Below are 72,089 nucleotides of genomic sequence, written 5' to 3' on the forward strand. Positions count from 1 at the left end.
ATTGAATTTGTATGGAAACGATTGTATATCGCTGTGAGCATAGTTAATAATTTTTTTTTTTTGAATCAAAGTTGAAGAATGTACAATATAACATATTAATTGTGAACTTATATATTTCCCGGGAATTACCTACCCATTAAAGATTTCACAAGTAATATTTTGTACAAAAGAATTTTCATTAGTCTTTATGAAAATATATGTATGTATATTTCTTCAGATGTAATACGGATTTAATGAGTTAATATCATATTAAGCTCATTTGATTTTCGGCTTGACTTAGAAATGATTAATCTCTAAAACATTAAAGATTACATAATCTTTGCGGAGTTTTTCACTAATGAAATCAACACTTCATTATTTATTCTTATTGATATTCCTCGGTGAAGGATGTTGGTGCTCGTGGAATTTTTGTGAACCTTACAAGGCACAGATGATGTTTTCTGGAAAGTTTCGAGTACATCGAAAATGAAAATGTAAAATCAATTATGTAATTGAATAATGCACTTGGTTAATTATGAAATGGAATTCATTAAGTTGAAACAGAGATTGTAGTTAATAATGGTTAAGTTGTTAAGGAAGGATGTACATCATTGCATATTAGTAATATGAACTAACCGAGTAGTACCTACCAGTTAAGATTCACACGTAATAGTTTAGTACGAAAAGATTTATTTTGATTTCAAAATTCATATATATTAAATATACATAAAATTTCTTCAGGGGAAATAAGTTAATACTTCATCGGTTATTGTTGCTGGTATTTCTTGGTAACTACGATGCGTATGATGTTGATGTTCAAGGTACATATTGTGATGTTGAGGCTTGCGATGCGGATGTTGTTAGTGGTGGTAATGGTACTGTTGGTGTTGTTGTCGGTGGTACTGTTGATGCCGGAGATTCTGCTGGTGCTTGTAACCTTTGCACCATATTCTCCAAAGCCACTACCCGAGCACGAAGCTCGTTGACTTCTTCTACTACACCGGAATGATTGGCGGTTCGGACGAGCGGATGAATAAGATCCAGAATTTGAGAGAGTATATGATCATGATGAGATATTCTGGAGATAAGAGAGAAAATGCTATTACGAACAGGTTCGCCGATAAGTGCTTCAGGTTCTTCGCCAAGAGGGCAATGTGGTGGATGGAAGGGATCGCCTTCTTCTTGTCTCCAATAATTAAGAAGGCTACGAACCCATCCCCAGTTCATCCAGAATAGATGATGGCTAATTGGTTGATCCATTCCGGTTACACTGTCTTCGGAATTCAGGTGAATATCCATATCGGAATAGCTGTCAGAGTTTAAGGAATTTGAACTAGATACGGGATCCATCTTGTATAATTAGGGAGATGATTTTTTTTATATGAATTAGATTATAGAATTTAGTTTGGTATTCTTCAATACATAATTTACATATGTATATATAATACCAAATTCCATAAATCACGGAGAAATTTTCGGAAGATGTCAGGAAAAGTTTACAGTAACAGATGCGCTGAGATATGAATTTTGTCTATACACTATTCATGCAATCAATGCAGTAAAATGTGTCTAGACTATGAATGATAAGCAGGTAATTTCCGACAAAAAATGATAAGCAAAACTTTTGACATGCAGACACGGTCGAAGTCCAGACTTACTAATGCATCCTAACAACTATCAGTTAGACACACTCATGCAAGACCTGGTTCGCTAGGACCAATGCTCTGATGCCAACTGTGACGATCACTCCAAATCCATATGGACGAACACGTCATTCATCGATTTCATTGCGAGGTATTTGACCTCTATATGATACGTTTTGTAAACATTGCATTCTTTTGAAAAGGCACACCATAAATGAATATTTAAATCAAAGGTTTTCGACATCTGATGATTTCTACATATAGACAATCACCGTAATATAATAATTTACAATAATACTTCCGTTGATGATGCAGTAAAAATAAGATACATGGTGATGATTTGGTGAATGCAACGTTTCCTTGAAAAATATGCCATGTATGACTCCATGCACATAGCTTGTCTAACATATAAGCAAACAGCGGAAGACTTCTAGGGAACCTGAGAATAAACATGCTAACAAGTGTCAACACAAAGGTTGGTGAGTTCATAGTTTTAATGTTGCGTATAATCTGTATATAAAGGTGGATCACAAGATTTCAGTTGTTCAATCCAGAAACGTTTATCAAAATATTCTACGAAATTGAGCACCCTGGTAACTAAACTTAACGTATATATAATTTGTACCCTTTGTATAATCATCTTAATAATAAACGCAAACCAACGTGTACGCTTCTTATATAGCATACGTCCGTTAAAAGGCTAGTGCTCTAGCTCGGACGGGGATATCAAGCCCTATGGATCCATATATAACTACTCGCGCCCACCAGTTTTTATAACCGGCAGTTACTAGTTACCAAAGCTAAGGGATTTTTGGTTCAAACTCGGTGTAGAATTTAGTATGTACTTGTATCCATTGCGTTTAAAATAAAGTGCATGTATTCTCAGCCCAAAAATATATATTGCAAAAGCAATTAAAAAGGGAGCAAATGAAACTCAACTTAGCAGCATATAAAGTCGTTCACCAAAATGTGATCGAAACTCGGATTACCAAATAACCGTAGATCTCAACCTAGAGAACATATGTTGGTCAATAAATGTTTATCAATCTAGGTCAGGTCATAGTGTATAACAATCCTAATGCTCGAGATCGACATATAAAAGTTATCCAAAGTCGTTTCAAAAAGTCAATTTTGACAATAATTCAACAAAACGAGACGTGCCTTTTATATAGATTCATTTACTTGGCTGGTAATATTCAAAAATCCAATTTATCATTCTTACAAACAAGTTTCAAAAGCAATTTCAATCAATGTCAATCATAATTCAGTTGATCATATCTTTTAATTCGTTCACCTAAATTACGCGATTTCTAAATGAAAAGTTATTGATTTTTCGCCAGCTTTTCAAAAACATGCATATCATATACCCTTTATCAGTAATATATGTATTTACTTCGTGATTCATCATAACTGTTTAACGACAAAATTTAGCATACAAGCATGCATAAATGTATATACTCGAGCACTAGACATGGATACACAATTAATGTATAAAAGATAAAATATGAGTGCTTACGTATCAATATTGAGATTCAATATTGTAGGAAAGTACGTAGACGCAACAGAGATGATAAACACTAGATTTGATTCACAAATATACCCTCGAACATTACCCATAACCTCCTTGGCAATAACCCATAATTTCCTTAGCTCTATCCCGCTCAAAAACCCATTTTGAAGGTGACACGCTCATAACCTCGTCGTAGTATTTTAGGTATATATACTACTAATAATAATATTATAATAAGATTAATAATATTAATATTAATCTTAATAATAATAATAATAATAATAATAATATAAAAAAATAATAATACGGAGGAATGAATCGAGCTTTTATAGTATGTGGTCTGCTACAGTACCTCATGCGATCACATGAGTTTTCAGTGTTTTTGCCATGCGATCGCATGGCCGCCTTATCCGTTTTTGTTTGCTAGTTCGCCGACATCAAATAGTGTGTTACTGTAGCAAATAGTGTTTACTGTAGCAAATAGTGTTTACTGTAGCAAATCAATGTAGCACTGTAGCAAAATACGGTTTCACTGTAGCAAATAGTGTTTTACTGTAGCAAATAGTGTTTTACTGTAGCAAAGTCATTTTACTGTAGAAAATAGTGTTTTACTGTAGGAAAGTCATTTTTACTTGTACATATATATATATATATATATACATACATATAATTGTTCATGAATCGTCGAGAGCAGTCAAATGTAATGAAACAGTTCTAAAATTTTGAGATTCAACTTCATAGACTTTGCTTATCGTGTCGGAAATGTTAAATCATTTAAAGATAAAGTTTAAATTTGGTCAAAAATTTCCGGGTTGTCACAGTTGGGTACACGAGAGGTCATGGGTTCGACACTGGGCAGCGACATTTTTTTTAGATACTGCAAATACTCTTGTTTTCTTAAGGTAGAACTACTATTATTATTATTATTATTATTATTATTATTATTATTATTATTATTATTATTATTATTATTATTATTATATATCATTATTATTATTATTATAAGTATTATCATTTTATTATTACTATTATCATTATCATAATTTTTATATATCCTTATTATCATTATTATTATTATTATTAATTAACATTATTATTATATATTATTATTAAATTTAATTATTAGTATTACTATCATTATTTTAAATTATCATAATTATTATTTTAACAAATAAAAGATATTTATATAAAAATATAATTATTACATATATCATAAGTATATCTAATTTACTATTTTAATATAAAAATAACATATATAGAAATATATATATATATATATATATATATATATATATATATATATATATATATATATATATATATATATATATAACATTTGAAATAATAAATACATTACTATTTTAAATAAGTAATATATTATATACTAAACTGAATTGAATACCATTATATGTGTTAATATATATAAATGATATAGGTTCGTGAATCCGAGGCCAACCCTGCATTGTTCAGTTTCGTCGTATGAATATTTTTACTACAAAATATCGTATTGTGAGTTTCATTTGCTCCCTTTTTAAATGCTTTTGCAATATATATTTTTGGAACTGAGAATACATGCGCTTTTATAAATGTTTGATGAAATAGACACAAGTAATTAAAACTACATTCTATGGTTGAATGATCGAAGCCAAATATGCCCCTTTTGCTTGGTAACCTAAGAATTAGTAAACCAGTCTACAAATTGACGCGAATCCTAAAGATAGATCTATTGGGCCCAACAAACCCCATCCGTTGTAGCGGATGCTTTAGTACTTCGAGTTTTTATATCATGTCCGATGGATGTCCCGGAATGATGGGGATATTCTTATATGCATCTTGTTAATGTCGGTTACCAGGTGTTCAATCCATATGAATGATTTTTGTCTCTATGCATGGGACGTATATTTATGAGAAATGGAAATGAAATTCTTGTGGTCTATTAAAATGATGAAAATGATCGATTATGATAAACTAATGAACTCACCAACCTTTTGTAGTGACCCGAACTTTTCCATGTTTATATATATTAATTGAGATTGATATTTACATGATTAAATGTTTCCAACATGTTAAGCAATCAAACTTGTTAAGACTTGATTAATTGAAATATGTTTCATATAGAGAATTGACCACCCAAGTTGACCGGCGATTCACGAACGTTAAAACTTGTAAAAATGACATGACGATATATATATGGATATACATATGGTTAACATGAGATTATGATAAGTAAGTATCTCCATAAGTATATTAACAATGAGTTATATACATATAAACAAGACTACTAACTTAAGGATTTCGAAACGAGACATATATGTAACGATTATCGTTGTAACGACATTTAAATGTATATATATCATATTAAGATATATTAATATATCATAATATCATGATAATATAATAATTTAACATCTCATTAGATATAATAAACAATGGGTTAACAACATTAATTGAGATCGTTAACTTAAAGGTTTCAAAACAACGCTTACATGTAACGACTAACGATGACTTAACGACTCAGTTAAAATGTATATACATGTAGTGTATTTAGATGTATTAAAATACTTTTGGAAGACTTCAAGACATATATCAAAACACTCATACTTAACGAAAATGGTTACAGTTACTTTCTCATTCTTTTCTTTCATCAAGAATTCTAGTCGTATTCTTACCCGTATTATACACAGCTTCAAAACGTACTTACTATGGGTATATACCAATAGGAACTAGCATGGGATTCCACTCTTGATTATGTCATGTATGACTAATCAATTTTAACTTCTACCATGAGCTAGTCAACTAACTAGAACTCCTTTTAACCCCACTCACCAATTACCACTCATCATTCACTCCATTTCGCTTCCAATTCTCTTTCTAATTCTCTCTCAACACACACACACACTATTATGAACGTATTTTTCCAGTATTTAATCATCATCTTCATCAAAAATCACTTCAAGAATCAAGCTATAATCATCATAGGAAGAACACTTCAAGAACACTTCAAAAATCCCTTCAAGTTTACTAATTTACTTCCAAGCTTTCTAATCCATTCCAAGTAATCATCTAAGATCAAGAAACCTTTGTTATATACAGTAGGTTATCTTTCTTATTCAAGGTAATATTCATATTCAAACTTTGATTCAATTTCTATAACTATAAACTATCTTAATTCAAGTAAAAATCTTACTTGAACTTGTTTTTGTGTCATGATCCTACTTCAAGAACTTTCAAGCCATCCAAGATCCTTTGAAGCTAGATCATTTCTTGTCACTTCCAGTAGGTTTACCTACTAAACTTTAGGTAGTAATTATGTTCATAATATCATTCTATTCATACATATAAAGCTATCTTATTCGAAGGTTTAAACTTGTAATCACTAGAACATAGTTTAGTTAATTCTAAACTTGTTCACAAATAAAAGTTAATCCTTCTAACTTGAATTTTAAAATCAACTAAACACATGTTCTATATCTATATGATATGCTAACTTAATGATTTAAAACCTGGAAACACGAAAAACACCGTAAAACCGGATTTACACCGTCGTAGTAACACCGCGGGCTGTTTTGGGTTAGTTAATTTTAAACTATGATAAACTTTGATTTAAAAGTTGTTATTCTGAGAAAATTATTTTTATTATGAACATGAAACTATATCCAAAAATTATGGTTAAACTCAAAGTGGAAGTATGTTTTCTAAAATGGTCATCTAGACGTCGTTCTTTCGACTGAAATGACTACCTTTACAAAAACGACTTGTAACTTATTTTTCCGACTATAAACCTATACTTTTTCTATTTAGATTCATAAAATAGAGTTCAATATGAAACCATAGCAATTTGATTCACTCAAAACGGATTTAAAATGAAGAAGTTATGGGTAAAACAAGATTGGATAATTTTTCTCATTTTAGCTACGTGAAAATTGGTAACAAATCTATTCCAACCATAACTTAATCAACTTGTATTGTATATTATGTAATCTTGAGATACCATAGACACGTATACAATGTTTCGACCTATCATGTCGACACATCTATATATATTTCGGAACAACCATAGACACTCTATATGTGAATGTTGGAGTTAGCTATACAGGGTTGAGGTTGATTCCAAAATATATATAGTTTGAGTTGTGATCAATACTGAGATACGTATACACTGGGTCGTGGATTGATTCAAGATAATATTTATCGATTTATTTCTATACATCTAACTGTGGACAACTAGTTGTAGGTTACTAACGAGGACAGCTGACTTAATAAACTTAAAACATCAAAATATATTAAAAGTGTTATAAATATATTTTGAACATACTTTAATATACATGTATATATTGTTATAGGTTCGTGAATCAACAGTGGCCAAGTCTTACTTCTCGACGAAGTAAAAATCTGTGAAAGTGAGTTATAGTCCCACTTTTAAAATCTAATATTTTTGGAATGAGAATACATGCAGGTTTTATAAATGATTTACAAAATAGACACAAGTACGTGAAACTACATTCTATGGTTGAATTATCGAAATCGAATATGCCCCTTTTTATTAAGTCTGGTAATCTAAGAATTAGGGAACAGACACCCTAATTGACGCGAATCCTAAAAAAAGATCTATTGGGCCTAACAAACCCCATCCAAAGTACCAGATGCTTTAGTACTTTGAAATTTATATCATATCCGAAGGGTGTCCCGGAATGATGGGGATATTCTTATATATGCATCTTGTTAATGTCGGTTACCAGGTGTTCACCATATGAATGATTTTTATCTCTATGTATGGGATGTGTATTGAAATATGAAATCTTGTGGTCTATTGTTATGATTTGATATATATAGGTTAAACCTATAACTCACCAACATTTTTGTTGACGTTTAAAGCATGTTTATTCTCAGGTGAATATTAAGAGCTTCCGCTGTTGCATACTAAAATAAGAACAAGATTTGGAGTCCATGTTGTATGATATTGTGTAAAAACTGCATTCAAGAAACTTATTTTGTTGTAACATATTTGTATTGTAAACCATTATGTAATGGTCGTGTGTAAACAGGATATTTTAGATTATCATTATTTGATAATCTACGTAAAGCTTTTTAAACCTTTATTTATGAAATAAAGGTTATGGTTTGTTTTAAAAATGAATGCAGTCTTTGAAAAACGTCTCATATAGAGGTCAAAACCTTGCAACGAAATCAATTAATATGGAACGTTTTTAATCAATAAGAACGGGACATTTCAGTTGGTATCCGAGCGTTGGTCTTAGAGAACCAGAAAATTTGCATTAGTGTGTCTTATCAAGTTTGTTATGATGCATTAGTAAGTCTGGACTTCGACCGTGTTTTCTTTAAAAATGATTGCTTAACATTTTTGTTGGAAACTATATATTATTAACATGTATATATTATGTGATATATTAATCTCTTAACATGTTTGATATTGTGTGATAGATGTCTACCTCTACCACAAATCCCATTGACTCACCTAATAATAACGAAGAGTCGAATATATATTGGACTGATTCACAAGTTCCCGAAGAAGAACCGGAAGAAGAATTAGAACCGGAAGAGGAGGAACCGGAGGAGGAAATAGAACCGGTGGGGGAAATAATAAAACGGTTAAGTAAAAGAAAATCCTCAACCAACCGACCAAGGTTAATTATGGTCAATGGTGTTTCCGCCAAGGAAGCAAAATATTGGGAGGATTACCAATTCTCCGAGGAATCGGATTCCGACGAGAATTCCGATGATGTTATAGAAATTACCCCAACTGAATTTAAAAAGGCAAAAGAAAATAATAAGGGAAAGGGTATAAAAATAGAGAAATCTAATTCCAACCCCGATGAACTTTATATGTATCGTCAACCCCCGAAGCCCTTAAGTTGTAACAATGACCCGGGAACCTCTAAACCACCAGGTTTTTCTAAACCAATGTGGAAAACGACGGCTCGTATTAGGGGAACATCATATATCCCTAGAAACTTGGCAAAACGAACCAAAACCGAAGAAGAAGAAACAAACGAGTCGGAATAAGATAGTTGTATTCGTGTGGTGTAATATATGTAATATAGTGTGCTTATGCTTTATGATATATGTAAAAATTGCTTGTATTAATAAGTATTTTTTTTTTATGAATCTAACTCTTGTCTATTTTACAGTATAAAAACACAAAATGGATAGACAACCCAATATTTTAAGAGACCTACCCGGAGATATGATTGATGAAATCTTGTCTAGAGTCGGTCAGAATTCTTCGGCACAACTATTTAAGGCGAGATCAGTTTGTAAGACATTCGAAGAACGTTCCAAGAATGCCTTGGTTTATAAAAGGCTTTCGTTCGAAAGATGGGGGATATCACATTGGGAAATCCATAAGTTACGATGTGTTTACTTTGACGCATATATTGCGGGGAACCCAAATGCTATTTTACGCAATGGGTTAAGAAATTATTTTGACTCAATATATCCGAATATTGGACTTCGTGATTTAGAAAAAGCGGCTAACATGCAACATAAAGAAGCATGTTATGATTACGGATTAGTAATGTTCGCTTCTCACCAAAGTGAGAACAAGAACATCGGCCTACAACTATTAAACAAAACATTCCCACAAGTGACGGAGTCGGTAATTGGGGTAAGAAATGAGGTTTTTAGGTTATTACGAGACTGTTGGTCATTACGTAACCCTCGTCCCTTTGACGACGTTACAACACGCTGTCTTATCAACGGCCATAACGGTTATGTTCCACAAGACCAAGGATGGGAAGTAGTCCTAGTAAAACCAGAATGCATGACTTGTTTCTGGACGTATGAATTACGTGTCTTTATTGCCTTTGCTGAACGACTTGTGTACTAGCTAGAATTATCTTCACAACTATCTTGTATCAAAGTTATTGTGTGCTATATTTCATGCTTTATGTAAAATAAGCGGTATTGTAAGTTTGTAAAATATTGTATAAAAGTTTGAACGCGAAATATTATTATAATCAGTTTTTCATATAGAATTGTAGTAGTTGAATTGTATATTAGCTACTAAATATGAACTTAACGGGTAGGTACTACCCGAATTTAAACTTATAAAACGCTAATATGAAGAAAAAGCTTTTATAAATGAGTTCATATTATGCTACGAAATACTATTAACTACTCTTAATATTCTGTATGATTAACTTGTTCCATTTGACTATTTTGAAGGAAATGGCACCGACTACTCGACACTCCGTGAATATGAATGAAGAGGAATTCCGTACTTTTCTATCTTCAAACATAGCCGCAGTACAGGCTGCACTACATACCAACAATAACCTTGGATCTAGCAGTTCAGGAAATCGTGTAGGATGCACCTACAAAGAATTCACTGCCTGCAAACCTTTGGAATTTGATGGAACCGAAGGACCGATCGGATTGAAACGGTGGACCGAGAAGGTCAAATCGGTGTTTGCCATAAGTAAGTGTACTGAAGAGGACAAAGTAAAGTACGCTATGCATACCTTCACAGGTTCTGCGTTAACATGGTGGAATACCTATCTAGAGCAAGTGGGACAAGACGATGCGTACGCACTACCGTGGTCAGCATTCAAGCACTTGATGAACGAGAAGTACCGTCCCAGAACCGAGGTCAATAAGCTCAAGACAGAACTTAGAGGGTTACGAACCCAAGGATTTGATATTACCACGTACGAAAGACGATTCACAGAATTGTGCCTATTGTGTCCGGGAGCATTCGAAGATGAGGAAGAGAAGATCGACGCGTTTGTGAAAGGATTACCGGAAAGAATCCAAGAAGATATAAGTTCACACGAGCCCGCCTCCATACAACAGGCATGTAGAATGGCTCACAAACTAGTGAACTAGATTGAAGAAAGAATTAAAGAACAGACTGCTGAAGAGGCCAATGTGAAGCAAGTCAAAAGAAAGTGGGAGGAAAACGGTGATAAGAATCACCAATAAAACAACAACAGCAATTACAACAATAATCGCAACAATTATCCCAACAATCGCAACATTAATCGCAACTACAACAAATGGCCCAACAACAACAACAACAACAACAACAGCAACAACAACAACAACAACAACAACAACAGCAACTACAACAATCATCCCAACAACAATAATAACCGCAACAACAACAACAATCAGAAGCAGCTATGCCAAAGGTGTGAAAAGTATCACTCGGGGTTCTGCACCAAATTTTGCAACAAGTGTAAAAGAAATGGTCATAGCGCGGCGAAGTGTGAGGTCTACGGACCAGGGGTTAATAGAACGAAAGGGACAAATGGTGTCAGAACGAGTAATGGCGGAGCAAGTAGTTTCGGAGCAAGTTATGCGAATGTAGTTTGTTATAAATGTGGAAAACCGGGCCACATTATTAGAAATTGCCCGAACCAGGAGAACACGAATGGACAAGGCCGCGGAAGAGTTTTCAATATTAATGCGGCAGAGGCACAGGAAGACCCGGAGCTTGTTACGGGTACGTTTCTTATTGACAATAAATCTGCTTACGTTTTATTTGATTCGGGTGCGGATAGAAGCTATATGAGTAGAGATTTTTGTGCTAAATTAAGTTGTCCATTGACGCCTTTGGATAGTAAATTTTTACTCGAATTAGCAAATGGTAAATTAATTTCAGCAGATAATATATGTCGGAATCGAGAAATTAAACTGGTTAGCGAAACATTTAAGATTGATTTGATACCAGTAGAGTTAGGGAGTTTTGATGTGATAATCGGTATGGACTGGTTGAAAGAAGTGAAAGCAGAGATCGTTTGTTACAAAAATGCAATTCGCATTATACGAGGAAAAGGAAAACCCTTAATGGTGTACGGAGAAAAGGGCAACACGAAGCTACATCTTATTAGTAATTTGAAGGCACAAAAACTAATAAGAAAAGGTTGCTATGATGTTCTAGCATACGTCGAGAAAGTACAAACTGAAGAAAAGAGCATCAATGATGTTCCCGTCACAAAAGAATTTCCCGATGTATTTCCGAAAGAATTACCGGGACTACCTCCACATCGATCTGTTGAATTTCAAATAGATCTTGTACCAGGAGCTGCACCAATAGCTTGTGCTCCTTATAGACTCGCACCCAGCGAGATGAAAGAACTGCAAAGCCAACTGCAAGAACTATTAGAACGTGGTTTCATTCGACCAAGCACATCACCATGGGGAGCTCCTATTTTGTTTGTCAAGAAGAAGGATGGTACATTTAGGTTGTGTATTGACTACAGAGAGTTGAACAAACTTACCATCAAAAACCGTTATCCACTGCCGAGAATTGACGACTTATTTGATCAACTACAAGGCTCGTCGGTTTATTCGAAGATCGATTTACGTTCTGGATATCATCAAATGAGAGTAAAGGAGGATGATATTCCAAAAACTGCTTTTAGGACGCGTTATGGTCATTACAAGTTTATGGTTATGCCGTTTGGATTGACTAACGCACCAGCCGTGTTCATGGACCTTATGAACCGAGTGTGTGGGCCATATCTTGACAAGTTTGTCATTGTTTTCATCGATGAAATACTTATTTACTCAAAGAATGATCAAGAGCACGAAGAACATTTGAGAAAAGTGCTAGAAGTATTGAGGAAAGAAAAACTGTACGCTAAGTTTTTAAAGTGTGCATTTTGGTTGGAAGAAGTTCAATTCCTCGGTCACATAGTGAACAAAGAAGGTATCCAGTTGGACCCGGAAAAGATCGAAACCGTTGAAAAGTGGGAAACCCCAAAAACTCCGAAGCATATACGTCAATTTTTAGGATTGGCTGGTTACTACAGAAGATTCATCCAAGATTTTTCCAAAATAGCAAAACCCTTGACTGCATTAACGCATAAAGGGAAGAAATTTGAATGAAAGGATGAACAAGAGAAGGCATTTCAATTATTGAAGAAAAAGCTAACTACGGCACCTATATTGTCATTGCCTGAAGGGAATGATGATTTTGTGATTTATTGTGACGCATCAAAGCAAGGTCTCGGTTGTGTATTAATGCAACGAACGAAGGTGATTGCTTATGCGTCTAGACAATTGAAGATTCATGAGCAAAATTATACGACGCATGATTTGGAATTAGGCGCGGTTGTTTTTGCATTAAAGACTTGGAGGCACTACTTATATGGGGTCAAAAGTATTATATATACTGACCACAAAAGTCTTCAACACATATTTACTCAGAAACAACTGAATATGAGGCAGCGTAGGTGGATTGAATTGTTGAATGATTACGACTTTGAGATTCGTTACCACCCGGGGAAGGCAAATGTGGTAGCCGACGCCTTGAGCAGAAAGGACAGAGAACCCATTTGAGTAAAATCTATGAATATAATGATTCACACTAACCTTACTACTCAAATAAATGAGGCGCAACAAGGTGTTTTAAAAGAGGGAAATTTAAAGGATGAAAAACCCAAAGGATCGGAGCAGCATCTTAATATTCGGGAAGACGAAACCCGGTATAGGGCTGAAAGGATTTGGGTACCAAAATTTGGAGATATGAGAGAAATGGTACTTAGAGAAGCTCATAAAATCAGATACTCAATACATCCTGGAACGGGGAAGATGTACAAGGATCTCAAGAAACATTTTTGGTGGCCGGGTATGAAAGCCGATATTGCTAAATACGTAGGAGAATGTTTGACGTGTTCTAAGGTCAAAGCTGAGCATCAGAAACCATCAGGTCTACTTCAACAACCCGAAATCCCAGAATGGAAATGGGAAAACATTACCATGGATTTCATCACTAAATTGCCAAGGACTGCAAGTGGTTTTGATACTATTTGGGTAATAGTTGATCGTCTCACCAAATCAGCACACTTCCTGCCAATAAGAGAAGATGACAAGATGGAGAAGTTAGCACGACTGTATTTGAAGGAAGTCGTCTCCAGACATGGAATACCAATCTCTATTATCTCTGATAGGGATGGCAGATTTATTTCAAGATTCTGGCAGACATTACAGCAAGCATTAGGAACTCGTCTAGACATGAGTACTGCCTATCATCCACAAACTGATGGACAGAGCGAAAGGACAATACAAACGCTTGAAGACATGCTACGAGCATGTGTTATTGATTTCGGAAACAGTTGGGATCGACATCTACCGTTAGCAGAATTTTCCTACAACAACAGCTACCATTCAAGCATTGAGATGGCGCTGTTTGAAGCACTTTATGGTAGAAAGTGCAGGTCTCCGATTTGTTGGAGTGAAGTGGGGGATAGACAGATTACGGGTCCGGAGATTATACAAGAAACTACCGAGAAGATCATCCAAATTCAACAACGGTTGAAAACCGCCCAAAGTCGACAAAAGAGCTACGCTGACATTAAAAGAAAAGATATAGAATTTGAAATTGGAGAGATGGTCATGCTTAAAGTTGCACCTTGGAAAGGCGTTGTTCGATTTGGTAAACGAGGGAAATTAAATCCAAGGTATATTGGACCATTCAAGATTATTAATCGTGTCGGACCAGTAGCTTACCGACTTGAGTTACCTCAACAACTCGCGGCTGTACATAACACTTTCCACGTCTCGAATTTGAAGAAATGTTTTGCTAAAGAAGATCTCACTATTCCGTTAGATGAAATCCAAATCAACGAAAAACTTCAATTCATCGAAGAACCCGTCGAAATAATGGATCGTGAGGTTAAAAGACTTAAGCAAAACAAGATACCAATTGTTAAGGTTCGATGGAATGCTCGTAGAGGACTCGAGTTCACCTGGGAGCGTGAAGATCAGATGAAGAAGAAATACCCGCATCTATTTCCAGAAGATTCGTCAACACCTTCAACAGCTTAAAATTTCGGGACGAAATTTATTTAACGGGTAGGTACTGTAGTGACCCGAACTTTTCCATGTTTATATATATTAATTGAGATTGATATTTACATGATTAAATGTTTCCAACATGTTAAGCAATCAAACTTGTTAAGACTTGATTAATTGAAATATGTTTCATATAGACAATTGACCACCCAAGTTGACCGGCGATTCACGAACGTTAAAACTTGTAAAAACGACATGACGATATATATATGGATATACATATAGTTAACATGAGATTATGATAAGTAAGTATCTCCATAAGTATATTAACAATGAGTTATATACATATAAACAAGACTACTAACTTAAGGATTTCGAAACGAGACATATATGTAACGACATTTAAATGTATATATATCATATTAAGATATATTAATATATCATAATATCATGATAATATAATAATTTAACATCTCATTAGATATAATAAACAATGGGTTAACAACATTAATTGAGATCGTTAACTTAAAGGTTTCAAAACAACACTTACATGTAACTACTAACGATGACTTAACGACTCAGTTAAAATGTATATACATGTAGTGTATTTAGATGTATTAAAATACTTTTGGAAGACTTCAAGACATATATCAAAACACTCATACTTAACGAAAATGGTTACAGTTACTTTCCCATTCTTTTCTTTCATCAAGAATTCTAGTCGTATTCTTACCCGTATTATACACAGCTTCAAAACGTACTTACTATGGGTATATACCAATAGGAACTAGCATGGGATTCCAATCTTGATTATGTCATGTATGACTAATCAATTTTAACTTCTACCATGAGCTAGTCAACTAACTAGAACTCCTTTTAACCCCACTCACCACTCACCAATTACCACTCATCATTCACTCCATTTCACTTCCAATTCTCTTTCTAATTCTCTCTCAACACACACACACACTATTATGAACGTATTTTTCCAGTAGTTAATCATCATCTTCATCAAAAATCACTTCAATAATCAAGCTATAATCATCATAGGAAGAACACTTCAAGAACACTTCAAAAATCCCTTCAAGTTTACTAATTTACTTCCAAGCTTTCTAATCCATTCCAAGTAATCATCTAAGATCAAGAAACCTTTGTTATATACAGTAGGTTATCTTTCTTATTCAAGGTAATATTCATATTCAAACTTTGATTCAATTTCTATAACTATAAACTATCTTAATTCAAGTAAAAATCTTACTTGAACTTGTTTTTGTGTCATGATCCTACTTCAAGAACTTTTAAGCCATCCAAGATCCTTTGAAGCTAGATCATTTCTTGTCACTTCCAGTAGGTTTACCTACTAAACTTGAGGTAGTAATGATGTTCATAATATCATTCTATTCATACATATAAAGCTATCTTATTCGAAGGTTTAAACTTGTAATCACTAGAACATAGTTTAGTTAATTCTAAACTTGTTCGCAAATAAAAGTTAATCCTTCTAACTTGACTTTTAAAATCAACTAAACACATGTTCTATATCTATATGATATGCTAACTTAATGATTTAAAACCTGGAAACACGAAAAACACCGTAAAACCGGATTTACGCCGTCGTAGTAACACCGCGGGCTGTTTTGGGTTAGTTAATTAAAAACTATGATAAACTTTGATTTAAAAGTTATTATTCTGAGAAAATGATTTTTATTATGAACATGAAACTATATCCAAAAAATATGTTTAAACTCAAAGTGGAAGTATGTTTTCTAAAATGGTCATCTAGACGTCGTTCTTTCGACTGAAATGACTACCTTTACAAAAACGACTTGTAACTTATTTTTCCGACTATAAACCTATACTTTTTATGTTTAGATTCATAAAATAGAGTTCAATATTAAACCATAGCAATTTGATTCACTCAAAACGGATTTAAAATGAAGAAGTTATGGGTAAAACAAGATTGGATAATTTTTCTCATTTTAGCTACGTGAAAATTGGTAACAAATCTATTCCAACCATAACTTAATCAACTTGTATTGTATATTATGTAATCTTGAGATACCATATACACGTATACAATGTTTCGACCTATCATGTCGACACATCTATATATATTTCGGAACAACCATAGACACTCTATATGTGAATGTTGGAGTTAGCTATACAGGGTTGAGGTTGATTCCAAAATATATATAGTTTGAGTTGTGATCAATACTGAGATACGTATACACTGGGTCGTGGATTGATTCAAGATAATATTTATCGATTTATTTCCGTACATCTAACTGTGGACAACTAGTTGTAGGTTACTAACGAGGACAGCTGACTTAATAAACTTAAAACATAAAAATATATTAAAAGTGTTATAAATATATTTTGAACATACTTTAATATACATGTATATATTGTTATAGGTTCGTGAATCAACAGTGGCCAAGTCTTACTTCTCGACGAAGTAAAAAACTGTGAAAGTGAGTTATAGTCCCACTTTTAAAATCTAATATTTTTGGGATGAGAATACATGCAGGTTTTATAAATGATTTACAAAATAGACACAAGTACGTGAAACTACATTCTATGGTTGAATTATCGAAATCGAATATGCCCCTTTTTATTAAGTCTGGTAATCTAAGAATTAGGGAACAGACACCCTAATTGACGCGAATCCTAAAGATAGATCTATTGGGCCTAACAAACCCCATCCAAAGTACCGGATGCTTTAGTACTTCGAAATTTATATCATATCCGAAGGGTGTCCCGGAATGATGGGGATATTCTTATATATGCATCTTGTTAATGTCGGTTACCAGGTGTTCACCATATGAATGATTTTTATCTCTATGTATGGGATGTGTATTGAAATATGAAATCTTGTGGTCTATTGTTACGATTTGATATATATAGGTTAAACCTATAACTCACCAACATTTTTGTTGACGTTTAAAGCATGTTTATTCTCAGGTGAATATTAGAGCTTCCGCTGTTGCATACTAAAATAAGAACAAGATTTGGAGTCCATGTTGTATGATATTGTGTAAAAACTGCATTCAAGAAACTTATTTTGTTGTAACATATTTGTATTGTAAACCATTATGTAATGGTCGTGTGTAAACAGGATATTTTAGATTATCATTATTTGATAATCTATGTAAAGCTTTTTAAACCTTTATTTATGAAATAAAGGTTATGGTTTGTTTTAAAAATGAATGCAGTCTTTAAAAAATGTCTCATATAGAGGTCAAAACCTCGCAACGAAAACAATTAATATGGAACGTTTTTAATCAATAAGAACGGGACATTTCACCTTTTGGTTGACACTTTAAAGCATGTTTATTCTCAGGATTGAAAGAAATCTTTCGCTGTGCATTTGCTCATATTAGAGACATTACTTGGAGTTGATCATCGCAATGGGACCAGATGTTGGTGACTTCGTCCAGATGGATTAGGACGGGGTATGACAACCTTCCATCACACTCTCCGCACAATTATCAATTGTCTTAACAGAACAAGAATTAAGGCAATTGAATAAAATAACCTCGTGTACAGGGATAACATCGGGTCTCTTTTGAACTGGGTTTAGGTAATTTCATACTCGAACCCGTCTGGTCCTCATTTAGTTACTAACTAGCGGGTAATCGGGTCCCCATTTACTTAAGAACTATTGGATAAATGAGTTATCCAACAGTTATTCGCGTTTTCTTTCGGGAATACGGGCCGGGTCATTGGGTATACGGGTCGGATAAGCGGGCCGAGTAATCAGGTATACGGGGCGGGTATATGGACTTGAGTCTTTTTTTCAGGTATACGGGGCGGATAATTGGGTTTGTGTCTAAAACCATCCCCGGACCAGAACCCGAAAAAAAATTAAAACTATCCCCATATCCGAACCTAGACCCATTTACCCGGCCCAAACCCGACCTAAAAATATCGGGTTTTCGGGTTTTCCATCGGGTACAGGTTTTTTTCCGTGTGTTTGGCTCATGACTTAATTTAGCGAAAAAAATTCACAGTCGTCGTCGGGGCGAAGGACTATATAAATAAGATTTGGATAGGGCTGTAAACGAGCCGAGCCGAGCCCGAGCTTGGTAGTGTTTGAGCTCGGCTCGTTTAGGTTTCAAAAAGCTCGAGCTCGGATGGATTCGAGCCTTAGGCTTTAAGCTCGAGCTCGACTCGTCATTAATTCAAAGAGCTCGAGCTCGGCTCGTTATAGGCTCGTTATTTGATTAATTGAGCTTAAGCTCGAATTGAGCTCGGCTCGTTATGAAAAACCTGGAGCTCGTTAATAAATTTTGTTACTACTCATAATTTCATTCACAAAAAAAGTAAATAACATCCTCCAATTTAAGTACTCATAATAAAGGAAAAGTTGATTATAACAATGCATCACTTCTCATGGCATAGTACAAAAACTCAACATCATAACAAACATGCAAAATAAACCATACACGGAACAAAACAATTTGCACTAAAAGCAACTTTGCAAGATCAAAAATATGTACGTCTCCATTCCAAGTTTAATAAGCTCCAAAGATGAATTACATGAAAAAGAACCCTGCATTAATAAAGATAAATTAGATATTAGTACTAATCTCAAATGACTTCTAAGCTTAAACTCAATAATACAAGTAAAAAGAAGAACATGTGTATAGAAACAGTTTAGTAAGTCAACAAAAACTATCAGGCAATAAAATCTCTATGTGCACAACATGAACGATCTTTGAAAGTCCATCTTTAACACACATATTCAAGATATGTGCACAACATCTAACATGAAGCAACCTACCTTTGCAAGGAAGCTTTCTCGATAAGGAGAAATTTTTTCTCAAAGTCTCAACCACCCTGTCATTATATGACACATTATCAACAGAGATAGAGAATACCTTATTCTCGATTCCCCAATCCTTCAAACATTTGTAAATGCCATCTGCAATATCGCGCCCGGTACGAGGAGGAGGAACATGAACAAAATTTAACACACGCTTATGTAATCTGTGACAAAAATATACAATTAGTTGTTAAAACTATAACCAAATAATTACTTAACAATAAATCATAAAAATCAAATTATTAATTAAAAATTCAATCAAACCTCCATTTATAATCAATAAAGTGTCCAGTTATGACCATGTACTCAATCCTTTGATGAGATGACTTCCAACAATCAGTTGTCAAACTGATCATTGAGGTGGTATTTGTAAGGGCTTTCAACCTTTTTCTCTCATGCTCATAAACCTTGATACAATCTGCTTTTGTTGTTACCCTGCTTACTTTCTCAAATAATGGATTAGCGGTCTTTATCATGAAAACAAACAAGTCATCTTCCACAACATTAAAAGGTTGCTCAGTTCCCATTATCCAGGATGCAATTGCTTCTCTCATCTTGTTAGGATCATACTTTGCATTTAGTGGAATCAACGGAGAAGGCTTGTCATATTCCAAATCCGTAACAACTTGAAAATTTAACATCTGTTGTGTAACGACCCTGGATTTTCCTACTTATATTTATTAATATTTATTATTAATACTTGCGCTTTAATAAATGTATCTTTATACATTTACTTGTTATCGTAATTGACTTTACATGTCCCGACTTGTCTTTGTGACACACGTACTTTTCACGAATAATATTTTGAATATTATTTACATTCATGATTAACTATTATTAATCATTTTCAATTAACTAATGCAAGTAGTTAATTACTTGGGCTTTTATTTATTTGTTGGTTACTTGGACTTGAGCTTTTATTATATGAACTTGGAAGCCCACCCTACACACTTAATGGACTAGTAAGCCCATCTTTTAAGCTAATGAATCATTAAGGAAAAGCAATGATTAATTAGCTTAGTTAGAAGACAAAATGTGAAAGCATGCTAAAACTCTTCCCCATACATCTAACTTTAATCTATTTTGAGCTTTCACCTTCTCCCCATGCATGAAAGTGAGCACTTGACTTTCCCCTTTGAGCTCCTTGAAACCGTCAGCCTTAGGTGGTGTGTGAGGGAGTTCAAACTTTTTTTTGATTACTTATTTGCTTGTATTCTATCTCATTTTACACACACAACATATTCACAATTTCTTTTCTCTCTTTTTCTCTCAAACTTGTAAGTAACAAAACTCTATTTTCTTCTTTCTTTTCTTCCTTAAAACCGCCATCAATCATCATCATTTACTTGTTCTTGTTTGTTGTTTACTTACTTGTTGTTTGTTGTTGTTAAATATCAAGTTACCTAGCTTGTATCTTCATGTAATCTTGTTACTTCCATCTTTATTTGATGAAGAACCAAGAACAAGGATCTAAGTTCTTATAACTTATGATTCTACACTTAAATGTTTCTAAAGTTAACTTTATAAGTTCAAGAACATGAAAGTATAACTTTTTAGTTATAACTTCATACACTTGTGTTGGATCTAAGTTTATATAGCTTATGGTCTTCCAAATTTGTTTTAAACAAGAGCTTATAAGCTTATATACATTTTACAAGTTGAAAATCTAAGTTTCATAACTTATGGTTTCATTAAAGTGAAGATCCAAGTTCTATAACTTAGGATCTAACTTAAGAACACTAGATCTAGACTTTCTAGTCTAGTATCTTTAAGATCTAACCAAGATCTAAGTTCTACAACTTAAAATCTTGTTTATTTAGTTTACTTTCAAGTTTGTAGCTTAATATTACTATTAGAACTCATGTATGTGTCGGATCTAAGATCTTGATGTAACTTTGGTTCATCAAACTACTTACAACCCTTAATTGAGTTGTGCTACATATCTTAGACTTACACTAGTGTTATGATGGTCAAAACTTGGTTAAGATGATGCACACACATCAACGAATTGTACACTTGAAGCTATACGCATCAAGGATGAGAACCGTGATGAGCATCAAGCACCAAGAACTCACCGGAACACCTTTACTTACTGTTTTCTGGAATTGATCAGTAACCTGGGCTACTGTAAAATTTGATTTCCAGCTATTTCGGTTCGAGTAGATGATTTTCCGTTTAGACCTCGTCTTAATCCGAGTTACGGTTTAGGATTCATGGCCATCCGAAAGTCACTACACCCTTTTAACGTTGTGCTGAAATTTCTTACCTACTCGCACTTAAACTGTCACCACAGTCAAACGAAGATGATTTTAGTTCTAGAAATTGGTCATCCTCTAGGGGACTCATATACGGAGCCATGGCCACTGGTCTTATCTCATTTCAGTTTGTATAGAGGTCGTGGCGACTGAACGAAGTCAGCCTTTATTTCAAACTCTATTCTTGATTGAAACTTACTTTACACTTTTTGATTAATGATGAATGATGATGATACTTAAGACCTAATTTACATACTTTTAAACCTTTGGGAACGATTTACTGACTTAGTAACTTTTGACTTAGGTTGAGGACCTTCCGGACCAACCACTTGCTTACTATTCCCGCGAATCTACTTTTACTACTTTCCACTGTGAGTTATAGCATCCCTTTTTACTTTACCTATTTTGGGACTGAGAATACTTGCGCATTTTACGTTTTACATACTAGGCACGAGTACTTAAACTTTATATATGTGTGGTTTATACAACGGAAACTTTCCCCTTAGCTCGGTAACGTTTAGTCATTGGTCTTTGAACCGGTGAACGCGAATCTTAGATATGGATCCATAGGGTTTGACATCCCCACTCGGGCTAGTAGCGCTAGCATTTAACGAGTGTTTACTACTTCGTAAACTTACGCACTCGCCAAGTGTACTTTTAGGGGGTGTTATTTACGTTAAGTTAGTTACCAAGTGCCCACGGTTATACATATACTTTTCATACTGTTTTGAAATACTGAAATCTTGTGACCTACCTTACATTAGTGTTATACTTAAACTATAGCTCACCAACCTTTGTGTTGACGTTTTTAAGCATGTTTTTCTCAGGTGCTTAAGGTTTGGTTGCTTCCGCTGTAGTTGTCATGCTTTGTAGACTCCCGCTGCGCTTATTAGAGATGTCTTCGCATGAAACGTTTATTTTGCATTCAAACTTTATTACTTTTGAACAATGTATTCGTAACGACCATTGGGTCACGTACTATCATTAATTGTTTCTATTCATAGAAGCATACTTTCGTTGTAAAACTTTTAATGTTGGTCAAGACATCACTCCGTTTTATGAATGCAAACTTATTTTAAAACACCATATAGTGTTTGACCTTGTAATGATCCTGTTGTTGATGATCCGTACACGTTGATTTTGTACGGGGCATCACAGTTGAGTTCTTTGATATTTTTGGCGTTTCAAACAATTCTCTAAGTGACGCCTATATGTTGATGTAGTGCCACTTTTTGACTTACCCAATTGTTTCGTACAATGAATGCACTCAACTTTTTCCAAGCCATTTTTAAGAGTGACAACAACAAATTCGTCCCAGACACTCGAAGTCTTTCGACGCTTATTATTCACTGCCACTTCATCTTCCTCATTACAATTTTCTTCATTTTCCTCTCCAACGCTTTCATGTTCACCCCCATTTATGTTATCTGGTTGATCACGAGTAGGAAGAACCTCACTGCCATCAAGGTCTATGCACTCATGTGCAGACCTTGATGAAGATGCTCGAACCGGACTAGTCGAGTTAATTTCACCCATGCCTTCCATTAATATGGCTGCTCAATAAGTAATAAACATCAAATACATTAATGAACTCTAAATAGATGAACTACTGTAAAAAAGAAGGGCATATGGTTACCTGATGCAAATCTTGTACTAATTTCATTAACTGATGAAGTTATAAATCTGGTGAAATTGTCAAAAAAACATGTATACATACACATGAATGTTCAAGTTATATACTAATACTTATATTTACCAAAATATACAAAACACATTAACCCATAACCAAATTCAAGTATTTAAGTAAACAAAAAAATATGAACCAATTTCTAAAAAACATTATAAATTATATGAACCAACTTCTACAGCTTCTTTCAAACCCATTTTATTACTTAACCAGTACCATTTGATAAGATAGCATAAATTATATTATACTAAAACAGATATAAATTAGAGGGGTATAACTATGAAGGGTATATGTATCAATTAGCTTGTGTGCAATCAGGGGCGGATCTTAGTGGAACCCAAAGGGGGTATCCGCCCTACCTGGATTTAACGGATTAAAAAAATATTTACACTAAAAAAAAATTTACTAAAAAATAAGGTTTTTATTAGTGTTTACCCCCGCTGTAAATGAAAAATTTATTAAATTTTTGCATCCGCCCCATCTATCTTTGAGTTCAAGTTCCGCCACTGTGTGCAATACTTCGAATATTACTAATGCATCTCTAGTTATTTACATTCAAATTATTACTGGAACCTTATACATCATCTGAAGTTAAAGCTTCTTTTGAAATTAAAGCAATATTAATTTTAATAAAGCCAACTTGAGGGATCAAATAATACTAATAAACCAAAGAAATTTATTAGTAACTTCATCAAAACCTAATTTCACATAAGACTACAAGAGTACCAGACTTTAATTTCTATAAAGCATAAATCGATATCAAGGTCTAAAAATATGAATTGATGTCAAAATTAATAATTAAGTCTAACTATTATAAATAAGCATAACTGATGATTTAAATAGACTTGTTGCATGCAAACTTACATCGAGAAGCAAGGTGTTCCGGCGAAGTGACGATGAACATTTGAGAAGGAAGGTCCGAAGGTTAGGGCTGTAGGCTAAAGAAACTAATAGAATGAGAAAAAATATATGAGATATTAGTGTTTAATATTCAATTAGAAATCAAATCGTTTATTTGGATTTTGGGGAAAAGGAAACGTCAACATATTTAATTGGTTTTGGAATTTGGCATGACACGTGAGAATTGAAATCAGAATGCATGTTTTCATATTTAATTTAATTTAGTATTACTTTTAAAATATATTTTTAATTTTTAATATAATAATATAAATTAAAAATTAAAAAAATATATAAATATATTTAAGCTCGTTTAGGCTCGCGAGCGTAATCGAGCTCGACATCTAAAGTTCGAGCTCGAGCGTTTATTAAACGATCCCTAACTTAGTCTCGAGCTCGGGATCGAGCTCGTTTAGGCTCGGCTCGAATCGAATTTTTAACGAGCCAAGCTCGAGTAGCTCACGAGCCAGCTTGGCTCATTTACAGCCCTAGATTTGTACGATATAAAGCAAGATTTGATAACATGAAGACTATCTTAGTCGGAATAATAGCACAGAAATCAAACCAACAATAAATATAGGGTAGTGATCCTCTCACACTTGATTTTGTTCCATCCACACCATCTTTCATCAAATACCTATTTTACCCTCTAATATTAATACTCCTACATCAATATCCTACTCAGCAAAATACCCACCCACCTTTAATCATTTCATCAAGCCTACCAAAATACAGATTTGTATTAGTAAACAACAAATCGTTATTGCACAGCAATATATCACCACACCTCTATTATATCCCCAACAAAATAAAGGAAAACAAAAACTCTGACCTGCACCGTGAACTGATAAGGTTTATGTTTGTAATTTTGATTTTTAGCAGAAAGATAAAAGGAAATGAGCTTAAATCTCATCTTCTTCCATTTGATTTAAATTTAATGTTTCATGCTTATTGATATGAGCCCTAATTTAATCGTCTGTCTTCCATATGATTTTATAAGTTTGGGGAAATGTTTAGTGTTTCGTGTTTATAATTTATAGTTTTCGTGAGTTTGTTCTAAAAAAATAAAAGTCGAAGTATATATCAGCATACATGGTGATGGTATTTGTGCGTGTTTATTTTGTAGATTAGGGTGAATAAGATGATTATTGTGTGGAGGTTTGAATATGATAATTATATAATTTATATTTGAAGATTGACATTGTCTGAAATTTGACAATTATTTTTACAATTGCGATAGAGAAGAAGGAAACATTGTGGGATTTGATTAAAGTTGTAATGGAAAGGGGTGACTACGAATGATGTATAGGAATAGTGAGAAAATTTGAAAGAAAGAGAAAATTGAGAAGACAGAAAAAATAGATTAAGAGGAAATATTTATTTATTAGAAGGGTATATTAGGAAGTTAACAATAAAAGGAGTGGATGGATCAAAATCAAGTGCGACAGGATCACCTCCCATAAATATAAATATACGAAGAGAAATTGATGTGATATTTTTCTTCTGCTCTAAGACTTGTTTCTGATGTTGTCATTTTTCTCCGGTCAATTTTGTACGGCCATGGAAGACTAATCCAAAAAGCAAATCTCTTCATGATGTTGATTCATCTTCTCATACTTTTCAAAACATAACAACAACATTCAAAAACTAACTAGTCTTCGACTCTTCTCCAACACAAATAAGGATCAAATCAAATCAAATCAAACTCTATATAAATACACACATACTCCAATTCCTAAATCTATTAACAATCAACCAAATATAAGCACTCAAATTTCACCAATAATAATGCCAACCGACAACAAAATTCACTTCCTTTTAATTCCTCACATAGGACCAGGCCACACAATCCCCATGATAGACATGGCCAAACTTCTCGCAAACCAACCAAATGTAACGGTCACATTAGCCACAACACCTCTCAATATCGCCCGTTACGGGTCGGCCATCATCGACCCGTTTCGGTTCCTGGAGCTCCCGTTTCCTGCAGTTGAAGCTGGTTTACCTGAAGGATGTGAAAGCACAGATAAAATCCCTAGTATAGATCTAGTACCTAACTTTTTAACCGCCATTGACATGCTACAACAAAAGTTAGAACAACGTTTTCATACAATTAAACCTCGTGTTAATTGTATCATTTCTGATAAGTACATGTCTTGGACTGGTGATTTTGCTGATAAATATAAGATTCCTAGAATTATGTTCGATGGAATGAGCTGTTTTAATGAATTATGTTACAATAATTTGTATGAACACAAGGTGTTTGAGGAAATGCCTGAATCAGAACCATTTGTTGTCCCTGGTTTACCTGATAGAATTGAGCTAACACGAAAACAGCTCCCGCCTGAGTTTAACCCGAGCTCGATTGACACGAGTGTGTTTCGTCAGCGTGCAAGAGACGCTGAGGTCAGGGCTTATGGAGTTGTGATCAATAGTTTTGAGGAGTTGGAACAAGAATGTGTTAAGGAATATAAGAAGTTAAGAAATGGTAAAGTTTGGTGTATCGGGCCTTTGTCGCTATGCAATAGTGACAAGTCGAATAAAGAGTTGATCGACGATGAAAAATGTTTAAAATGGCTTGATTCTCGTGAACCCGATTCTGTAGTTTACGTTTCTTTTGGGAGCCTTGTTCGGGTCAACACCCCGCAACTAATCGAGCTAGGTTTAGGGCTAGAAGCATCAAATCGCCCGTTCATTTGGGTGATTAAATCAGTTCATAGAGAAAAAGAAGTTGAAGAATGGCTAGCGGAAAGTGGTTTTGAGGAGAGGATTAAAGATAGAGGTTTAATAATCCGAGGTTGGGCCCCACAAGTACCAATTTTGTCCCACCCTTCGGTTGGAGCATTTTTAACGCATTGTGGTTGGAACTCGACGTTAGAATCAGTCTGCGCAGGTGTTCCGATGATCACGTGGCCTCAATTTGCGGAGCAATTTATTAACGAGCAGCTCATAGTGCAAGTATTGGGGTTGGGTGTTGGTGTTGGCGCTGATTCTGTTGTCCATGTTGGCGAAGAAGATAGATTCGGGGTGAAGGTGAAGAGGGAAAGTATTAAAAACGCTGTCGAGAACGTTATGGATGGTGGGTCCCAGGAAAACGAGAGACGAATGAGATCGAAAGAGTTTGGAAAGATTGCGAATAACGCGATAAAAGAGGGAGGCTCTTCGTATTTAAACTTGACTTTGTTAATTCAGGACATTATGCATCATGAAAATGCAGAGGCTTCAAGCAAAAAAGTTGATATATAAACTTCAGATTGTAATTGTTATGTGTATTTGGTAAACTAAATTCTTTGTTAACATTATTAGTAATTAGTAAATTACACCAATTTTTATGTTGTTTGTACACCAATAGTCCATCTGGTTTACACTAAATTACGTTGATATCCTTATATTTCGATAATTATACCAATAATCTTTGGCTATATTAGAATTGCACGGCAATGGTCCCTGACACTAACTTTCGTTAAATCATTTTGTTAAATTTAATTCCTCAGCTAACATTCCTTTCGGTACTCGGTGTTTAAGAACTTCCCGTTCGAAGGCGTATAACCTTAAGTAGTTAACTAATACTGTAATTAGCTTATAGTAATTAGTTAGTCTGCTAAACATATCATGATCGTTTGTTTAACTCGTTATCGATCTAATTTTGTGTATTAACACTTACGCCTTTCAGCTATATCGCGAATCAACGATGATACATTAACATAAGAAGATCCCCCTTCCGCCATTGCATTTTTCGCCATTTCTGCAAGTTCGCTTGCTCTCTTTCTTCGTTGTTTCCCTTCTTCATCGTCTTTCATCAAGCACTCGACAGCTGTCACGATATCTTCCTTCTTCACAATCGTTTCGATCCTATCTTCTTCCCCGAACGGAACAGGAACCTCAACACCAATCCTAACTCCAATCTTCAATATTTCAACGATAAAAGTTTCGTTAATAAATTGGTCTGCAAAATGTGGCCACGTCACCATTGGTAATCCACCACAGACAGATTCTAAAGTCGAGTTCCATCCACAATGTGTTAAGAAACCTCCTACGGCTCGATGTGACAATATCAAAACTTGTGGGGCCCAACCATAGACGATCAATCCTCGATCTCTCACTCTTTCTTCAAACGCTTCTTCATTAAACCATTTATCTAGTTCTTCGGTTTTGTTTCTTAAGCACCATATGAACGGTTGGTTTGTTGACTCTAATCCTAACCCGAGCTCAATCGCTTGTTGTGTAGAAACACGCGCAATACTTCCCAAACAAACGTACAACACGGACCCACACTCCCTTTCATCGAGCCATTTCAAACAATCGTGCTCGTTGATTGCAGCCTTGTTTCCTCTTTCAACTATGTCTTGATTATCTTTGTTACATAATGAAACCGGGCCTATACACCATACTTTTTTACCACTAGCCTTCGCGTATTCCTTATGATACTCCGGTTCCAATTCATTAAAACTATGAACCACTGTTCCATATGCATCTATATCGGCTTTTATAGCACGTTCGAAAAACCCACTATCATCATCCTTCGAATTTTTCAAGAAACCTATGATACGAAGTTTAGTGAATTCAACTCGGTCAGGCAAACCGGGCAGCACGAACCGCTCTGTTTCTGATTCGACCTGTTCCATGATGTTGCGGGTATAAACTATGTGCATACACAAGAGCCAGAAGCATCCTGGCCCATGAAACACGAGCCGTGGTATGTTAAACCTTCGAGCCATGTCTGTTGTCCATGGAAAAAAGTGGTCCGAGATTATGCAATCTGGAGGAGGATAAAGGTCTCGAATTAAATCTTCGGCTGGTTGTTCTAATAAGTCAATGGCTTTAAAAAGCTTGGTTGAGGGTTCAGATGATGGCAGAGTGTCGAATGTCTCGCACCCTTCGGGTAAACCGACTTCGGTTAACGAGAGTTGAAGTTCGAGTAGTTGGATCTTGAGTTTTGCTTCGGTTGCTCGATCGATTACTGGTTTGACCCGATTGGCTGTAAGTGGTGTGGTGATTATGGTGATCGTAACGCCACGTTGGGCTAGTATTCGGGCCATGTCTACCATGGGTACAATATGGCCTTGAGCCATTAAAGGAAACAAAACAAAATGAAGGTCATTAGGTGCAACCATTTCTGATAAGCTACAAAAATGATTCTTTTTTATGAACAATTGTAACTTGTATAGTAGTCACTTAAATAGCCCAATAGAATCAAAGGCAACAGCTTTTTGTAAAAATGAAATAAACCAAATACATGAGGTTAGCTTTATGTAATCATCAATATGTTTATACTAATTTATAAAGTGACATCAATCTTTTTTTAAAGAAAAGTGTAGGTAAGGTATTCTAAATTTAGTTATTGTTGGTAACACAAAGTTCACTTTTTTATCATAAAAATTTAGGAGTTTTCTAATCACAGTCAGTCAGCTGTTAGGACTGTCATTAAATCCTTTCGGACATGCATTGATTAACTGTACTCTAATGGTAACTTTTTATAAGCAGCAAAACGTTACATATAAGAAAATCTACACTACAACGTGATCATGTTAGTTAGCCGTTTTGGCTAACTGTTCGCCAATATCCCGAATCAGTAATTTTGTGTCGAGATGCGAAGATCCACCGTCTTCCGTTGCTATATTTGCCATTTTTGCAAGCTCCTGAGCCCGTTTCCTTATCAATTCTCCTTCTTCATTTTTGTTCATCAAACGATCGATTGCAGACTTAATATCTTCCTTCTTCACAAACGGGCCCACCTTATCTTGCTCGCCCAAAGGAGCAGGGATCTCGACACCGATACTAACTCCAATTTTCAAAACATCGATGACAAATTTTTCGTTAAGAAACTGGTCAAACAAATGTGGCCATGTAACCATTGGCTGCCCGGCGCAAACTGCTTCTAGTATCGAGTTCCATCCACAATGCGTTAAAAAACCACCTACGGCTCGATGTGATAATATCAAGAGTTGTGGGGCCCACCCGTGTATTATCAACCCTCGATCTCTTACTCGTTCTTCGAAACCTGATTCTGAAAACCATCTTTCTAGTTCTTCGGTTTTAGTTCTTATGCACCATATAAATGGAACATTACTCGACTCAAGTCCCAACCCAAGCTCGATTAGTTGGTCAGTTGGCACACGTGTAAGAGTCCCCAAGCTAATGTATACAACTGACCCTGGTTCGTTCGCATCGAGCCATTTCAAGCAGTCGTGCTCGTTGATTGCAGCCTTGTTTCCTCTTTCGGCTTTATCCAAATTATCTTTATTGCATAATGAAACCGGGCCAATACAGTATACTTTTTTGCCTTTTGCCTTGGCTAATTCATGAACATACTCGGGTTCTAGCTCATGAAAAGTGTTAACCACAAACCCATAAGTGTGTTTTTCGGCTTCTTCGACTCGTGAACGGAACCCTGTTCGGTCGGTTGTTTCGACTCGTGTGGTGCCCATAAGTTGAAGTTTAGTAACTTCGATTCGGTCAGGCAAACCAGGTAGAACAAATTTTTGTGAGTCAGTTTTAATCTCGGTTAACACATTGGTTGTGAAAACAATATGCATACACACCATCCAAAAGCACCCGGGTCCATGGAAAACGAGCCGTGGAATGTTAAGCCGTAGCGCCACGTCAGCAGTCCATGGCATATAACTGTCTGAGATGATGCAACTGACAGCTGGGGCTAATTTTCTGATCGCAGTTTCGGATGGTTCTTGTAATAAATCCATGGCTGCGATAAGTTTGTAAGCGAGTGCGGGTGATGGGAGTGTGTCAAAACTTTCGCAACCTTCGGGTAAACCAACTTTAGCTAACTGAAGTTCGAGTTCGATTATTTGGATTTTGTGGTTGGTAGCAACTGCTCTGGCTATAACTGATTTGTAACGATTTGCGTTAAGTGGGGTGGTGATTACAGTGACGGTTGAACCGTGGTTAGCCAGGATTCGAGCGATGTCGATCATGGGTACCATATGGCCGGGAGCCAGTAGAGGAAACAAGACAAAATGAAGACTAGGAGTGATTGAAGCCATTTTTTTAGTGATTATAAGTTGTTTGTTTAGATTTTTGTTTATAGAATGTGAAGAATTGGTATCAATTTAGATAAAATTGTATTGGAATTTGATAGTAGTCAAAAATTAAGATGATGATTCTATTTCTAGCAACTAGCAAGTTTTTGGACCCACTATATGTTATCTTCAAAACTATGTGGTTAATATCAATTATACTTTTTGTATAATCAACTGTCAACCAAAATATTTGTAAGCTTGATTGCAAAACGTTGAATTTAGAGACCAACTGGATATGCAGTGACAGAACTAGGACATGTCACACTTTATGTAAATGGCAGATTATTATGGAGTATTATTATTTATTTTTATTTTTGGCGGAAAAAACCAGAATTAACTTAAAATTAAATCAAAAAGATAAAATGGAGCTAAACCCAATTACACCACAATACATCGCAATTACACCACAATACATCGCACAAATACCATACCAATTGAAAAACAAACACATGTATCAACAACGGCACCTAGACGTCTTCAAAGTCCTGAAAACAACCAATGTCCAATTGCTCCAAACGGCAACAGTCACCGCAAACTACAACCAAACCAGAACTTGAAATCACTTAAGTCTCTAACTACCTCTAACAAAATACGAGGCTGCAAGCACAATCTCAAGAAAAAACAACGGAAACAGAACTCGGTGAGTAAACCCGACCAAAACTTGAATGACACTACCGGATATAGAACTTGACTGATTAATACCGGAAAAGCATCCTTGAAAACCCGCAAGTCACAACCAAAAGTAAATCCACATTACCATGAAAACAGACCAAGGAAAAGAGGTGGCGTTCAGGAGGAGGAGCAGACCAAAGCGTAGTATGACAAATGACAAAAGATCTAGAACAAAACAGCACCGGATAAAAAGGGGGTGGGGCGAGATTAGCTATATCTATAAGACATTATAGATGAGTTAACCATTCATAAGTAACACAAAGCATCATATGTAGTAGACACTTTTATACCAAGCTGGAAGTTTACAGCACATTAATACCGACAGAAAACCAAAAGTTCAATATAACATGGATATCTTGATTGTTTATACAAAAATACAGCACAAATTCTAACAAACTGTACAAAAAAATTAGAACACCAAACCCTATGATATCTTATACTTCCTCAGTATCTATGCACACTTCTACTAAAATTTGCAAAAATAAGGGTACCTTTTTACAAGATAAAACACACAATAGATACAAGAATCGAGGACCAATCTTGCCATTTCAAGATTTATATAGGGGCCTGAACCATTTCCAACTTGAAAAACTCTTTACACAATCATGTTACCTCCTACTACTAGATTCTGAATCGATACTGCTCCTGCCGGAGTCTGTACGATCAAGCCGATCAGCTCTCCATGAAAGTAAATTTGTTGACTTGAGTAACATGCCAAGGGCTGAAGAACAAGTAGCTCTAACAATTGCATCTGTTGACCGACTTCCTTTAATCACCAATAATCCAAAAACCTGAAAATTAAGGAAGACAGTGACGTATATAAGGCAAAATACTTATGCAATACATATTCTACACATTATTTTTGAAAGAGATATGTACTTCTAGTAGCAAACTATTAATTTTCTAGAAGAATCTCCACATGTAGACTAAGCCCCACCCCCAAGTCTAAATAACTTCATATATGCCAACGATAAGTGTCCTAAACAAATAAAATGCCTGAAACTTTTTGATGCTCCGTATTTTATTACTTGTAAATAAAAATTGCTACTTACATGAACGGACATTTTTTGTAATTAACTCTATTCTATATGATTTGATGAGCTGATTATCGGGTAAAAAAAAGTGGGACTGGATAAGTTGATTTCAAGGGTTCCAAATGTTTGAAAGATAAAATAATGAGCTTATAATTTTTGATTTTTTTGTGCTTTAAAAATCATCTTTGGGCAAATTTAGTAATATGAATCTTAATAATGGCATATATATGAAATTCTCCCCCTATTTTGAACCCACATACATAACAGATCATCCAATCTTTATCACTTTTTTAGATTTTAATCCTGAAGCTATATGAAAATGTCTTTTGACAGTTAACATGAAAGATACATGAAGTCCAGTATCTTACATCTTACATGTTCAATAAAATGGATATACACACAGACACACATGTGTGTTGAGTCTGGATTGTACATCAAGTTCCATATTAAAAAGAAATTAAAAAGAAATTACCTGATAATAATAAGAAGCCGAAATGTGCTGATCATCTGTCAAAGCTAGCATGCAACTGGATAAATAAATGGCATTTGCCTGGATAGCAGGCCAAGGAGCATCAAAAGCCTACACGATAAGGAAGTAGATTAATTCAAAATCATAACATGAAGGCTAGTCTACTTTATTAGATGGACAACAAATTGCACATATCCTTTTCATTTAGATTTAAGACCTGTATTATTGATGCCAAGTAAGTATCAACCCGGGAAGGCAAATGCTGAATGAATTGCCTCGCCAGATCTCTAAGAAAATCTTGATAGTCACTCCTGAAAAGAGTAAAAATGATGCAACATGATTTTAAAATATAAAAGAATAAAAGAAGGAATATAAAAGACGTATATTATAGTAATATAAAGTTACAATTATATACCTGTGATCAGATATAAAATAACTTGTGTTGAGAAGGGGAATCAAATCCTCAACTTCCATGAGGGGAGCGACCTGTTTGATAGTGTTCTGTTTGGTAACCAAATAAAGCATACCATTTATTGTCAAAATTAAATTAATAGATCTTCAAATAGTCAATAGACGAGATCACTATAGATATTTACCCGACAAGCTTGTCGAACACTATACTCCTCGTCAAGAAGATGAAGAACCAAGCGAGGCATAACAGCATGTACCTGAAATCAGTAAGTTACATACACACTAGAGATAGCAATAAGGACGGATACAAGGGTGATATGGGAACATGTCAAAACCAGAAATTTATAGTGTTGGTAAAAAAGGGTTCAGTTGACTTACACACTATCTGTCCCTATCTTATTAACTTTAACAGATTAGCCTGCAACATAAGTTTATAACAACTATACTATTATGTTTAAAATGTAAAATCTAATTTTTGATTAGAATGATTTGAGAGTTGCTCATTAAAAGAATAATTTGACTGACTTTTGACCAGCTACTTTAAGTCTTCTTATTTTTTTACCGGTTAGATATACTACACAGCCCCGTAAGTATTTATTTTGGAATAGCCATTTCCGAAGCAGAAATCAGAATTATTGCCTATTGTTAGTTATTAGATCACTTATATCGAAATTTGTTACTCGAGGGGCCAGTTGTAGATATTTGCTAATAAGCTAAAGTAGTTCGCATAGCTAGTTATAAGTCATTAAGAAACCTGCTCAACAAAAGAGTCACGCTGAGGCCCAGAACCGTAAGGGCTTAAAGCCCCAAATGCTGCAAAAGCATTTGCTCTCATCTTTGTGTCAACGGAGACCTGTTAACAGACAATAAAACTTTATTTATTTATTATTGGACTTCTGATTAAAATAACTCATTTAAGATCAAAAGACTAACACGGTAATTCAAATACTTCTAGAAATTACTCTGTACCTGAAGATTGCGAAGCCGGACACATAAATTATATAGAACAAGTTCCACGCCGTTTGGTGATGACTCAAGAATCTGTGACAGTTAAAACATATATTCACTCATAGATTTGTGGTACAAAGTTGATTTGAGCATAAAAAACAAAGGATCATATACCGAAAGCAAGCATAACACTGCAGTCAATTGAACTGAATCATCTGAATCTTCCAGAAGGGCCAATATTACACCAAGGATTTCTTTTGTGTACGTTTTAATATGAGCAGGTGGTATCTGCAAAATAAATAAAAAAATGCTGAATAAGGCCTCAAAAAGACTCGTCCATGGCTATTAGATCAACTTAGATATAGATGTTAAAATCTTAATTATTGCACTAAATATATTTGTGGATCTATCTAATATTGGATCTATTAGGTAACAAAAGTCAAGCACTGAAATTTTAAACTTGGAAGACCTGGACGAGTCCTCGTAGGCATAGACGCCTGACCATAGGAGATTCATCTGACACGTGTCGACACAAAGCTTCAACTATGTCCTCTAATACCGACTCGGCCTCTTCGTTGCTGCATGAGGAAGCATCGAAAGAAATACATGTGGCATAATCCATTAGTTAAAAAAAAACCAAAAAAAAAGGAACATGTTTTGGTCAGAAAGCACAAAAACACACCTGTGACCTACAAACTCTGACAGTGCTGCTGCTGCAGCTTCTCTTTGGAACCTCACAGGTTGATTCAAATATTTACTTAGAATAACTGATATTGCTGAAACCTGAATAGACCCAACACACACACACACACACACACACACACACAAAACAAAAAAAACAAACAAACACTAGCACATTCAGGAAAATGAACAATACACAAAAGATTTCGACTTCATTCACTGTAATAACTAATAAGAAACAAAATTTTCATATAAACTATACATATGCATGTAATTCAATATACATACAACAAAAACAAACAGGCAAAAAACCGTATATGTTTTATCTTTTGAAAAACGGAGAAAGAAAAGAAAGTGGCGGCCAAGGGGACAACTAGAAGTTTACCTCTTTAGGTCTTTTAATTGAAATACAATCAGCCAAATCGCCAATAAGACTAATCCACTTTTCATTTAGATTGTGCTCCCCATCTCTAGCCAAAATCTGGATAGCAAAACGAAATTTAGTAGATAGATAATTTTTAAGGGAGGGGTTCCTCAATTAAAAGTACACGAAAATACCTTTCCCATCTCAAGGTCCCCAACAGATTCACAAAATGCCTGAAAGGCTATAAGAAGTGTACTGCAATTTAAGATTAGTACATCAGAAAAAAAGCTCAGCTACAACCAATTCCAAATTGCCTTTTCATTTACCACTCACTATCCTACTGACAGGTTAACATAGATCTAGAAGTGACAGAATCAACAGGGTCAAAATGGGTCCTCTTTGTACAGGTAAAACATAACTCATATTGACCCTATTTATAAGTAACTGAGTAAAACAAGAAGTTACCGTAGTTGTTCTTGCTGCCCAGAAACAGACTGGCTGTGACAGCTACCTAAATGAAGAGTAAGAATAGCAGTAACAGATGCGTAACTTTGCTCAACTGCTCTTTTCCCGATTTTACCACCACCCCTGAAATACATTTAATATCAAACAAATGTCACATAACAAAACTAATAAGTTATCTAAAATGCATCAAAAAGACGACCTGAAGAATGCAGTTAGAGCAACAACAGCAGCTTGCAGAATCTCATTCTCAGTACGAGCCACAACAGAATCCTCAGAAAGGTCTCCTTTCCCTGTGTGGCTCAGGGCTGATATTAAATGCTCCAGAAACAATGATGAAAGTTCATTGTGCTGAGAGAAAGCCTATAAATTTTGAAAAATTAAAAAACATTATATAAATTGATTTGAGGTTAGTTAGCAAAAGGACTTGGCAAAAAGATTATATTAAAAGTCCTCTAAGTCAACACATAAGTGACTTCAAGAACCATCAAAACTAAACTTCGAACACAACAAGCCTCGACGAGGATAGTAAGATAAATTTGCAAAATAACTAAAGTCAAATGTGCATCAGGTAAATGCACTATTTTAAACATTGATGGAAACTCACATAAAATACATCCTGCATTGGCCAACCACCTGGCATTCTGTGTATATCTTTGGTGACTATATCCCTTGCCGCAGCAGTTAATACTTCATTAAAAACAACTCTGGGACTGGTATGTTCAGCTAGAGAAGAGATCTTTATTATGTTAAAGAAAAACAGTAAATATGCTACAAGAAATAGTTAAGGTCCCTAATTTAAAACAAAAAATGTCCAATATCTAAATGAGAAAGGATACAGCAACAAGTGTTTCGTGGCGTAAATATTTCTCAGTCACATGAATTGCAGCAGAAAGCAAAGACTGGGCCGTCCTGTAGCGAACACATAATTCACCATTTTAATAAACTAAAAAATCTTTAACTGAAATCTCGATATTAATGACCTAAAGGACCTTGAAATATCTGTCTCGTTTAGCTCATTTCCCCTTTTTGTAACAAACTCAATGACGGCTTGTATTCCACCTTCTGCTGATGGCTTAACCTTGTCGCATATAGCTACAGAGCACCCGTGTAGAGTAGCCACCAGCTGTATTAAATTAACAACATATTTGAAAAGGGAATACACATAGATATGGGTGTGTGTGCAGACACATATAGGTATGTGTATTGAGTCTTACCTCATCTTTTGTCAACAATACACAAACGGATGAAATGACACGGTTAAATACTTCTGAAGGATCAATGGATGTGTCCTATTCATACAAATTAAGTCAGAAAACAAAAGACAATACATATTGAAGTTACTTTTGATCGAGAAAGAACGAAATTAGATAATATTACTCTTCTCAATATAGCTATAACATCCTCAAGAGATGACAAAGCGGCATAGGATGCTTCAATTGGTGTACTCTGATTAGAAGCTACAGGCCTCGGTAAAGACAGAGATATATCAAAAAACTGGTCTAAAATCTGCATGGAATGGAAGAAAAAAAATGAGGTTATTATCATATGCTTAGGTACAGAAAATGAAATACGTTGAACATGATATATTCTTGTGACTAAATTCTAAAAAAACATGCTTTTAATTACTGACCTGAGCAGAAATTTTCCTAACTTCAGAATTTATATCTGCACAACGTGGAAGGTACACTATGACTCTATCCCCCAAGCTTAAGGCGTCTCGACTAGGCAAAAGAAATGCAGCTGGCCATAAAAGCAAATGATTATATGCTTTACAATACATCTGAGAATCAAAAGGTGGCAATTTAAAGCCATCTACTTATGAATGGATTGGTTTTTAGACAGTATAGAATACCTCTAAGGGTCAACTGGGTAAAGTCAACAACCACCTTGAAAAGAAATAGGTCAAATGGGTTAAGAGGGTCAAGCGGGCCAAACATCGAGCAAAATGTGTTTTTAATGCATAATACCTCCTAAATCATTTAACAAAAAAAATTATCACTATCAGAATGATACATCTTTTTGTTCATATCAGAAACACTTTGTACAGAAGAAAAAAAAAAAGTGAAAAGAAAGCTGCTTTTGACCCGTACTAAAATATGACCCGTTTTGACCTTCATTCAATCCACACATCTTGTTACTTCTAGAAAAAAATTGAAGCAAAAAGTAACTGAAAGTTTGAACTCACGTGGCAAATTCGCGACATTTAACCGAGAGGTGCGATCGATTTGCTTGATGTGCTTGCAACTTCCCCGGCAACCAAGAGGACAGTAACCAGTGACACAAAGCGTTCGAAACTTTAGCAGCATTTCGTGAACAGCAACACATCCTCTTTTTCTCTGGTAGTCAAGGGGTGAGGAAACATACTGATCAATCTGTTTCAATATATGCAACAGCTGCTCTGCACGACTTCTTCCATCTTCCCCACTAAGTTATATAAAAATCACATATAATGTGTTAACCCATCATCATACAGATCAAAGATCTCCATTAGCCCAATCTAAATGTAGTATGCACATAAACTAAGTTCGTATTATAATAATATATACTGATCCTTTTCGGGAGAATTATTAATGGTAATAGAGAGAGGGAGAATACCTTGTGAGAAGAATTGCACACAAAAGAGTAATAAGGTTGTCAGTAAGAGGATTCACAGCACCAGCAGGATCATTAGGCAAAGCAAAGAAGCCTAACGTAGCCTGTAAAGTCAATTACAAAGTTAACACAGAAATAGGAAAAATTAGTAGGAAGTGAATAGATTAGTAGCCTCTCGAGTGAAAAACAATACAAAATTGACACCTTCATCACTATGTTCCGCATTTCACTTGTCAACTTTGGGTCGACAGATACCAAAGTAGTGCAAGCACTTAAAGCAAGGGCCTAAAATAAATGGAACAATGAAACAATATTAAATGAATGAACACATAATAGTCAAGATCCAACATAATTATGAACAAAATATCTATGTAAAACGATAAAAACCTGGGTGTGTAAGAGTTCAACACTCAAATCAGAAAAACCTTCTTCGTCATGTCTACGCATAAGGGTTAATATGTAATCAAGCAATTGGTCTCTCTTTTTCAATGGGAATGATATACCACTTTCAGCAGCATTGATGACAGCTCGTCCTGCATCATGAATAGTGTTTATAATCTTATTGCAAAAATGAATGAACATGTGTTGCAATGACTAAAGCAGCGTATGAAAAATAATAATTTAATCAAAAGCATCGTTCTTTAATTATCTGACATCACATATATGATAAGAGAAATGACTTTTCAGTTATGGTTAAAAAGATTCACACAAGAATAGAGGATTAAAATGAAGAGATAACTTAAAACTTGAAACACATCTTTATTAAAAAAGTTATACCAACCTAGTAAATCAATGGCAGTGATAACGGCTTGCTTCGCACTAGGGTGACGTACCATTAAAAGATGGGATAGCATATTAGTGCCCTGAAAGAAAAAAAATACAAGTCAATGGCATATCTTGACCATTACAATGCAACAAGCCATTTACGGGAAAATAGTAAGAATAGGCTTAAATATCAACCAAAAAAAAGTACAAATAGTGAACCAAATATAGTGAAATCTTACTACAAGTGCATCTATTCGGGCTTCAATTACAGTTGATGGAGCATATCTAGCGGCATATCCATACATCAGCGCCATTGCAGCATGAATATCATCAGAATCTTTAATCTTACTCTTATCTGAAAAGAAGGATAGAAATCTGCAATTCGAACCGTCTTGTGTTGTTAAGACTACAGAATATATAAAGTTAAGCAATCAAACGCATATACTATAACTATGTAGAAGATGATAGCAAAAAAGATCCAAGGCATTGAACAAAGAACAACTCACATTTTTATGGTAATCGTTTACAACAAAAATCAGATGACAAGCCAAAAAAGAGACATGTGGGCCTCGTGCAAGTAGATATGCAGAATTACATATTTGTATTTACTAATTCAATGGAAAAAACAGTAAACAGAAATACATACAAGAACATACAGTTCTAGCGCTTAATCTCAATTAAATAGATAATCTAGTGAGCATAATATCATATACCTCTGGAAAATACTTTCCCCAATATTGTCAAGAATTTCTTTTAGTTTATCCAAAACAGTATCCAAATGTGATGCTGCAACCTGCAAGAAACGGGCATCAGCAACTTATTTATTACATTTACAACAATGATTAATATATGATGAATATATTTGGTTGACAGATACGTACTAAACCCATAGCTTTCGCCAAACCAAGTCGATTTTCAGGAATGGTAATATTTGATTGCATGTACATCCAGTCAATCTTATCGCGAACGTAAGTCCTGTTATCAACCTTTTGAAGAAGTATACCAAGGCATCTACAGATAAAATAGAAGTTTCAATATGCTAATCAGGATAAACTAGAAAAGAAAATTAAGTAGAAACCTATCATGAAAAACCGAAAGCAAAAGCATATGAACGGAGAAATGTATACCGGTGAAGTAGTGCAGCATGCTCGTCATCTGACGTGTATAATTCATACTGTTTTGCAAATGCATTTCCTAGAGAAATTACCCAATCAGTGTCTTGGACAACATCCAATGTTTCCGCCAGAAACTGAAATAAGAAATTTATGCACTTTTCAGTAATGCAAAACGTAAAAGGAAAATCAGTTGTTTCATTATTTCTCATTGTTTGTTATGTTCTCTTAACTATGAAAAAGAAATAAATAGAGAAAAATTATAATATATAAAAAAGCTTTATAAAGAAGTAATTAAGAAGATTATGAGATGTCTTTTAACTCGGTATGATTTGATCTGCTAGATCTATTAACATAAGAAATTCATAAACAATCTTTCACGAACATAATTATCTACATACATAGACATAATCGTTCTATTGTTCAAATAATCCCAAACCCTAATTTCAATCCATATTAATATGTTGACCAACTTTGAGTTTTGACCAACTTTGAAATTAAAAATCAGCTTATGACCGAATATGGCCAAATCGGGACGGCCTGCTTCTAAAACACCAATTAATCAGGGATTAATCCCGCTTTTTACAACCACAATGTACAGTGAAGTGTAAGGACAAACAATGATCTACAATACTATGTGTTAATTTGATACTATGAACCCATGTAGTTAAAACCTTATATACCGTACATTGATTATCATATCATCCCATGTCTCTTGGTAACAAAGATCTTGCTTAAGGTCTTCTGTGTCGCTGACATAAGCTTTCATTTTTGGAATCTAGAGCTTACAAAAACAATATATTAGTTAATGTTAGGTCAAAGGGTAATTATATCGTGTAAAACACAGGCATGTTAAACCAAATGGTGTGCAAAAAAGACAGCTCCATACACCACCCCAATAAAAAGAATCGCATTGACATGTTAATTAATGACTACGTAACTCAATACCTCGTCTTGCCAAAACAAATTTACGTTTTTAGGAAATAGAGAAGCCAAGTAACACAGCACCTGCAAGTACCAAGCATGAGTAAGGTCAACACATCGGTCAAACTTCCTCACCAAGTTTACAATACTACTTACAGTCAAAATTTGAGTAGCCAGCTGCTCCCTTGCAAGAGGATTGTGAAGGAGTACCACCAGACGTGCAAAAAGCTCCTAAATTTGCAAATTTACAAATCATTTTCAGTTGATTTTGGTGCCCAAAAATCTGAATACAAAAAGTGTAGCCTGCATGCATGCATTTACTAGGTACCTCGGGGCGTGGAATATCAACACGAGTTCTACATTCACGCATCATTTTATCATTATGAACAGATTTATTCCTGCACATATCCGATATACATCTGCAAACCTGTAAAAAGGTTTGATTTTTAAGACATTGTTCACCTAGGGAAAAAATAGTTCACGCGCAAGTTGAAGGACCACTAATAGAATTCAATGTCCAGGAATGGTATTTAGATATGAATATGGCATAATCAGACATAACATAGAATCAACATTACCGTTGCAACTGCACCTGTGTATAAACGAGGTATAATCATCTTCAACATGAATGGCCAAAGAACATGCTGCAATTCACAAATAAACTGCTGTCAACTTTTAATTCAGAAGTCTGCTTATTAATTGATCAATTTCATTATAAAAGGTGATATTGCATCCTTCTATAGAATTCACCATCTAACAAAAAAGATATCATGTGTTCATATTCGTAAAAAAGAAAAGATACACAGATTTCTTGTTTGCATAATAGTAGTATGAAGAGGGAAAGTCATGACATTTAATCCGAGTTCAAGCAAATTTACCTCCATTTCAGGAACGGTTATGGTTATTAAAAGGAGACTTTTTTCGCATATGGCCCTTAACTCTGTTGGACGAACAGACCCAATTTTTCCCTGCAAGAAACGGTGTAACTAGTGCCACTTAGTGTACTTTATACCAACATTTAACAATTGAACATATATGATGGATTATACAAGAACAAACCTCTAATCTCTTTTGCTGAAATGAATAATAAAGGTTTGTAGGATTAAAAGAATCTTTCAAGGTCGCAAGGTCGTCTATTTCTTGATCTGACATGGCACAATGCCGTACAAGATATTCAACAAAAAGCTCCCCGGAAGGGCCAACCAAGTAACAGTGGGAGGCCATAACAACTATTAGCTGGTAAAAGAACAACTAAAGTTATGATTTAAACTATAAATCTTGCACATTCAATAAAAAAGAATGAAAACATACCTCTGCAAGTGCTTTACAAACCCCTAAATTTTGCTCCTCTAACAATGATGTAATGGCTTCTATGAGTGCTGGTCTTTTATTATGCCAAGCTTCAGACAACCTTGTAAGAATAATCCAAAAACTTGTGTTAGAAAGGAGAAAGTAGTGATGATTTGGATATACCCCATGTCCAAGAAACTCATAATCACTGTTTCTAGAATTTAACATATGAAATTTTGCATTCAATTTTTCTAGAGGTGGCAAGATAGGTGGGTCGGGGTAGATTGGATAACAGTTAAAAAGCGGTTCTAGTAATTAGTAAATTGGTACGAGTCAAAACAGGACAGCTCGGGTTGGATTGACTAGCAAGTAAATTGCAAGCGTGTATACCATCTAGCATCATTAAAGTAATTTATGATGGAAAAAAGAGAACCTGGGCAACAGATGCTTAAGGACACAGAGAGTACCAAAGGTCATATGGTCTTCTTTCAGCTTGGATTTCTATGGAAGTAAAAAAAAAAATGCCAAGTTGGCAAAAAAAAAGCATTATGATGAAATTACAAATACAATATATAATATATAATAATAATGAGAAGAACTAAGGACTCACGTTTATAAGAAAAATAAATAATTCCTCAGGATAAACCAAACCAACAGTATAAAAGCAATGTTGAACTTCATTGTATGTCTGCAACAAAGGGTGTCAAGAGCTTTATATAAAAATCTAGGAGCAAACATCGATAAATAAATTAGATTGAAGACGGGAATACCGAATGAAATTAGCATAAAGCGATAAAACACAACAAAATCCAAAATAATCAACAACACAGAAAGTAAGATAATACAGAATAATAATTCAATCAAGCATTTTCTACTAGCCAATCAATGGTCACATATTGTCCTAGAAACAGATTGACCTAAAAATATTGAGGTGGACATGCAAACGAATCTCTCAGTGCAAATTCAGAAATTATACCCTCTTAAATAAATGATTAGATAATATACAATAATCAACAGAGAAATCCTTTATGTTGAATTCAAAGACTGATTGAAAAAAGAGCACCTTGAGACCAACTGAGAAATCATTGCGATCATTGCTGTCAGTATAGCTACAAATAACTGGAAGAAGTGTTGATAAAACAACTGTGAGATCCTGAAACTCAACACATAATAATAATCATTAGACAACTAGTAACATCCCAAAATATATATATATATATATATATATATATATATATATATATATATATATATATATAGGGGCGGGATCAATGGGGAAGTAACCAATCGGGGGGAAGTGGGGGGAAGCAAAAAAAAAAAAAATTTCGTTTTTTTTTTAAATTTTTTTTTTCCGGCATCAAGATCACACTAAAATATGAACATTTAGAAGAGACACTTCGTGATGAATGTTATTATTTAGGCGGGAAAACAATCGACAAAAATAACATTCAAGATAACATTGTTCGTGAAGAATATGAACATTTTTTTTTTCATGTTTTGTGAAGTAAAATTTAGCCCGATTTAGAGTTTAGGGTTTAGGGTTTGGTGGAATAAACCCAAAACACCAAACCCTAAACCCTAAACCCTAAACCCTAAACCCTAAACTCTAAACCGTTCGTGTTAAAAACTCAATCTAAATCCTAAATCTAAACCCTAAATCTAAACCCTAAACCCTAAATTTCTAAACCCTAATATCTAAACCCTATAAACCCTAATATCTAAACCCCAATAGCTAAAACCTCAAAATACGCTCGAAAAACACGATAATTGTTGTATATTACTTCCTCGAGCGTTTTCCCGCCAAAATAAAAACATTTATCACAAAGTGTTTCTACTAAATGTTCATATTTTCATCTCATCTATAATGTTCGTGAACAAAGCTTTTTCAAAAAACGAAAAAAAAAAAAAAAAAAGTTTTTGCTTCCCCCCGCTTCCCCCCGAATGGTTACTTCCCTCTTGATCCTACCACTATATATATATATATATATATATATATATATATATATATATATATATATATATATAAATCAATGAGTTAATCAACACAAAGAGTTGGCGTTTAATAAAACCAAAAAAAAATGATGTAGTATAACCTACCTCAAAATCAAGTAAAGGAGAACCGTTTTCAATGAGTAGAGAAGCATTCAATAGATTGTGAAGACTGCATGTAGCCAAAAAAGCAACATCTCGATCTCGTCTATACCTGAATACCATAAAATAAAGTCCAGATTCATCTATAAATGGTTCATGTACGTAGTAGACAAAAAGAACACATGATCATGTATCTTACAACTCCAATATAATTGGAACAAATTTTGGTAAAGCTGCCTTCAACAATGTTCTTGTAACAAGACCAACCAATTGACCCAATGCTTCGACAGCAGATGTCCTTACCTGATGCATATGTTATGTTATATTAATATATAAAGTCAAAAACACATAGCATGTATAATTATTTCAGTTTATTGTCGTTGAAATTTATGGATAAAAACAACAAGAATGCATAACGGCTTATAATTGCAAACCTTGAGATCCCGTGAAGTTGCCCAATTTTGCAATAAAAGCTCAAAGGCGGAATTTAGAAATGACCTGTACTTAAGCACATTCATATCAAAAAGGGAAACGACGTGTACATGCTATATCATCAAAAGGCAACAACAAAAAAATTGATATCTCACGTGACATCACTATCAAGAATTGATGATAGAGGGAACTCCACACTATACTGCCAACAAGCTTGACACCAACAATTGAAAGCTGATAATATAGTAAAAACATTACACCAATAAACAACACATAGCTAAATATATTAAGACAGCAAAATTCCATATAAATGAGAAAATTTCAACGTACCATTTGCAAAAATTGGCCGGTGCTGATCTCTAACATTTCCTAAAATGGGAAGAACTCGAGAAAGCACACCTTTAAGTCTTGGGGTAAACTGCAGAGCTTCAATTAAATGTTCAATTTACCAAAAGATAATCAGTTTCAGTAATCAAGTTACAATCACTCAGAAGAAGACTTGCTGATGTCAGCTTGTTAGAGAAAAAACTAACCATCAGAAGTAGAAAAGTCTGCAAGAACTTGGACCATTGCTGGCAAAGCTGAACTCTGTGCTGACAAGTGAAGAAATAACTCTTCCATCATCTGCCATGCAATTGAATCATATTACTGAAATCTATACATAAAAATACATTTGGGTTGTCTAGTTATAAAAAACTTCTAAGGTTTTCCCTGTTCGGGTTGCCCTGGCCACCCCAAGATTCAAACCGGAAACCTCTTGCAAGTATCTTGCAAGGATGTCAGGACCGCAACCACTGGGCTACCTTGGATTGTCTAATTATATTTATACAAAATAAAAATGTCATCAAAACACGAATCCTAGTTGTATTAGCTGCTTAAAACTAGATTAGTTTTTCGATATTTTCCCACATGGTCTACTTTACAATCAGATCAAGTTACAATATGGACTTGAAATGCCTTCAACATCACAAAATCCAGGTAACGGCCTACTCAACTCTTCCGTAAAAAGCGTGTTCATTCAGTATTGGTCGAGAGTAGACTAATAAACTCCACATAACATCTCAAGCAGTCAATGTACATTACAAAAATAACGTCAACATTTTTCAGAGAAATCCAAAAGCATAAGAACTTACCAAGTCTGGTAAGTGAGAACCAATTGCAACAAGTAAGGAAGAAGCAGCCCTTTGCCAATCAGCTTTTATTTCCTACAAGATGCATATAAATATAAGCTGTCATATAGTAATCTGTAACATTAAACGCTTCATTGCGTCTATGGTCTATGCTGTAATCTAAAAAGGGAATGCAAAACTAACTACAGACTAAATCACTTTGATTTATGCAGCAAGCGTAATACAATGTAAGCTATATAGTCTATGAACTCAATATACCAGGCATTTGAAAAAGATATCACATATTATTACACCCATTATATACCAAACCGCCATAAACCAAAACTACCTTTGAAGAAATGATCTCAGCAGTGGCAAGTTTAGCAAGTTTCGCCATATAAACAGTGTCCACTTCCCCTTCTTCTAAAGCATCGATCGCAATCGACATTACTTGAAATACACCAGCAATATTCCCAAACCTCTGCCAATTACACCAGAGAAATTTCATAGTCATTTTCTAATTTTTGGGCTGCGTTTGATAAAATTAAATGATTTAGCGCTAAATGATTCATATTCAAAGTCTCTGAATAAACTTGGTTGTGAATGAAAAATAAGCTGTTTGATAATCATTTTAAATGGACGATATGAATTGAGTAAAATTAGCTCATTAACGTGTTACATGCATAAAAAAATCGATATACTAGTTTATTAAGTGTTCTGGATACGATTTGAGGAGGATACAATAGAATATTTTGGAGCTTAATTATTAATAGAGTGTTTCAACTCTGAATGATTCACCATTAAATGATGAATCATTTAGCATCATATGTCATTCAAATGTCGGAAACATTCGCGCTGAATGCTGACTTCAATTAAGAGGTAAACGAACACACCCTTAGTATGTATAAATATAAGTGTATACAACACTCCTACCATTCCAAAATTAGTATAACAAACACCATCAGACCAAACAGATATACGAAGTAATCTACAGTGAGTGATAAATCTAAATATAAACTAAAAGTAACTGCCAGCAACGGAATTATATCTAAAATTCATAACTTCTAACACATCACAATGAAATGGATCTCTTATCAGTGAACAGCTTTGAAATTACAGTAAGATTATGAAATAATTACCCGTCTGCCGCCACGTGATACCGTTAAGCAGCAGTCGAGAACTAGAAGTGGATTCCTGCGGTTTCCGTAACAATCACGTGATCAATTTAAATTCATTAATTCAATATCAATAAAATTACACAAAAATATAGATACAAATATATACTTACAATGGAGCGATGGATTTAAGAGACGACATAGACGCTTGTCTAACCATAGGAGATTCATCGGCGAGCAATGAAACCAGAACCTGAATCGCGTCTGAAAATGAGAGATTGTAATTATATCAATCGAATCCATCAATCAATCAAATGTAATTTGAATATTAGAATAAAGGAAATAAATAAAATGAAGTGTTAGGGTTAGGTTCAGTACCGGGAGAAGGAATTGAGTTTCCAGAACTTGCTGCCATTACTTCATTCGATCAAAAAGTTGAAATTGAAATTGAAATTGAAAATAAGAAAAAAAAGAAATGGATCGAAAATTTGGAGTGGTTGGAAAGAGAGGGAGACTGCTCGTAGTGTCGCGGTGTATAATTGCCAGGTGGCCTCTTATACGTTTTTATTCTTTATTGTACGGTACTACTTTCCTTATAGATGGATTTTACAGATTTTTTGACCGAATGGTATTAAAAAACATTAAATTTGCAGTTCAAGTACCTTTGTGGATGAAATATAGAGAACGGGTAAAACTAGCGTTCAAAAAGTCGGTTTATACAAATCACAGTAAACCGGCCTCGGCCTTTGAAAGGTCGGGTTGATTATATGTGGCGGTTCAAGCAACTAAAAAACAAAGAAATTAACGTTTGTCAGTTTTTGTGTCAATCAGTCTTAGTAAGGTCAGTTTGTCATTTTTTTGTTAAATCAGTTTTTAAAACTCCAGTTTTTCACAGTGAAACCCTATTTTTTCCCCTTATAAATAGGGTATCCTGGTTCAAGTTTATCACACAATTCACTAGTTAATCACAATTCACTAGTTTTTCACAGTGAAACCCTATTTTATTTAAGGGGGGTTGTGTCGGTTTTTTTTTGAGAATGTTAATTTGAAAGAAGAGCAGAAGATGTTTGAAGAATTGTAGCCAGAAAATTTTATTACGAACATCAATCTGGTTTATCCGAATTGTGTTCGTGATTTCTACATGTATTTTGAAATTAGACGTATTGATAATACAGTGCGTTTCAAGATTGATGGCATACGATACGTATGGATGTTGGAGGAATTAAACGATTCGTTAGGCCTATCTAACAAATGGAAGAAACTGTACTCTAATACTAGTTATCTTTTCCATAGTAGTGTGGCTGAATCAATCAATGGTGTCAACATGGGTTTAGTTGTTCGCACAATTACAAAGTCTCATTTTGAGATGACTTGTCTTGAACATCGACGTGTTTTTGTTTACCACATTCGTAAGAATGTCAAAAGGATATATGAAATTATACGTAGCAATATATTGTGTCGTGAACCAACAAGCAGTTTTGATCATGTACTTGCACGTACAAGAGGTCATAATGATGTTTTGGATAATTAATTGTATCCAATTTAACGTCGGATACATTATTGCTAGTAGAATGCAAGAGGCAACAGACTCTAGGACGTATCCTTTACCTAACGGGCAGCAGATTACAAACATATTGCGTTATAAAAAACATTACCAAGAATGGTGAATTTTGTGGTGTGGGAAGAACACACACGTTCTAAGCATCTATATCTAATTGTTAGTTTGTGTAATATTTATCTTTTTTAGATTGTATGTTTTTAGTTTATCAATATTTGGAATATATTTGTTTTCGTTAACGAAATTTAGCATATTATTAAAAACAACTTATCATAGAAACCCATTTTACACATAAACATATAACATGATAAATGATATCTAGCTACAAAATAAAAGCAGCTTCATTGTTTCCTTTAGTGCTTCAACAATCTTGACTGAAGCTTCTGAGATAACTAGTTTTTGTTGAAGGAACTCATTTTTCTCATGTTGTTCTAACAGAATTATTGCTACCCATACAAGGATGGATTGTAACACCCCGTTTTTCTAAACATGACGCTTGTGGCGTCCTACGAAGTCCAAGAATGAGTATTTGATAGTTTGGATGTAATGAGTTGACCACGTTGGACTTTGGGATGTTTTAAAAGTGAAATTGGAGTACATCAGGTAAACTGTCGAGTTTGAAGGGGGTTTGTCGCGTTCTGGTGTGTCGCGATCCGTGACAAACATGGTCAAAACGTGACAACTTATGATGATGACTTCTGTCCTTTTATCGCGTTTAAAACAGGGATGTCGCGTATTGGTGTCGCGAAACGCGACAAGGTGTCGTGAAACGCGACAAAAGTCGCTGTAATTTCATTTTTAACCTACTTTAATAGAATCTTTTGAGGGTGTTTTGGTAATTTCACTTATGGACAGGTTTTATACCCCAAATCAGTTCCAAGGCTTATCTTATCTTCATTTTCACACACAAACACTCTCAAAATCAAACTCTAGAGAGAGAGGAGAGAGTTTAGAGAGAGAGAGCTCCATTTAGAGAAGAAGAAGGGTGTTTCGGGTCAAACCTCAAGTATAAAAGTTGTTATACACGTCAACGGCATCATTTTGGCGGTGTTGGTAAGTTCTAACTCCGAGTTTCATTGTTTGATTTGAGATTCAATGTTAGGGTCTTAAGATTGTTAGTTGTAAAACTCATTTAGATGATGAAGAGGGTTTATAGAAAGTTGTTATTTTGATATTTGGCGGGTTTTGGGTTGGTTGATGATTTAACCGTGTTTAAGGCTTGTAAATGGTGTATAATTACTAGTGTTAGTGATTATTGAAGTATTGGAAACCATTTGGGTGTATTTGGGTTGACTAATTTTGAAATGGGTCAAAATTAGGGTTTAGGTGTCAATTTGGGCAAGATTGGTGTTTAACACTTATGATTGGGTTTGATTGACGAATTAGGACCATTCTCACTTGTGTTAGTGATTATTGGTTAGTTCGGGCGCGGTTTGAGCTTGGAAATGCAATTGGGTCAAAATTGCACTAGTTGTCGATTTGGGTTGGTTTGTAAATCCACCCTAATTGTGTTATTTGTTATGTGATAATGGAATAGGTACGTTCCATTGGCGTTTGCGGATTTTGGTTTGGCATCCATCAAGACTTCAAGGTGAGTGTTAATATACTATGTGCATATGTATGTGTAAGATGGGTGCGGGTTGAGTGAAGTGATTCTCGGCTATAGAGCTCACTTCACATATAGGTGGATTTGATGAACTTGTGTATAGGTCCAATGGGCACGGTTGTGCATTTTGGTTGACCACCTTTGGCGAGGTGTACACCTTGTGTGTACGTTATCTCATGTGCTTGTGATGTGGATTATATTGTGACAACCCGGAAATTTCCAACCAAATTTAAACTTTATCTTTATATTATTCCGACACGATAAGCAAAGTTTGTTAAGTTAAATTTCAAGAATTTTAAATTGTGTTCATACATTCATTATAACCTCGACCAAATTCCGACGATTCACGAACCGTTATATATAAATAAATATGTATATATATGTATATATATATTATAACTTGAGAATATTAATAAAGTATTAAACGTATAATACTTTACATGAACGTATTTGTTTCAATATGTTTATCGATGGAATTAGAAGATAATATCAAATGATTGATTTATCAGATACATTATGATATGATTACGGGTCTATGTTATGAGGTCCACTGTGATTTAAGAAATCTATTCTTTTTGACAACATTCGGAAAATGGTAAAGTGATTTATAAGTAAGAACGTGAAGTGTAAATAACTTAGATGTTGGATATCGACAAGTTAAGTAACTCGACATTTTTCATTAAGATGATTTCATACGTTTATTTAACCTTTGAACTTTATCCCATGCTTCACCAACAAACTGTAATTTAAAAACTTGAAACCTATTATGAATATATATGATTCTACTTTTCTAAAACATTTTATGATATAACGATTTCCATTATTTTAACCTTTAAACAAAATGATTCTTAAAAATATATTTGGTTTTGGAAAACAAAATTATTATATTTATTTGATTTAGTTTCAAACGTACAAAAACGCTTTCAGTTTAAAAAGAACTTTATTATTAAAACGTATATAACTTTTATAAATATCTAGAACCACTTTTGACAACTCATTACTTAACCAATATGATAAAGATAATGATATTTATATTTTATTTTATTAAATATATATAACGATTTATATTAATATTATATATATTTATACGCGTATTATACGTACATAGTTTTATACTTTTACTATACTTAAACTTTACCTTTACTTTATTTTTACTTTACTTTAACTTTAATAATTCACTTTAATAATTCATACTTTAATAATTCACTTTAATAATTCATATTTTAATAATTCACTTTAATAATTCATACTTTAATAATTCACTTTAATAATTCATACTTTAATAATTCACTTTAATAATTCAAAAATCTATTATAAATAGAATTCAATAGGTTTCATTATTTCATAAAAACTTGAAAATATTTTTCTCTAAACTCTCTCAATCGATTTACATATATATATTTACTCCGTATTATTTCAAGACATTATTAGTATACATAAAATATTACGTCAGAGTGCTGTCCGAGTGATTTCGAAATTGTTTTTCGAGTGGGATTGGATTAAGGAAATTATGGGTTATAGTTATGAAGGTGATTGGGTATGGTTCATGGGTATGCTCGTGAGGTCAATATAGTGTTTATCATCTCCGTTGCGTCTACGTACCTTTCCTGCAATATTGAATCTTAATATTGATACGTGAGTACTCATAATTTAACTTTTACATACCAATAGTGTATCCCTGACTAGTGCTCGAGTATATAGGATTATGCATGTTTGTACTTTTGATATTGCCTTTAGTTAGGTTATGTTGAATCCTGAATTAGTTATATATGCGACTGAGATAAGGTATAAGATATGCATGTCGTTGGAAAGCTAGCGAAAAATTAAGAACTTTTCATTTAGATATCGAATGATTTCGATGAACGAATTTGAAGTTATAGTCCATCGAATTTTTGTATTATTATTAAAAATGATTATTATTATCGTCGTTATTATTGTCGTTCTAGTTTTATCTTATTATTATTATTATTATTATCTTTATCAATAAAAGGATTTATCATTAAAAATTGTTATTTTTTTTATTATTACTATCGTTAAAGTTATAATTAGTATTATCCAATTATTATTATTATTATTATTATTATTATTATTATTATTGGTATTATTATTATTATTATCATTATTAATATATATATCATTATTTAAAAATAGTTATTGTTATTGTTATTATTATTATTACTATATTATCATTAAGATAATTATTAGTATTATCGTTAATAATGTTATAGTAACTATCATTATTAATATTAGTGTAATTAAAACAAATATTTGTAACACCTAATTATTTTGATTACTATTATTATCATTATTACGAACACGATATAAAAGACGATTAAAAGCTATTAAACGAAACGATTAGGAAATAATGGGTAAGAGTATCATGACGAAATTAAAATATTATAAGATATTGATTTAGATAAAATTATCGTTCTTATTATTTTTATCATTACTATTATTATTAAAATTATCGTTAGTATTAAAACTATCATTTTAACAAAAATTATCATTTTAATAGAAATGTCATTGTTACTATAAAATATCATTATTATTATTATTTTAAATAGAATTATTATTTTAAAGATAATATTAAAAATTATCGTAAATATTAAAGTTATCATAATTAGAATTATCGTTTTATCATAATGTCATCTTAGTAATTATAAATATTGATATTTTTATAATAATAATTATTATTACAAAATAATACAACTTTTACTTACTATCATTATAGATATTATTTTATCAAATAAATATTTGATACAAACATATTTTACTACGTGTAATAACTTACTTTAATAATACCTATCATATTATCTTTATAATATTAAATAAACCCTATAAATTTTATTACTTAATATATATAAAAGTATATTTTATTATATAAATATAATATAAAATTTTATTTATTAATAAATAAATTATATTATTTACTCTAATAAATCTTTTAAAAATATTTAAAAATATAAAACGACGATATTTAAACTATATATTAATCATGTATAGATTTTTGGAAATTATTTTGAGTCAAATTTACTTTTGTTGACTTTTGCATATTAGTCTCGAGCATTAGGATTGTGGTACACTATGACTTGAACTAATTTGTTAGACAAATATTGACCAACATATAAATATATATAATTAATTTAGGTTCGTGAATCCGAGACCAACCTTGCACTTGTTCAATGACATTATATGTATTTTTACTACGAAATACAGTATGGTGAGTTTCATTTACCTTTTTACCCTTTATATTTTTGGGACTGAGAATACATGCGCTTTTATAAATGTTTGACGAAATAGACACAAGTAATTGAAACTACATTCTATGGTTGAATTATCAAAATCGAATATGCCCATTTTTATTAAAGTCTGGTAATCTAAGAATTAGGGAACAGACACCCTAATTGACGCGAATCCTAAAGATAGATCTATTGGGCCTAACAAACCCCATCCAAAGTACCGGATGCTTTAGTACTTCGAAATTTATATCATGTCCAAAGGAGGATCCCGGAATGATAGGGGATATTCTTATATGTATCTAGTTAATGTCGGTTACCAGGTGTTCACCATATGAATGATTATTTTTGTCTCTATGCATGAGACGTATATTTATGAGAACTGGAAATGAAATTCTTGTGGTCTATTAAAATGATGGAAATAAATGATTATGATAAACTAATGAACTCACCAACCTTTTGGTTGACACTTTAAAGCATGTTTATTCTCAGGTGTTAAAGAAATCTTCCGCTGTGCATTTGCTCATTTTAAAGATATTACTTGGAGTCTTTCATAGCATATTTCGAAGAACGTTGCATTCGAGTCATTGAGTTCATCAAAGATTATTATTAAATCAATTTATAGTTGGATAGTGGATATTATGAAATGGTATGCATGCCTGTCAATTTTCGATGTAAAGAAAGATTGTCTTTTAAAAACGAATGCAATGTTTGTAAAATGTATCATATAGAGGTCAAATACCTCGCAATGTAATCAACTATTGTGAATCGTTTATAATGTAAATGAACGGGTCCTTTCAGTTGGTATTAGAGCGGTGGTCTTAGCGAACCAGGTCTGCATTAGTGTGTCTAACTGATAAGTCGATAGGATGCATTAGTGAGTCTGGACTTCGACCGTGTCTGCATGTCAAAAGTTTTGCTTATCATTTTGTGTCGAAAATTAACTACTTATCATCCTCAGGAAATTACCTGCTTATCATTTTTAGTCTAAGACACGTCTTGCTGCATTGATTGCAAGAATAGTGTATAGACAAAAATTCATATCTTAGCATATCTGCTAAATCATATCTTATCGTATCTGTTACTTTAAACTTTGCCTGACATATCCCGCAAATTCCTCCGTAATCTATGAAATCTTTTGATCTCTATATATAGATATCCTATGTAAATAGAATACCACCCGATAGCCGAAAAATCATTTTATATCGAAAATCCTTTATCCAATCGTACGAAATGGAATTTGTCATCAGTTCAAGTCACTCGGATTCCGAAATGGAATCTCACTCAAGCTCCGAAAGCAGTGTGACCGGAATGGATCAACCAATCAGTCATCACCTATTCTGGATGAATTGGGGATGGGTTCGTAGGCTCTTCAATCATTGGAAACAAGAAGAAGGCGATCCTTTCCATCCACCACATTGCCCTCTTGGCGAAGAACCTGAAGCACTTACCGGCGAACCTGTTCAAAACACCATTTTCTCGCTCATTTCCAGAGTATCTCGTCACGATTATATATTACATCAAATTTTAAATTTTATTTATCCGCTCGTCCGAACCGATAATCACCCCGGTGTAATAGAAGAAGTCAATGAGCTTCGCGCTCGGGTAGTGGCTTTGGAGAATATGGTGCAGAGATTACAAACACCAGCAGCAGCATCAGCAGCATAACCAGTACCACCATCATCAACGCCAACAGTACCATTACCACCTCCAACCACAACCGCGTCGTAATCCTCAACTTCACAATCTGTCCCACGAGCATCAACGTCATACGCACCATAGATACCAAGGAGTACCAACAACAATAACTGACGAAGTATTAATTCATAACTTCATTGGAGAAATATTCCGCGGCGATTATATAATCTCTAAAGTCTTAGAGATTATCTAATCTAGCCCTAACCATAAATCAGTTAAGCGAACCAAAATGATAGAAGGAAGAGTAGAAACCCTGACAAAAATGGTGTGTGATTAACAAGTTAAACTTGTTTTGCCAACAGCATCAACAGTACCTTCAACGTCACCAGCATCGTCAGTACAGTCAACATCAGAATCAACAACACCTATAACATCACAAACTCCGTCAGTTCAAGAATCACTGTGGACATCATTACGAATCAATAACGTGTATATTGTATCAACAAGTTATGAAGAATTAACTCATTCCCTCTGAAGAAATTATATATATATTTTATATATATATATATTTTTTGAAATAAAAAATAAATCTTTCCGTGCTAAGCTATTGTATGTGAATCTTAACTACTCGGTTAATTCATATTACAAATATGCAATAATGTACGTCCCTCGCCCGCGACTTAACCATCATTAACTACAATCTCTGTCTCAATTCAACAAATTCCAATTCCTAATAAATCAAGTATATATTTGATTTTACACTTTATCATTGATGTAACCGAAACTTTTCAGATAACATCATTCGTACTTTGTGAAGTTCACAAGAATTTAACGAAAACCAACATCACATCTCAACAAATAACGAAGTATTGATTCATAATTTCAATATTATTGAAGAAATACTTATGTAACCTCTAAAGCCTTCAAGGAATTATTCAATTCTAGTTCCAACCGTAGATCAAATGAGTTTAATTTAGTATTAACTCATTAAAATCTATGTTACATCTGAGGAGAATATATACATATATATTTTCATAAAGACTGTAATAAAATTCTTATGTACAAAATATTAATTGTGAACATTTTTTAACGGGTAGGTAATACCCGAGAGATATATATAAATTCACAATACATATGTTACATTCTTCGAATCAGATTAAGCAAATTATCAATTATACTTCCTACTTTCACAATAATATACATTCTTTCATAGAAATCAAAACAACCATACTCATTCAAACCCAATTACATATTCTGATTTTAAAATCTCAGAATTCAATTCGAGATATAACCGGTACCATCACTTTTAGATTCCTACATCTTTCAAAGCTATACTTTGACTTCAAAAGTGTGTTAGAACATCAAATGTATACAAACGATTACAATCTGTGTTCAAACCCTTCGAAAATCTCTGAAGACACTTCAAATAATGAGCAATCGAGATGATGATCCAACCACATATTACCCACAGTTATGTACTTAAAAAGCTCTTGAAACCAAAGTCATAATTCAACACATATATGTGTCAGATCTTTTGGCATTTATTAGCAAAAATAACCTTGCAATTCCTTTGCAAAGTAGCAAATTATATCACAGCTCCAGCAAGACAACTTCGATTTTTTCATTCGGAGTAGCCTTATCATAATTTTGATATATGTGATTACCCTTTTGTTACCGGAGAACCTTTCATATTCCACCACATTAGCAATAAACTTACCAACAACTTCACTGATCTTGGGCATTCCGAAGAATCTTTATATTTATCGAAACCTCATCATTTACTCATCTGCCTCTTGTAACGAGAATTACCATACGAATCATAGGGAATTAGCAATCAGTATTTTGAAATCTCACAGCATGTTGACGCCAACAGTTATACATAACGTCTATTTTCAAGGCTTACATACTTCGAATGTGAAGTTTCTGAAAAACACTCTGAACCGCGAACTAGTTCTCGAAATGCTGATGAAGCAACAAAAACTGTAAACGACCTTAGCAGTAAAAAGTTTGATGATAAAGATTAGTGTATTAACAAAGCTCAGAAATAGAGAAGTTTTGGAACTGGAAAACGGATTGAGCAAAGTATGAAGGAGGCTGTGGACAAATCACAAAGACTGAACCTGCCTTCAAAGAATCCAAATGATTCAGTATCTGCTGAAGTCATTAACGAATACCTTGCTCCTGACACTAAACCCTTACAGACAATATTCTTCATCATCCTCTGATATTAGAAATTCTAAGATATCATCGTATCTTTCATTATAAATATCCTCCATATTTCTGAAGATATTTCCATAACTATTCTTATCTGGAATCATTTATATCTTTGCGCTATCTGTATTACATCAAAAAGGAAACTGTTTAGTTCCTATACTCTGTAAACCTTTGAGTTTAAAATATGAATGTTTTTGAAGTAGTGTTGGAAACTGAAGCATGAGTTAGTATAATATAATGACACTTGATCAACGTGATTATATTACAGTAATTCATGCTGAGTTTCTAAATGGAACGTGATGATTCACAGATCATAACATCATCATGTGCCATGTTATACGACTCTTGTATTCTATTTAACCTCTAAAATATCAAGAAAATATTTCTTGATGATTCGGCCTTTTCCAAGGTATTCTAGTAATTTGACAAGTCAAGATTGTGCCATCACAATTTCCTTCCTAGAACATTAACAATGTTCATTCCGAAATTCATATCTGTGAATTCTGGACCATTACAAGGGGTAACTTAATCGCAAGAAGAAGAAACGAAAGGACAAAACTCCGAAATAGAAATTGGGGTATAAATTGCAGCAAATAAAAGAGAACATTAACTGTGGATGACAATGATTATAGATGATAGAAACAGAGACTTTGAAATATAAGGGAAGATATAAAGCCCAACGACAAACCAAAAATTATAAACCATATATATCGATGCATATAGCAATATAAAGACACGGGAGAACTAGAAACACTATAAACCCAAGAGTATAGTAGAAGTAAATAGATTCTTCCGGCGGTAGATGAAAAAGAAGAATGACCGATATGAAAGTTATAAGTATATCGAGAATCAGAACTGGATGGAGCATATTGATGAATACTTTAAAATATGAGTTGAGGGGGAAAGAATAGAAGGTGATGAAACATGACTAGGAACTTAGAAATCAACAGATTTAACTCACACAATGACGGAATAAGTGAATCAAACCCTCTAGTGAATAGGTTAAGCTTTTTGGGATTAATTTAGTCATACCACAACTAAATCAAGTGTGATTAGATCAACACCTAGAGCTATTATTCACCACCTGGGTGATTTGGGTTGAGAGAGAATCGGAGGAGCTCACCAGATCTGAGTGTGTGTAACAAATGAGAGGCTTAACCTAAAATGAAGAACATAAGACTTTATATACCCCTGCTGTTGACTCACCCGTACGATTCATCCATCACACATACGAGTTGTCTTCATCAGCCGTACGGGTGATCACTCACTCGTGTCTTCTCATTTAGGTTGTAATTGTGACTTAGCTCAGCATCAACCGTGCGTATGAGCCTGTCAGCCGTACGAGTGAGGCTTCACTCGGACGTATGACTAAGTCTAACATAGTCAAACATCCAAATCTCGTTCCAGCAGTTGCTGTAACCACATACAAACAAGGATAGGATAATAACGAACGATCATGGTGGCCTGTAAATTGTTGTACCTGCAATGGACGAGGTTAGATGTCTAGGGACTTGCATAAAATGCATCAACAGAAGGTGTGAGTTGTAAGAAAATGAAGGAGGTGAATTTATAAGAAAATCTCCGACAGAACAATTAAAATGGACGATCGCATTTAAAGCGGATCCTAATTCCTTTTGTTACCAGAGAATCAAATCTTATTATAAAGATTATCTTCAAATCCCTTGAAATCTGGAAATCAATTATATCTACGTCAAATGATAAGATGAATCTACACTTACTCATTTCACTCTTCTATGTTAGCTTCATTCGTACTCTTCATATAAATGGATTGTTTATCCAAATTATTCGCTGATGATAAAACTCTAATTTTCAGCCTGTATGCATCATGAAAACATACTTATTATCATTCACGACCTTTCCACTCAAATTTCGGGACGAAATTTCTTTAACAGGTAGGTACTGTGACAACCCGGAAATTTCCAACCAAATTTAAACTTTATCTTTATATTATTCCGACACGATAAGCAAAGTTTGTTAAGTTAAATTTCAAGAATTTTAAATTGTGTTCATACATTCATTATAACCTCGACCAAATTCCGACGATTCACGAACCGTTATATATAAATAAATATGTATATATATGTATATATATATATTATAACTTGAGAATATTAATAAAGTATTAAACGTATAATACTTTACATGAACGTATTTGTTTCAATATGTTTATCGATGGAATTAGAAGATAATATCAAATGATTGATTTATCAGATACATTATGATATGATTACGGGTCTATGTTATGAGGTCCACTGTGATTTAAGAAATCTATTCTTTTTGACAACATTCGGAAAATGGTAAAGTGATTTATAAGTAAGAACGTGAAGTGTAAATAACTTAGATGTTGGATATTGACAAGTTAAGTAACTCGACATTTTTCATTAAGATGATTTCATACGTTTATTTAACCTTTGAACTTTATCCCATGCTTCACCAACAAACTGTAATTTAAAAACTTGAAACCTATTATGAATATATATGATTCTACTTTTCTAAAACATTTTATGATATAACGATTTCCATTATTTTAACCTTTAAACAAAATGATTCTTAAAAATATATTTGGTTTTGAAAAACAAAATTATTATATTGATTTGATTTAGTTTCAAACGTACAAAAACGCTTTCAGTTTAAAAAGAACTTTATTATTAAAACGTATATAACTTTTATAAATATCTAGAACCACTTTTGACAACTCATTACTTAACCAATTTGATAAAGATAACGATATTTATATTTTATTTTATTAAATATATATAACGATTTATATTAATATTATATATATTTATACGCGTATTATACGTATATAGTTTTATACTTTTACTATACTTAAACTTTACCTTTACTTTATTTTTACTTTACTTTAACTTTAATAATTCACTTTAATAATTCATACTTTAATAATTCACTTTAATAATTCATACTTTAATAATTCACTTTAATAATTCACTTTAATAATTCATACTTTAATAATTCACTTTAATAATTCAAAAATCTATTATAAATAGAATTCAATAGGTTTCATTATTTCATAGAAACTTGAAAATATTTTTCTCTAAACTCTCTCAATCGATTTACATATATATATTTACTCCGTATTATTTCAAGACATTATTAGTATACATAAAATATTACGTCAGAGTGCTGTCCGAGTGATTTCGAAATTGTTTTTCGAGTGGGATTGGATTAAGGAAATTATGGGTTATAGCTATGGAGGTGATTGGGTATGGTTCATGGGTATGCTCGTGAGGTCAATATAGTGTTTATCATCTCCGTTGCGTCTACGTACCTTTCCTGCAATATTGAATCTTAATATTGATACGTGAGTACTCATAATTTAACTTTTACATACTAATAGTGTATCCCTGACTAGTGCTCGAGTATATAGGATTATGCATGTTTGTACTTTTGATATTGCCTTTAGTTAGGTTATGTTGAATCCTGAATTAGTTATATATGCGACTGAGATAAGGTATAAGATATGCATGTCATTGGAAAGCTAGCGAAAAATTAAGAACTTTTCATTTAGATATCGAATGATTTCGATGAACGAATTTGAAGTTATAGTCCATCGAATTTTTGTATTATTATTAAAAATGATTATTATTATCGTCGTTATTATTGTCGTTCTAGTTTTATCTTATTATTATTATTATTATTATCTTTATCAATAAAAGGATTTATCATTAAAAATTGTTATTTTTTTATTATTACTATCGTTAAAGTTATAATTAGTATTATCCAATTATTATTATTATTATTATTATTATTGGTATTATTATTATTATTATCATTATTAATATATATATCATTATTTAAAAATAGTTATTGTTATTGTTATTATTATTATTACTATATTATCATTAAGATAATTATTAGTATTATCATTAATAATGTTATAGTAACTATCATTATTAATATTAGTGTAATTAAAACAAATATTTGTAACACCTAATTATTTTGATTACTATTATTATCATTATTACGAACACGATATAAAAGATGATTAAAAGCTATTAAACGAAACGATTAGGAAATAATGGGTAAGAGTATCATGATGAAATTAAAATATTATAAGATATTGATTTAGATAAAATTATCGTTCTTATTATTTTTATCATTACTATTATTATTAAAATTATCGTTAGTATTAAAACTATCATTTTAACAAAAATTATCATTTTAATAGAAATGTCATTGTTACTATAAAATATCATTATTATTATTATTTTAAATAGAATTATTATTTTAAAGATAATATTAAAAATTATCGTAAATATTAAAGTTATCATAATTAGAATTATCGTTTTATCATAATGTCATCTTAGTAATTATAAATATTGATATTTTTATAATAATAATTATTATTACAAAATAATACAACTTTTACTTACTATCATTATAGATATTATTTTATCAAATAAATATTTGATACAAACATATTTTACTACGTGTAATAACTTACTTTAATAATACCTATCATATTATCTTTATAATATTAAATGAACCCTATAAATTTTATTACTTAATATATATAAAAGTATATTTTATTATATAAATATAATATAAAATTTTATTTATTAATAAATAAATTATATTATTTACTCTAATAAATCTTTTAAAAATATTTAAAAATATAAAATGACGATATTTAAACTATATATTAATCATGTATAGATTTTTAGAAATTATTTTGAGTCAAATTTACTTTTGTTGACTTTTGCATATTAGTCTCGAGCATTAGGATTGTGGTACACTATGACTTGAACTAATTTGTTAGACAAATATTGACCAACATATAAATATATATAATTAATTTAGGTTCGTGAATCCGAGACCAACCTTGCACTTGTTCAATGACGTTATATGTATTTTTACTACGAAATACAGTATGGTGAGTTTCATTTACCTTTTTACCCTTTATATTTTTGCGACTGAGAATACATGCGCTTTTATAAATGTTTGACGAAATAGACACAAGTAATTGAAACTACATTCTATGGTTGAATTATCAAAATCGAATATGCCCCTTTTTATTAAAGTCTGGTAATCTAAGAATTAGGGAACAGACACCCTAATTGACGCGAATCCTAAAGATAGATCTATTGGGCCTAACAAACCCCATCCAAAGTACCGGATGCTTTAGTACTTCGAAATTTATATCATGTCCGAAGGAGGATCCCGGAATGATAGGGGATATTCTTATATGTATCTAGTTAATGTCGGTTACCAGGTGTTCACCATATGAATGATTATTTTTGTCTCTATTCATGAGACGTATATTTATGAGAACTGGAAATGAAATTCTTGTGGTCTATTAAAATGATGGAAATAAATGATTATGATAAACTAATGAACTCACCAACCTTTTGGTTGACACTTTAAAGCATGTTTATTCTCAGGTGTTAAAGAAATCTTCCGCTGTGCATTTGCTCATTTTAAAGATATTACTTTGAGTCTTTCATAGCATATTTCGAAGAACGTTGCATTCGAGTCATTGAGTTCATCAAAGATTATTATTAAATCAATTTATAGTTGGATAGTGGATATTATGAAATGGTATGCATGCCTGTCAATTTTCGATGTAAAGAAAGATTGTCTTTTAAAAACGAATGCAATGTTTGTAAAATGTATCATATAGAGGTCAAATACCTCGCAATGTAATCAACTATTGTGAATCGTTTATAATGTAAATGAACGGGTCCTTTCATATATAACCCCAATGGCGAAGGGTTGGTATTGAGTTGCGGTTGAGTAACCCCGATGATGTGGGTTTTGATTTGGGAAATGAATCACGTGTGGATGCGGATTCACGATGACGCGTGTAGTTCGATCATCTTATTGAGGTAGTGATCTCGTGTGGATGCGGATTCACTAAGGCTCGTGTAGTTCGGCCAACCTCGATGTTGTTGTGGTATTGAAGATAGTAATCTCGTGTGGATGCGGATTTACTAAGGCTCGTGTAGTTCGGCCAATCTTCATTTTGGTATTTTGGTAATTGAATTTTGGTATTGGGTTAAGGGGTTAACCTTGGGCGTTTTACGCTTTATTGTTATATATATCGTCGTATTGGTGATGTAGCTAGCCCTCTGGGTGTAGCTTGATGGCGTTGTTCATATGGCCGTTGGTGTACTTATATTGTTGATGTTATTAGCTTGTTGTATAGCGATCGTACGGCATGCTTATATTAGCTTGCCTTTATGCTTGGATGCTCCGGTATGTGCTATTTGTTCATTATCGTGTGGCGTGTCCATTTTATGCATATATATGTATGTAGTATACTTTCACTCACTAAGCGTTAGCTTACCCTCTCGTTGTTTACATTTTTATAGATTCGCGAGGTGACGGCTTGTGTAAGCATGGGGACTAGTGCTTGCGGGTTGTTTTAGAAGATTGTGCTCTAGGCTTTTGATTAAGATTGAGTAGCGTTCCCAATCACCATGCTCGGTCTTTTATTGGAAATTAAAATAGTCGGGTCGTGTTCGCCCTTACGGATATTTAAACTATGTATTAAATGTTTTAAAAGTTTATTGAACTTATTATTTGTGTTAAAGATGTTTCGGAAACATAATTGGGACCAAAATATTAATGTATTAAAGAAAAATTTTACGGGCCGGTTTAAATACGGGTTGAGTTGTTTCATGGATCTTTTGTCGTACCAGCCAAGCGAACCGCAATAGTAAATAATTCTAAAATATATCATTTCAAATACATAAAATTTTATTCTCGTGGGGTAATATTGATTTATTTACCATTATAATAAACAAAATCTAAAATGTAGAATATTTAGAGTAACATAATTTTAATATCTTAAATACATTGGTTATCAAACAATCTAATGATTAATTATTTTATAATACATAATAGTAATAGTTTCAATATTCTTACTTTCCTTATATTAACTAGCTTTTCTATAATATAATAATTATGATAAAATAAATTATAGTATAAAAATCATTAGTCCTATTTTATACTTAGTTATTAATTAATATTTTAACTAATCATTCAATACTTTCATTGTTACTTTATGATAATTCTATAATAATAAATTATGGTTAAAAAAATTATAGACCTCAAATATAGTTTGAGTATTTGGTGTGATATTCATTAAACCATCATAATAAATGAAAGTTAAATAATAAAATATTAATTAATGTATAATTATAATTTTGATAATAAATAATTAATTAATCACCTCTAAATTATTTTTTGCTATGAAATTTTAAAAAATGATAAAGCTAAAAAAATAAATGTTATGTATATCCATTTCAACTATAACCATATCTATAACTATAACTTTAGTGGTAATAATAATAATAATAATAATAATAATAATAATAATAATAATAATAATAATATATTATTATTATTATTATATTATTATTAATAATAATAATAATAATAATAATATAATAATAATAATAATAATAATAATAATAATATATTATTATTATTATTATTATTATTATTATTATTATTATTATTATTATTATTATTATTATTATTATTATCATTATTATTATTAAAGTTCTAGTTAAACTATTATAACGACCCAACCCGTTAATCAACCGAAACACCAAGAAATTTATTTTTTTATACAGACCATCTGGACGACGTCCACATATCAGGACGGCGTCCAAATGAACTGCCAGGGGCTGTCCCCGGAGTCCAACTTAAGCGAGCGGAAAACTCGCTTCCCGACAATTTTAGACGAAACGGTTTTCACAACATGTTATAATAATTAAAACTAAGAGATTTCCATAATAAAATCGAGTTTTACAACACCGAGCCCACATCGACCTAAATTACGTCAAGTGACCATTTCGACCCATTTTAGTTTAATATAAAACATAGACCGAGCATGGTGATTGGGGATATACTACCCAATCCTAATCAAATCCAAAAGCAAGTCTTCTAAAGTGAACTACGCAAGTTCACTAGTCCCCACGCTTACCTGAGCCACCGCCTCCACGCAAATTTATAAAAATGTAAACAACGAGAGGGTAAGCTAACGCTTAGTGAGTGAGAATATACTACATACATATATATGCATAAAATGGACACGCCATACAATAAATCAAATAGCACATACCGGAGCATCCAAGCATAAAGGCAAGCTAAACTAAGCATACCGTACAATCGCTATATAATAAGCTAACAATATCAACAATGTAAGTTCACCAACAACGATATGAACAACGCCATCACGTTACACCCGGAGGGATAGCTACATCACAACAATACGACGATATATATATACATCAAATGCGTAAACCACCCAAGGTTAACCCCTTAACCCAATACCACATGAAGATTGGCCGAACTACACGAGCCTTAGTAAATCCGCATCCGCACGAGACTACTATCTTCAATATCACAACAACATCGAGGTTGGCCGAACTACACGAGCCTTAGTAAATTCGCATCCACACGAGACTACTACCTCAATAAGATGACCGAACTACACGCGTCATCGTGAATTCGCATCCACACGTGATTCAAGTAAAGACCCGTACTAATCAATAAGAACGAATACAATAACATATGATTACATTGCGAGGTATTTGACCTCTATATGATACATTTTACAAACATTGCATTCGTTTTAAAAGACAAACTTTCATTGCATCGAAAGTTGACAGGCATGCATACCATTTCATAATATCCAAACTATAAATGACCTAATCTAGTCATAATAATCTTTATTGAACTCAACGACTTGAATGCAACGTCTTTTGAAATATGTCATGAATGACTCCAAGTAAAATCTATAAAATGAGCAATTGCACAGCAGAAGATTTCCTTAATACCTGAGAATAAACATGCTTTAAAGTGTCAACCAAAAGGTTGGTGAGTTCATTAGTTTATCATAACCATTCATTTCTATCATTTTAATAGAACATAAGATTTCATATATTGACATGCGTAACTCGCGAATTAAAATTCATTCATATGGTGAACACCTGGTAATCGACCTTAACATGATGCATATAGAATATCCCCATCATTGCGGGACTCTCATCGGACATGATAAATCGAAGTACTAAAGCATCCGAAACTCGGATGAGGCTTGTTGGGCCAAATAGATCTATCTTTAGGATTCGCGTCAATTGGTGGCAATTATCATAAACACCAATTCTTAGGCTACCAAGCTAAAAAGGGGCATATTCGGTTCGATAATCCAACCATAGAATGTAGTTTTGATCACTTGTGTCTATTTTGTAAAGCATTTATAAAAGCAGTGCATGTATTCTCAGTCCCAAAAATATATATTGCAAAAGCATTTAAAAAGGGAGCAAATGAAACTCACAATACTGTATTTCATAGTAAAAATACATATGACGTCATTGAACAAGTGCAATGTTGGCCTCGGATTCACGAACCTATATTAAGTATATATATATTTATATGTTGGTCAATATCTGTCTAACAGTTTAGGTCAAGTCATAGTGTACCACAATCCTAATGCTCGAGACTAATATGCAAAAGTCAACAAAAGTTATCTTGACCAAAATGATTTCCACAATTTAAACATGATTATTACTTAGTTTAAATATAGTCATTTTATATTTCTTTTTAAATATTTTTAACAGACTTAGTAAATAACATAATTCATTTATTAATAAAAATTTTATATTAAAATTTATATAATAAAAATATACTTTTATATTTCCTAAAATTTATAAAGTTCATTTAATATCATAAAAATAATATGATAGGCATTATTAATGTAATTATGTTACACGTAGTAAAATATGTTTGTATTAAATATTTATTTGATAAAATAATATCGATAATAATAATAGTAAGCAAAAGTTGTATTATTTTGTAATAATAATAATTATTATTCTACTAATAATAATAACAATATTTATATTTACTAAAAATGATATTATGATAAAATGATAATTCTTAATAATAATAATAATAATAATAATGAAATTTTATATTAACAATGATATTCCTATTAAGAATAATAATTTTTTGTAAAAATGATAGTTTTAATATTAATAATACTTTTAATGATAAAAAAATAATGAAAACGATATTTTTATCTATATCAAAATCTTTCAAATTTTAATTTCATTATGATACATATACTCATTATTTCCTAATCAATTTGTTAATAGCTTTTAATTAATAACACTACATTATATCTATAACTAATATATATATTATTATTATTTATTTTATTAATATTCAAAATTAAAATTCCTAAATATATATCTTACGGAGTATTATTATTATTATTATTATTATTATTATTATTATTATTATTATTATTGTAACAACCCATTTCACATCGCATTGTGTATTAAAATTTTAATCCCTAATAAGTTTATAGTTGTGGCCAATTAATAGCTCTCACCATGGTTTAGGAGAATCTCGCATCAACCGTGGGCATGAGTGATCTTGGGATCATATTTTGACCTAACGAAGACGTCAGGAATTTAAGTAGGGGAGTTTGTAACAACCCTTCCCACATCGAATTATGTATGAAAATTTATATCTCTTACATGTTTAAAGTTTTGTGACTAATTAATATCTCTCATCATGATTTTAATTGAAACATGAAAATATACAGTTAGCCATTGCTTTAGCTGTAAGGGACGATAGTTTTTCGGGGTGTGATGAGCACTCGGATCGTGCATCTCTTGGGGTCGCTTTGAGAGTCGTTTCAATTACCCCCTTCAAATTATAAAATTATAATATTTTTGTGTAGGAAAGAAAATGCACACTTGGGGACATGGACTGGAAAAACGAAGCTTATGGGAACTTTGGTTGGGATTGAGGGTGCTTTGCTGTTATCCTTTTACCGTGGACCTTTGATAAATATGGGGCATTCACGGATTTCAATAAATTCCAACTGTATTTTGGTGATATCATGGTAAGCTGTACGAACATCTTGTACCCATTCTTAGCTCTGTGACTTAGGCAGCATTGTACGTTATAAGTCCATCATATACACATTTGATATCATCTTCTTTAGTAGAAAAATCAAAATTTTCTCCTTAACATACTTCAGGAAAAAATTATCACCAACAATTATCATGCTCTATACACAACATTGGCTTTGATGGCACGAAAAAATTATCAGCAACAATTATCATGCTCTATACACAACATTGGCTTTGATGGCATTGATGGAATGATGGGAACAATTCACTGCTTTCTTATTTGTATACCAGTGCAGCCACGCTCGAGTATGTTGCATATATTCTACCCGTGCGCACTTTTAGCATGTCTTTATGGGGTAAGTTATGCAAGTCAAGATGACTTAATTATAATGTAATCTAATATGACATTATATAAAAGAGCTAATGTTATGTATTGCATATCAGGGATTGTTAGTTTATTCAATACAATATTCTAAAGCTATTAAAGTTGATTACTATTTATACCTCTTATGTATATTAAATAGTTTAAAATTGATAATCAATAATTTATACCTCTTATAGGAAAAATCATATTTATGTTAAGGGATTAAAAGATCACAATTGTTACTCCGTATTAGAGCTAATAATCATAATTACTACTCCGTATTAGAGTTGTAAATCATAATTACTTCTAGAACTCAACTTTTGAGGTATTGTAGATGTAGACACATACTACAAAATTATGAACGAAGTGTTATTAAAAATATAATAAAGGAATTTAGATTAATAAAAATTATATTACATTTGAACCTTTTATTAGAAGGAAATGAAAGAAAATAAAAGAAAAATAGAAGGATATGAAAGGAAAATTTGTGAAAATAAAAGGAAAATGAATGAAAATTAATAATTTTTTTGTTTGATATACTTTACATCCATAGATAAGCTGATAAAATAGGAATACTATGCTATATTTTGTAACAAAATATTGTTATTCTTTATAAAAAAAATTGAGCGCATAACTTAAAATTCTAGCACCATCACTTAGTCAACCTAGTTTTAATATGTATTGAGAATTTCTTAAATAGATTGTGTAAGTAACGAGAGGGGGGGAGGGGGGGGGTGAATAGTTACTTAGTCGATTTTTAATTTTTTTTTTTTTGGCAATTTGTTGAACTTGATATAGTGTGATTTGAAATGTTTGTTCTCTAACAATGCTAGCAATACAAATATATGTTAAATTGTAAATAAAAGATAAGGGAAGAGAGAACAAACACAACGATTTATAGTGGTTCGGGAAGATGTTAACTAATCTTCCTTAATCCACTCCTCAATTCTATGAAATGAGATTTTTCTTCACTATGATACTCCAAACTCGGTGGAGTGTCCGGATACAACACTAGTACTTCGATAAGCCGCACCTTGTGAACTCTTACGTCCCTTTGAAGACTTCACAAACACCTATAGCTCTTACCACAAGATCCTAATGAACTTATCCTAGTGAAAACACAACTATCCTCTAGATCCCTTTAAGAAGATAGTTTACAAGTAAACTTACAACTTTAAGCTTACAAGTACTCTTGCTAGAATCACTCTAAAAGATTACAAAATAAGTATAAGAATGATATCAGTAAGTATGAGAAAATATGAGTGCAAGAGGTGAGTTTTCAAATGCTTCAAGGCTTGGCTTTTATAAGAAAGAGAAATCTGCCTGGAAGTCATACGGCTCACTGTACGGTCGACCGTGGTTCGACCGTGTACCTCTGACATCTGATTCTTATGACCATTTTTGTCTTTTGAAAATTGTCATTTTCCCTTGTTGAATAGCTGCAACTAAAGGCCAATTACTTCTGAAATTATCCTCATTACCTTTTATGTTTTGGACATAAGCTTGGAAGTTGACATGTCCATTAAAGAAGAAAGTCTTTAATCTTTGACCATTTGTCATTGATTACCAAAAGAGGTAATTGCAGATTTTTTTCTCTTGACAAACCATTATCTTCCAAAATCTTCATCAACCTTTCTTAATCACTTGTCATTTAGCTTATGGGAGTTTCTTGCCTTTTAAAACATTATTACAACTTAAATGAACTAGTTTGAGTCTGTAAAGACCCGTCCTAATCTATCTGGACGAATACATTACATTTGGTTACATCGTGAGGTACTTGACCTCTATATGATATATTTTACAAATATTGCATTCGTTTTTAAAAGACAAACTTTCATTACATCAACAGTTGATGGCATGCATACCATTTCATAATATATCCAACTATAATTGACTTAGTTATAATCTTGATGAACTCGACGACTTGAATGCAACGTCTTTTGAAATATGTCATGAATGACTCCAAGCAATATCTCTAAAATGAGCAAATGCACAGCGGAAGATTCCTTTAATACCTAAGAATAAACATGCTTTCAAGTGTCAACCAAAAGGTTGGTGAGTTCATTAGTTTAACATAAATATTCATTTCCATCATTTTTAATAGACCACAAGATTTTCATTTCTCATAAATATACGTCTCATGCATAGAGACAAAAATAATCATTCATATGGTGAACACCTGGTAACCGACATTAACAAGATGCATATAAGAATATCCCCTATCATTCCAGAAAATCCTCCGGACATGATAAAAACAACATCGAAGTAAGAAAGCATCCGCAACCATGGATGGGGTTTGTTAGGCCCAATAGATCTATCTTTAGGATTCACGTTAATTAGTAGATCGGTTTACTAATTCTTAGGTTACCAAGCAAAATGGGCATATTCGGCTTCGATCATTCACCCATATAATGTAGTTTCAATTACTTGTATCTATTTCGTAAAACATTTATAAAAGCAGCGCATGTATTCTCAGTCCCAAAAGTA

At 33.1% G+C, this 72,089-nt stretch overlaps 4 protein-coding genes across 4 annotated transcripts; 1 reads left to right on the forward strand and 3 right to left on the reverse strand.

Moving 5' to 3' along the window:
* Positions 1–26,235: 26,235 nt before the first annotated feature.
* LOC139852801 (UDP-glycosyltransferase 73C4-like) lies at positions 26,236–27,957 on the forward strand. Its single transcript, XM_071842133.1, has one exon. It carries the CDS (start codon positions 26,345–26,347, stop codon positions 27,800–27,802), a length of 1,458 nt encoding a protein of 485 aa, XP_071698234.1. The 5' UTR covers positions 26,236–26,344; the 3' UTR covers positions 27,803–27,957.
* A 252-nt stretch (positions 27,958–28,209) lies between these two features.
* On the reverse strand, positions 28,210–29,670 carry LOC139854844 (UDP-glycosyltransferase 73E1-like). The gene has a single exon (XM_071844123.1). The coding sequence runs from the start codon at positions 29,668–29,670 to the stop codon at positions 28,210–28,212; it is 1,461 nt and encodes a 486-aa protein (XP_071700224.1).
* A 207-nt stretch (positions 29,671–29,877) lies between these two features.
* Positions 29,878–31,642, reverse strand: LOC139852314 (UDP-glycosyltransferase 73E1-like). The gene has a single exon (XM_071841586.1). It carries the CDS (start codon positions 31,555–31,557, stop codon positions 30,085–30,087), a length of 1,473 nt encoding a protein of 490 aa, XP_071697687.1. The 5' UTR covers positions 31,558–31,642; the 3' UTR covers positions 29,878–30,084.
* Positions 31,643–32,589: 947 nt separating this feature from the next.
* Positions 32,590–48,576, reverse strand: LOC139855962 (protein SHOOT GRAVITROPISM 6). The gene is made up of 51 exons (XM_071845200.1): positions 48,446–48,576; positions 48,241–48,331; positions 48,092–48,146; positions 47,302–47,433; positions 46,977–47,048; positions 46,377–46,467; positions 46,174–46,269; positions 45,999–46,077; positions 45,846–45,909; positions 45,611–45,714; positions 45,418–45,523; positions 44,384–44,473; positions 43,931–44,008; positions 43,754–43,821; positions 43,342–43,441; positions 43,090–43,266; positions 42,909–42,998; positions 42,609–42,674; positions 42,359–42,457; positions 42,187–42,261; positions 42,055–42,114; positions 41,795–41,884; positions 41,122–41,243; positions 40,876–41,005; positions 40,708–40,787; positions 40,234–40,369; positions 40,011–40,092; positions 39,617–39,762; positions 39,434–39,514; positions 39,233–39,333; positions 38,823–39,061; positions 38,268–38,377; positions 38,015–38,143; positions 37,852–37,926; positions 37,627–37,760; positions 37,474–37,546; positions 37,242–37,373; positions 36,837–36,997; positions 36,638–36,760; positions 36,367–36,427; positions 36,194–36,289; positions 35,810–35,910; positions 35,597–35,705; positions 35,302–35,415; positions 35,149–35,220; positions 34,934–35,032; positions 34,365–34,436; positions 34,184–34,269; positions 33,986–34,079; positions 33,772–33,879; positions 32,590–33,056 (listed from the first exon to the last, which is right to left on the reverse strand). The coding sequence occupies exons 1-51, from the start codon at positions 48,480–48,482 to the stop codon at positions 32,874–32,876; spliced, it is 5,169 nt and encodes a 1,722-aa protein (XP_071701301.1). The 5' UTR covers positions 48,483–48,576; the 3' UTR covers positions 32,590–32,873.
* Positions 48,577–72,089: the final 23,513 nt, after the last annotated feature.

The sequence above is a fragment of the Rutidosis leptorrhynchoides genome, chromosome 6, assembly GCF_046630445.1.
Source record: "Rutidosis leptorrhynchoides isolate AG116_Rl617_1_P2 chromosome 6, CSIRO_AGI_Rlap_v1, whole genome shotgun sequence".
In the NCBI taxonomy this organism is placed as follows: domain Eukaryota; kingdom Viridiplantae; phylum Streptophyta; class Magnoliopsida; order Asterales; family Asteraceae; genus Rutidosis; species Rutidosis leptorrhynchoides.

What these genes read in the sequence shown, in the direction of transcription:
- LOC139852801 (XM_071842133.1), top strand. Translation starts at nt 26,345, where the DNA reads ATGCCAACCGACAACAAAATTCACTTCCTTTTAATTCCTCACATAGGA.
- LOC139854844 (XM_071844123.1), bottom strand. Translation starts at nt 29,670, where the DNA reads ATGGTTGCACCTAATGACCTTCATTTTGTTTTGTTTCCTTTAATGGCT.
- LOC139852314 (XM_071841586.1), bottom strand. Translation starts at nt 31,557, where the DNA reads ATGGCTTCAATCACTCCTAGTCTTCATTTTGTCTTGTTTCCTCTACTG.
- LOC139855962 (XM_071845200.1), bottom strand. Translation starts at nt 48,482, where the DNA reads ATGGCAGCAAGTTCTGGAAACTCAATTCCTTCTCCCG. An exon ending in ATTCTTGATAGTGATGTCAC is followed by an intron (nt 45,910 to 45,998) that starts GTGAGATATCAA and finishes GCTTAAGTACAG; the next exon opens with GTCATTTCTAAATTCCGCCT. An exon ending in GTGACTCTTTTGTTGAGCAG is followed by an intron (nt 34,437 to 34,933) that starts GTTTCTTAATGA and finishes TACTGATTTCAG; the next exon opens with GTACATGCTGTTATGCCTCG.